This window comes from Mustela nivalis (assembly GCF_964662115.1).
Source record: "Mustela nivalis genome assembly, chromosome: 5".
Classification (NCBI taxonomy): Eukaryota; Metazoa; Chordata; class Mammalia; order Carnivora; family Mustelidae; genus Mustela; species Mustela nivalis.
In genome coordinates, this window is record NC_139024.1 from 91,603,745 (window position 1) to 91,672,029 (window position 68,285).

The following is a 68,285-nucleotide window of genomic DNA, read 5'->3' on the forward strand; positions in this document are numbered from 1 at the left end:
TTAAATTTCCTTACTACATACAGCCCATTGACAAGTCCTTGAAATGGGCAGAGTGAACATTAACTGCTTCAATGTTAATACTTTGAGAAGGGCAAAAGGCAATCCTAGCCCGGAACACCCCCCTACCCCCACCATCCTGTAAGTCTACTTAAACATATAAATATTTTTTTGGAGACTTCCTTTATCATCCCCTAAGAATATGGCCCACTGATATACATCTGAAGGGTCTCATGACTAAGGTTTTACTAGACAGTAATAAAAGACCTTTTCCCAACAATAGCTAGCCTCCTCAAGATCCAGAAAACCTAAGCTCCTCCCAACCTGAAAGCATATAATAGGCTCAGGAACACACTGCAGTTCTTTCTGCCCATGGGTCCTGGTCCTTTTTGCACCAAAGACATCTCAAGAATTCTTTCTTGGCTGTTGACTTCTAACCCTAACATCACCATCCATGCCTATACTTTAAAGCTCATACCCAAGGTTCAGACCTTAGACCTTGATTTTTCTTTCTTTTTTTTTTTTAAGATTTAATTTTTAAGTAATCTCTATACCCAATGTCGAGCTCAAACTCACAACTGCAAGATCCAGAGTCACACAGTCCACTGACTGAGCCAGCCAGGTGCCCCATAGAAGTTGATTTCTAAGGTCCACTATTGAAGGTTACTAATCTAGGTACTGGGTTTATATCCAGTAAATACTCAACACCTGAAAATATTAACATAGGACTAATATCCTTAATTCATCTAATTGCATTCTTTTAAGCAACTGTTGGAGCTACACTACTGATTATGAAAGAAAATATCCCCTTGGATTTTGCATTTTAAAGTGACGGGAGGCAAGAACCAAGAGCACCTTAAAAGTTCTGTTAAATTCAATAAACATGTAATAAGATACTTTTCAACTCCAGGTCCTGTATTTGGCACTGCAAATACAAAGAGAAAAAAAAGATACCATCCATCATTCACCAAGTATGCCTGGGTAACCCAAGCGTTAACAAATAAATCAATTTCATCTGGTAATTTCTCTTTCTACTAGTAAATTTAAAGATACATTCTTCTGCTCTATTAAGTTTCCAATTGAAGGCGGAAGCACAATCCCATATGCATCTGTCCAAAGACGTGCCCATTTCTCAGCTGGATCCCTACTGCAAGGATTTTTTTTCTGTGAATTGTGACTTTCCTTGTAAACTGCCTACTACAGAACTTCGGGTGTAAAGGCGCTCAATCTTCCAGCAAAACAGGTACTTTGGGTAGAATCACACCGCGTTTATTTCAAGTCCCTGGAACTGTCTGAAGCTGCTCTAGATTTGTGCTGGGCCCTTGGTGCAGCCAAAGTCGCTTTTCCTGAGGACACCAAAGTTGCCAGGTGCCTCTTAACTAGGAATGAACTGGGCTTGGCAACAGTTAGGTGTCTTTCCCGGACACGCTGGGTTTCAGGTTTCCTGAAGGGCGTCCAGCACTAGGATAATAGGAAAGGGGCGGGGTGGAAGATAGGAACCGACCCCACCGAAGGTCCAATGCGACCCCACCAAAGCCGCTGTCTCCAGGTGGTACCCGACTCTAACCAATCGCAAAGGGGATTACATTTGACGCGGCTCCGCCAGCCAATCCGAGGACGCGTCTCAGCCTCCGCCGCCCGAGGGGGTCCCTGCGGGCTGGCAGCAGGTTCCGCAGTCGCGCGTCGGGCGGCTGCGCACACTCCAGAGTGCCCGCAACAAAGCGGTTCTGGGGGAGGTTGGGGCTGTTACCCGCGGCGGGGGCGCCCGCTATTGCGCAGGCGCCTCAGGAAGATCTCTGCCTCGCGCAGAGATCGGGTCGGCCTCGTCCCCAGGGCCCACGAGCGCGGGGTTCCGCCAGTGCTGAGTTCCGCGCGCCGGCTGCAGCGGGTGAGTGCGAGCCTCGCGCGGCTGGCCTTCCGGAGGGAGATGCCACCCCCTCCTGGGTCGCCTGGAGCTTTGGCACTGGAGGTGGTGAGAAACACCCCCCACCCTTCCCCGGCCCCCGGGGCGGTGGCGGGTCGTCCGCGCGGGGACCCGCAGGCGCCGGGAGAGGTTTGGGCTGGGCGAGGAGGAGGGCGGTGTGGGGGGCGGAAAGAGCAGTTGGCAGGTGGTTTGGGACGCGGCGGGGTTGGGGGCGGGGCGTGCTGTGAAGGGTGCGGAGGGCGTGGGCTGACAGCAGCGGAGGGGCGAAGGTGGGCAGGGGTGACAGCGAGGGGAGGCGGGCGGCGGGGTGGGCGATTGCGTCTGTCTCAGTGTTAGATCGGAGCTCGTGGCAATTACATAATCAAATTTAAGAACTAATTTCTTAGAAGACCAAACAGCAAAGATCACATTTAAGTGCTTTTTATAGGCCGGACACCGTGTTAAGCCCTCGACAAACAATGCTTCCTTTTCTCGGTATAGCAACCGTGTGAGATCGTAGCGTCCCATTATACAGATGGGGAAATTCAGGCTCGGAGGAGTGAAGAGTTACGTTCCACATGGTACGGCTGGTGACAGGCAGATTCAGGTTTACACTGGGTCCGACTCCAGAGTGGTTTTTGCCTGACCACCAGGTGATCTGCTGGACCTAAGCCTGAGAACTTACTCCGTGTTCTAGGCAGTCAGCTGCTCCTTTTAATGTCATGGTTTTCTTTTCTTCCTTTTTTCCCCCCCAGAGGTTGTTCCCAGGCTATTTAAGGAAATTAAGGTCATTTGAAAGCAAAGAGGAAATAGTTTATGTATTTTAGATTAGCTACGAAATATAATTTGGGAGAAATGTTGATGAAAATGCAAGAAGTACGTGAGGGGTTATTTTACTATGTAGAAAGTAAGATGGTGTAGCTGTTTTCAAGATACTAGAAAATTTTGTGTGCACTTGAAAATGGGAGAATTATTTAGAATCCCAACATTTTTACGACTGAGAAAGTCTTCTAAAGAGTAGTTTTTTCCCCCTTTGGTGAAAGAAAATAATGATCTACAGGAAACCACCGAAATTTCCCATGTCCACAGGCAATGCTATTTTATTTTAAAGCTGTGTAAAAGTTTCATTATAAATATTTGTGAAGTCTTTAGATGAGGGCTTTTGTATTATTACAAAGTAGATGGCAAGCTAACGGTGACAAATGTCTTTCACCATTTCCTGTAATTGCTGGCCTCTCTCAACTTCACTGGGACTAAGAATGCCACTGGGAACTGCCTGAGATGCATTCCATCCAGGTAAAAAAAAGTCATCCCAGAGGAGGTAGAGCAGGTTTTGTCCCCTGAATTGAAGATTACTACCTACTGCTTTTGGTTGCTGTTGGGATAATTGGAGTTATTTTACTATGTAGAAAGTAAGATGGTGTAGCTGTTTTTAAGATACTAGAAAATTTTGAAAACTTGAAAATGGGAAAATTATTTAGAATCCCAGTGTTTTTAGGACTGAGAATAGGATAGTCTGCTTTTTTTTTTCTTCCCTCCACTATTTTTGTTTGTTTGTTTGAAACATTATAGAATTTTTCTCAAAGTTGAGTAATAAAACAATTAGTGATTTTCATTCCTTGAAAACTACTCGAGAACTTTTCGCTGGTATTTTGTTTATCAGATAACACCCCCTGTTTGAATGAAACAATGCGGTAGACATAGATACATGTGCTGCTAATAAACATGTTCTGGCAGGAAAAGTTTTGGTAATCATTTGGAGTTGTTACTAGTCTTGTTAACTTGCTGTTACTAGACTTGTAAACTTGTGAGGAGCATGAATTAGTAAGTGCATATTGGTTTCTGAGCTTGGCCTATCACTGGACTTCAGCCCTATCATATATAAAAAGAAGGGGTTGACCTAAATTTTTTCTAATTATTTTAGGGTTGCACAATAATAGTATTCTGCCTGTTATAATACAGACTTTTTCCTAACATAACAGCTTTGTAACTAGCATTGATAAAAGGAAACTAAATTTGACAGCCTGTTCTGTAACACTATATATAGATGTGTGTGTGTGTATCATGTCACAAACACTAAAGCTAACTCTGGGGGAAATTAGATCTGCTCAAAATTAATTGCCCAGTGACTAAATGTGAGCTTAAGTTCTGGGATCATTCTGATTTCAGAGCCTATAATCTTTCCGTTCTGTCTGTGCCTTGAAGTTTAGAGACAAGGATCCTTAGTGTGCAAATGCATTCCTGAACCACAGGATAAATAGCACATATATTTGAACATAATTTTCATTCAAGATTTAGGGAAGAAAGATTTTGATTTATACGTATTTTGAGAGAGGGTCAGACACAGGTTTTTGTTTTGTTATTGTTTTTGCATTTGGAAGGTGTTATAAAACATTTTCATGTTAAAACACCCAAGTCTATTATGGAATACAAATGTTACATAATTTGGGGCATAAATTGAGACGTCAGAGATGTTTCCTGTTTTATGGCAGGGCATTTCAGATGCTTTTAAGATTACAATTTCATTCCCTCTTTTTGTTTTTAATATAATAACTTTATTGAGATATAATTCACACTCTGTCCAGTTCACTCACCTAAGTGAACATTAGGGAGTCATAGAACCATCCCCACAGTCAATATGGGAACATTTTCATCGCCCCAGAAACAAACCTCAGACCATTGGAACTTACTCCCCATTTCCCTCCAGCCCTTTGCGCCAAACACTACCAATGTACTTTAATAAATTTGCCTGTCTTGGGCATTTAATCTAAAGAGTTATAGAAAAAGAGATCTTTAGTGATTGATTGCCTTCTTTCACTGCGTGTAATGCATCAGGGTTTATCCACTTATAGTGTCTGTTAGCACTTTATTCCTTTTTATTGTCAAATAATACTCCATGCTTTGGGTAGATCACATTTTATTTGTCCATTTTTCATCACCTGGTGGGCGTTTGAGTTGTTTCCACTTCTGGGCCCTTATAAAATGCTGCTGTGAACATTTGTGTACAAGTTTTATTTAATGTGAGCATCTGTTTTAATTTCTTTTGGACATATACCTAGTAGTTGAATTTCTAGGTATTATGGTGACTCTGTTTAAACTTTTAAAGAGCTGCCAGAATGTTTTCTAGGTGGCTCTCCCATTTTACATTCTCACCAGCACTGGTATAAATGTTTCAATTTCTTTATATCCTCGCTAACTCTTATTATTGGTCTTTTTGATTCTCTCCATCCTAGTGGGTCTGATGTGTTATTTCATTGTGATTTTCATTTACATTTTCCTGATGGTGTTGAACATCTTTTTGTGGCCTCATTTGCCCCTTTATATTTTTGGAGAAATGTCTTTTTAGATCCTTTGCTCATTTTTTTAATTGAATTGTTTGACTTTTTAAGTTGTTACATTTTTATACTAATTATAAATAACTCATCAGACGATTTTCAAATATTTTCTCCTGTTCTGTGGGTTGTCTTTTCTCGTTCTTCATGGTATCCTTTAAAGCACCAACGTTTTTAGTCTCAATGAAGTCCAATTTTATTTATTTGTTTGTTTGTTTGTTTGTTTCTTTTTGGTGCTGTACCTAGGCACCAAAGAAGGCTTTGCCTAACTCAAGGTCATGAAGATTTACTCCTATATTTTCTTCTAAGAGTTTTATAGTTTTAGCTCTAAATTTTGGTTCATGAGCCATTTGTAATTAATTTTGGTGTATGGTGTGAGATGAGGGGTCCAAATTCATTCTCTGGCGTGTGGATATCCGGCTGTCCAGGCACCATTTGTTGAATTGGCTTGGCACTCTGCTGTTCTTAGAGATAACTGTGTTGAAAAAGGTTTAGATATATATGATATTCCATTTGTAGTAATTCCTCAAAGGGCTTAGTGTTAGAAACAAGACTTTTTGGTGTATGGCTCTCAAGCACAGCGTTACAAAGAAGTTTGGTGTTCTAGAACAGAGTTCATTCACCCTTGTCTTTGTTCTTTCAGGATGACAGCCCGATTCAGTACTCTGATTATTTATGCCCCTATTGTGAGTATGACAGATTTGAAAAGTGTAAAGCCCTCGTCCCCTGATACATGGCACATACATACATTTTTGTAGTATAATCTTAAGTTATATTAGCTATGTATTGAATGATACTAAAAAAATAACCTAAGAGAATGTTTGAGCCAGACTTCATGCACAGGAGGTAACTTCAGGGTGTTTGGAAGCACATACTATTACTGAAGAGCTCTTAGAGGTCACGTATAGGTCATCCAGATAAAGGCCTATTGCCTTTTACATGTCTTTGTGATACATTTGAGGCAGATGGTGATGGAGAAATATGGTAAAAGGAAAGCAAGGTTAGCAAGGATTTTCTGTAACTGTTTTAGTAATGCGTATGTGGGCTGGGCCTGGATACTGCAGGGGCTTGACTGCCAGGCCAAAGTGTTTGTATAGGCAGGGGACTCTTGGAACTTTTTTTAGAGGAGTGTTATGAACAGAGCTACACGGGGAAGAGTAAGTTGGGAGCAGATATTGGGCAAGAAAGGGGAGGGTGGGTAAGGTGGGAAGGTCAGTTAAGAGACAAGAGGAATTAAGGGCTTTTAGAAGTCTGGCCACGGTAGAGATGGAAACAATGGGGAGCTGCTCAAAATGCAGGTTCCTGGCTTCTACTCTGCTCTGCTTCTACTCTATTCTGGAGTCAGAATTTCCTGGGTGTGAGAACTGGGCCACCACACTTACATTACAACAGGCTCCCCTAGGTGATTTTTCTGTCTGCTGTGCTGCAGGATGTGATTTGCAAATAGAAGCGATGAGGCTGGTGGTGAGGGACTTCCTCAGGGCAGCTCTGGTGTGAGACAACGGGAAGCCGTCTTAAAGGCTGGGGAACGAAGGAAAGAAGTCTGGAGCTGCGGAGAACGCGTTCGCTTTGACCTACCTCAGGCTTGTCTTGCCCGCGGGATAGTTTGTGCGGTGGAATTGGTGGGGAAGGTGCCCCAGTTACTGAGGGACCAGGGCAGTACCTAAGACACTTTGTACGAAGTGCGGGGGGAGTACCTTTAAGCTGCGGAGCCGACAAGCTGTTTCAGTGGGCTCGTACTGGAGACCAGTACTTGTGTCTGGGAAGGTAGCTGTACCCAGTGACAAAGCAGGGGGTCTGCTCCCTCCACGCTCCCCCAGAGACCTGCGTGGCCTCCGCACAAGCTCTCTGGTTGCTGGACCCCGAGTGTGGCTGAACTCGCACCAACCCACTGAGGCAGGAGGTGAATAGTGCCTGAAGACGAGGTCGGGGCACCGAACACGGAGTGAGAAGGGCCGCTCTCTGTCTCGGTTCCGGAGACTGTGTCTGGATGGTGTGTCTCAATACCGAACAGCCTGGTTACTCTTCTTTTTGGAGAGCAGATTCGGTTTGTCATAACGTCCTGTTTGGGGTTTCATGGGTGGCATCGGTAGCATGTGACGCATGTACCACACTCAGAAGGCAGCTCAAGTCGGGTTAAAGTGGCCGGCTCTTGAGACCTACAGACCTCACAAACAAATTTCTGTGCCTTTGGTCTTCCCAATTTCAAGTTCCTGGTTCTAAGACGGCCGCAGCTTCAGTCAACTGATGTGTGAATGACTACGCACACACAGATCATCTAGCTGGCATGTTTGAAGAAAAGAAAGTCTCCGCCTTTAAGTAATTGTGGTTGAGTTGGGAGAAAGAACACACGATAAGTGGCTCATGCACTTAATCATCATGTCAGTTAGCTTGTGGCCACTTCTGCCTGGACCTCGAGGTTCACACCCCCCAGGGCCATACCTTGGCTCTTCCTCTGGAATAATTCACTCACCTCACTCCCACTACAGCCTCACATCCTTGCAGCTTCCCCCCAGAAGCTCTAGTCCAGAAAACTCTCTACTTCATTATCTGTAGCCGTTTGAACTTAGACGCTGTAGTTCAGATTTTAGTCACTCCCTAGTCAGGATCGTCTGCTTCCTTCGCTGTACTTCAGTTTCTCACAGAGTCTCCAGTGCAGGTTTTGTTCAGGCCCATGCCAGGGTCTCTGAATTGCTAGAGAAAAGCAGTCAGCGGTGTCACTAGGAGTTCATGACACCTGCTGTCCACTTTGACCCCCCCATCCTGCTCTTACCCTGCACTCTCTCCCCTTCTCCATGTTGGCCATTTCATACGTTCTCTGTTTCTCAAATCCGAGAACCTTTTGCCACCCTACTCCCTCTCAGTAATTGCCTCTACCTTTTGCAGCACAGAGAATGCAGCTCCCTTCATCTCCAACCCTCAGACCTGTTAGCTTACCTAGCTTTAGGTAGGTAAATCTTCTTGTCTATTACAGTGGAAGATACATCCTGTCCAGCTGAAGTGGGTCATCCTATTTAAATCACCTATCCTGTTTTCTGAAGGACCAAAGATGATAGAGACTAAAGGCAGGGAGATTTATTATGGGAAAGCTGGGGGTTTTTGTTTGTTTGTTTGTTTTTTTAATAATCAGTGGATTGTCCAGAAAGGAAAAAGAAAAAAAAAATCAGAGCGAGCTGTGAGCCTGGGGTATTAGGTAGAATAATTATGTCCTTGATAGTAAAGAGGAAGTTTAAGGAATATGGTGAAGTTCTCAACAGCTGTTGGATTTTTTTCAGAAGTCACTGTGGCAGCCAAGCCCCTGTGGGCTTTGTCTGTCAACCTCCTGTAAATACTGGGCATGTATAGATTGAGGTGGGATCTTTTTCTCAAGTAATATTTATTTCTTACCCCCCTTTTCCATGCCATATCTTCAACAGGAGTTGGTGGTAAGTCAGCATGGTAGAATTTCCACCACCTATTTCTGTGGTGTAAAAAGAACATAGGTTACCAGTCATTAAACTAGAAAAATAATCGCACTCCCTGGAGCCTCTGAAGGCTGGTATTATTTCTGTTTTGTGCAAAAGGATCTTTTTTTTTTTCTTTCATCCGTTATTAAGGTTTTTTTAAAGTTTTTATTTTTTTAAAAATTTATTTATTTGATAGAGATCACAAGTGGACAGAGGGGCAGTCAGAAAGAGAGGAAGGGAAGCAGGCTCCCTGCTAAGTAGGGAGCCGGATGCGGGGCTTGATCTCAGAACCCTGGGATCATGACCTAAGCCGAAGGCAGAGGCTTTAGCTCACTGAGCCACCCAGGCGTCCCTAAAGATTTTAAGTAATCTCTACATTCAACATGGGCACAAACTTGCACCCTGAGATCAAGAGTTGCTTGCTGCACTGACAGTCTTTAGAATAATTTCTGCTACTACAGAAAAGCAAGGCAACCAAACAGGAGTTTTTCTGTGGAGTATAAGAGTGGTCCATACCCCCTTCATTAAGAATGGGGCAGGACATGTATATAGGAAATTGGACAGGGAAAGGCAATTTTTGTTTTTTTTCCAATTTTGGCTTTATTCAGTTATCTTTCAGTAAATGACATTATCTTTTAGTAAATGATGTTACCTGATTTTAAGATCATATAAAGCTGGTATACAAAAATTTGATAAATTTTTGCATCTCTTCTCCTGATGGCTAAACTTCTGAGCAACAGCACTACCACTTATGAACTGTGTTTTTATGTTTTAGGAACCCTGATTGCTCTCCTTCAACACGTTCATTATGAAGTTATTAGTAATACTTTTATTTTCTGGACTTATAACTTGTTGTGGAGGTAACTCTTCCCATAGCCTGCCATCCAAGCTGCTGCTGGTGTCCTTTGATGGTTTCAGAGCTGACTATCTACAGAACTATGAATTTCCTCATCTCCAGAATTTTATCAAAGAAGGAGTCCTGGTAGAGCATGTTAAAAATGTTTTTATCACAAAAACATTTCCTAACCACTACAGCATTGTGACGGGCTTGTATGAAGAAAGTCATGGCATCGTGGCTAATTCCATGTATGATGTAATCACAAAGAAACATTTTTCTGACTTTGATGACAAGGATCCTTTTTGGTGGAATGAGGCGGTACCTATTTGGGTGACCAATCAGCTTCAGGAAAACAGATCAAGTGCCGCCGCTATGTGGCCTGGTACTGATGTACCCATTCACAATACCACACCTTCCTATTTTATGAATTATAGCTCTTCAGTGTCATTTGAGGAAAGACTAAATAATATTACCATGTGGCTGATGAATTCGAACCCACCAGTTACTTTTGCAACACTCTACTGGGAAGAACCAGATGCAAGTGGCCACAAATATGGACCTGAAGATAAAGAAAACATGTACAGAGTGTTGAAGGAAGTAGATGACCTTATTGGTGAGCTAGTCCACAAACTCAAGGTGCTAGGATTGTGGGAAAATCTCAATGTGATCATTACCAGTGATCATGGGATGACTCAGTGCTCTAAGGACAAACTGATAAACCTGGATCTCTGCATTGATCGCTCAAGCTACACTCTTGTAGATCTGACTCCAGTTGCTGCTGTCCTTCCCAAAATAAGTAAGTAACCTTGTAGCTGAGGGATATTCAAAGGGAGCAATTGAGTTAAGAGAGATGGTTTTGCAAAAGAATACAGTTCTGGCTTTTGTAGTGCAGTACCATATATTCCTACTGGGAATGAGATTATATGTTTACCCCCTTAATTAACAAGTCTTTAAGCAGTTAGCCTAAGACTCATTTTCGGAGAGATTGCTTCCTTGCTTTTGATATATTTTTTAAGTATTCACACTAATTGAAAAAGGAAATTTTTATCCTTAAAAAAATCTTGGATTTTTGTTTGAGATGTATTGTTTATCTATTGATCTTAGAATTAGTAATTAGCAACAATACATAATTTATATTTACATAGAAAGCTATACATAAAAATGTTCCCTTTTGTATAAAAATCCACCAGAGAGAATCACAAAATGAAAAAAGCCATACGTGAATGCTTGGAAAGCTAGGGGTGTGTGTGTGTGTGTGTGTGTGTGTGTGTGTGTGTGTCTGTCTGTCCGTCCAACAATATCACATTATTGCTCTCTTTTTTTTAAGAATTAAAAGTGATTTAATAGATGGCATTGTTCAGGATTTATTTCCAGTTATTCTAGTTAGAAGTTTATTTTTTTCCTTATCAGGCAATCATGACTTTCTTCCTTTACTGCTTCCTTTTTCTTCCAGATACAACAGAGGTTTATAACAAACTGAAAGTCTGTAACCCTCACATGAATGTTTATCTCAAAGAAGACATTCCTGCCAGATTTCATTACCAACATAATGATCGAATTCAGCCTATTATTTTGGTTGCTGATGAAGGCTGGACAATTGTGTTAAATAAATCATTACCAAAATGTAAGTATTTAGGATATTTCTATTGTATTCTGAGGATAAATCACACATTGTGACATTGTTCTGTTAACAGCGTACTTTGATTTAGAGATACTAACACTGTGTAATCAGTTCACTTTTTGATTGGATAATTCTCAGGTTTTCATTCAAAAGCAATTTATAACCACAGTTTTACCCTTAGATGAGGAAGGTAGGTGGCATTAAGGGCAAAGGTGTAGTTGACTGTCTTACCCACACTACAGTTACTGTCAGTAACTTTTCAAGGTTGGTTCTTTTGATTTGTAGAGAATGAGAAAAAAGTAAAGAAACAAAGTAAAAGGGGAGAGATTTGATAGTTCAAATGCTTTTTTAAATTGTATGTGTGTGTTTATAAAAATTGTCCTAATAACTCAAAGTCTTTCCCCAGTGATGAAATCATTTACCTGAGCGCTATAGCTGTTTGGAACACTAGGCAAAAACCAAAAGGTAAACAAACCGAAATTTACCCAGTAAACAAGGCCAGGTGTATCAGAAACTCTGCTAAAGCTTGAGGAGTTACAGAGGGGAGAGTTACAGGTCTTCCCTGCACCGAACTTGATTGATCCCTATGTTAAATTCAGTTTGAGTACTTTAAAAAACAAAACAAAACCCTGATTTTGTAGTCTGTAACAGGAGTCAGAGTACTTTTTCTGTAAAAGGCCAGATAGTGAATATGTTAGGCTTTATAGGCCCTCTGGTTTCTCACTCACTCAATTCTGCCTTTGTAGTGGAAAAGCAGCAGTGGACATTATGTAAACTAATGCATACTGGGTGTTGAAATGAAACTTTGTTTACAAAAACAGGTAGAGGGCTGAATTTGATCAGGGGCTATAGTGTGCAGATCCCTGATCTATAGCCAATCAGAAGCTTCAGACAAGGATAAGACTAAAGGTTAATGGAATTTATATGTTATTTTTGCTTATTTACTAACTGTTGAAAACTGAGAAAAGACAGAAAATTTAGAAAAGAGAGAAAAATCTATTAATACAGAAGTGCAGAGTTTCCCCTTCCAAACTCTTTTCTATCCCATATACATGTATGTTTTTATATTATTGAAATTATTATGGAAATCCTAAAGTCTATATAATAAAGTGTTATATTCTGTTATTATGTTGATCCCATTCATTATTTCTGTTAAATATTTCAGACATGAGATTAAAGGATTCAGTAACACAAACTAATAGACTCACCACCCCATCACTTGTACTTTGTATGAAAGCTGGAGCTTATCAGTGCAACAGGCGTACAGGAAAAGGGAATATTTGCCAAAATAAAGCTAAAAACTGAGGATTTGGTATTGGGGTTCTGTCCGGGACTGTCGTGTTTTTCTGTGAGTTTGATTTGGAGTTAGAGGTTGGTGAACTGGTTAGACTTCACGTTGACTGCAGGAACCCCTTCTTTAACATTCTCACTGGGCCCTCCAGAGGTCGAGGCAGAGTGAGGCATTCACTGTCAGTAAATCAGGAGTATATTATGTAATCCTCTTTCTTATCACAGGAGCAGTTGATGTAGGTAAGGCTGCAGATGCACTTCTTCCCCATTCACTGGTTTTACTCACTTCTGCTCTCCCCAGTTGTTCAGGACCCAGCCACTCTCGTCTAGGCACTAGCGCTCTCTGCACGCACACAGTGCTGGAAGTTGGCGGTTTAGATGAGTGGGGCTGGTGCTGAAAGACAGGTGTATCAGGTGGAGAAATAGTTTGAAAGCCTCGGGTCATGACCACTTGGGAAAAAAGTGTATGTGTGAAACAGGGGACACATGGCTGAGCTGGAAAAAAACAGATAATTTTCTTCTGGCCCCTGTCAGGTCCAGCTAATCAGTTTTAATGGATGGGAATTACACTGGCAAGAATGAGTATATTTACACTAGAAGCAAGTTGTTTTATAATAGAAAGATCGGTCTTTCTTTTAGGAACTAACCTAATCTTGTTCTTTTTTTCAGTAGGTGACCATGGTTATGACAATTCTTTGTCGAGTATGCATCCGTTTCTAGCTGCCCATGGTCCAGCGTTTCACAAAGGCTACAAACACAGCACAATTAACAGTGTGGATATTTATCCAATGATGTGCCACATCCTGGGATTAAAACCACATCCCAATAACGGAACCTTTGGTCATACTAAGTGTTTGTTAGTTGACCAGTGGTGCATTAATCTCCCGGAAGCCATTGGAATTGTGATTGGTGCGCTTTTGGTCCTAACCACGCTAACATGCCTGATTATAATCATGCAGAATAGACTGTCTGTACCCCGTCCGTTTTCCCGACTTCAGCTGCAAGAGGACGATGACGATCCTTTAATTGAGTAGCATGTGCTGGATTTTATAGAGTGTCTTTGATCAGTCGCGATACTGAGGACACAATGGTATTCTAACGATGAAAAATACACCTTGAGAGACAAAGAACTTAGACCAAGCATGCTAGAATTCTTTTGTTTTTCCTTGTGCTTTGTTTTACTGCATCAGCTAATACATAAAACCCTGACCATAGCAAAAATTGCTAGTAAATCAGTAGTTAACACCAACTATTTCTCCAACTAGAAAACTTTTTGTAAGAAAAATAATGCCTCTGCCTTTTTTTTTTTTGCAATGAAGATTTGACACATTTTTAAATAAAAATCTATCAAAATTTAGTAGGCATGCTTTTCTAATAAATTTTTATATTTGTAACTGAAATAACAGAAATCTTTATGCAATTAGTGGATTTTGTGTATCAGGAAGGAAAAGTTTTCTATATTTTTATATTTAATAACTTTAATAGAGTTTGTATCCAGGTAAACCTATGACATTGGAAGACCTCTGTGAAGGTTAATAAAATTGGTTAAGCAGGCAGAACAGATCTAGCATATGAAGAAATTATTTTAAGAAAAGCTATTATAAGAAAAACAACAAAAACCATGTGATACAAAGCTTGAGTCTTTACCATTGTCTTTGTTAAGATTCCTAAGCTGTTGAAGCCAGGAAAGATATCTTTCAAAGACTGTTGCTATAAGAAATTAAGAAAATGGAAAGAATTACTTTTCTCTGTCTGTGCTTAATGCTGTTGTATAAGTTATTCGTGTGTGTGTAAGTGTGTTTGCATGTATGAATGTGTAGACTTCCTGTGACTGACTGAAGCGGTCAGAGCAGCTGGTCTGAGGGCTGACTTCCACATTCCCACGGAACGTGGCTCTCAGCAAAGGGTATATTTGCACTTCATATTTGTTTACTTTCTTATGACTCACAAGCTAAAGTCATAACTTAAGAAAGTTCCTTAGTTTTTGCCACCATGTTTTACTTTCTCATGTTGTTTATTGTAGCCAGAGGTATCCAAGCACTGTAAAAAAAAAAAAAAATGTATGACCTGAATACAAATCTGGCTTCAGTTGGGTCGGAATGAGGAAGAGAGATTTTGATATCTATCTTCGGGGCGTTTATGCCTTACTTTTTAGGCAGTAGAGTAAATTTAAAATGGAATTTGGTGTCTTGGATCTTTCCCACTGTTCCTATGTGAAGGTGGCAGAGTAAACAAACGCTAAGCACTGTTGACATTGTGTAGCCTGAGTGCTGCCCCTCTGTTTCTCCAGTGTTTGGTTCACAGAAGTAATTACTCTGCTCTGATTTTTTTTAACATGTATGTCCAGAGCTAAGGATTTGTTGTAAAGAACTGCCATCCTAACTTTGCTGGGTGATACTTTCTAATAATCAGAAGTAATATTCAGAAACTGAGTTGTGGCAGACGAGATTATCTCTGTTAAAGGAAAAATGGGGTTCAAGAACCACCCATCAGGACTTGAGGCAAACAATTGATAGTGTGGTACTTACAGTTTTGACAGTATAAAATAAGCTAGGTAACTCTTTTACAGATAGAATTACTATCTACGATCAATATGCCACCCAGCTAAGTGGTGATCATCTGTGATGGTAAAGAACAGTGGTGCCAGGCATTGGACACACAATTCATCCCATTTGGTCACCACTCATTTTGCGACCTGAGGATTTGGTACCTCTTGTTTCTGGAGTTCTTGAGAAGCATTTCTACAGCCTGCATAAATAGTTCATGCTATTTGGTCATAAGTTGACTGTATTAAGAATAGCACAGTAAATAAATAAAACCAAGAGGATTAATTTTGCTTTTTGACAAATTTTATTTTGCCTTTTTCTCATATAAGATTTATCCTAGAAGTTAATAGTTTTTCTGAACAAAATAATAGAAAAATTGTTTGTTTTCAATTTCCATTAAAAATAAAACAAAAACAAAGGACAGTCCCAATTAACACAGTGGACACTTTTTTTTTTTTTGAAGTAAGTGAACTAGTAGCAGGACATTTTATCCTCGTCCAATAGAGCTTGGTCCTTGTGGTGCTGTTTCAGTCATTGCCTTAGTATGAGTGGTGGTTATAGGTTTCAGAAATCCATACCGAGCATTGAGCCTGTGAGTGGATTTGGGATGGAAATCCATCCGTATGGATTGAAGAAGGAAGGGATGTCCTGTCCATGTCTTAATCCTTTGAACACGATATTTACCTTTTCGCCTTGTCTTTCATTCTATTCTCAAAATACTAACTTTAAAATTGTAAAATTTTTTTTGTATATATGCTGATGGGACAAAACAGTATTTATTTAATCCAAAGAGATGTTTATATGTTATTATTTTGAACTTTATGTTATTTCATTTGTATCTTTAAAAAATTATCACTGTTAAAGCCAGTGACTGCCTAGTACACTGAGAAAATCCTTCAGTGAAGCCAGCCTTTACTTTAAGTTTTGGTGTATATTTTGTTAAATAATTATCCTGACATGTTTTCTGGGTGATGGAAAATATTTGGCTCCAGGAAACACTTACCTGTTTATGACAACAACAGTCCAAGGTAATAGGAAAACTTATTGAGTGGTTTTTGTTAATTCAGTAGGTGAATTCAGAGTAAGTGCATTTACTTATAAAGGACAGTTCTGCTGTTACTAATGGGCAAGTTCTTCTGGTAAACAACAATAGACTTCTAATATAAATTATTTCAATGCTGTGTACTATAGGTTTTGTGATATTGTTTCATTAAGCTTCATACAAGAATTTAAAGATAAAATCTTGACGCATTAAAAGATTACAGATGCCTTTGCATTGTTCTTGGGTGTCTCCCTCTCTTGTCCGTATCTGGTAAGCTTTAAGGATGATGGCATTTAATTCCTTTTATTTGGAGGGTTTTACTTCGTTGTGAATATGTAAAGTTATAAATGAAGGATAAAGATAGAAAGTATTGTCACTTAAAATAGTGTGTAAATAAAATGACATGAGTGTGCTTTTAAAGAAATCTGTATGTAGTGCCTTAAGCTGAAGTAAAATCTATTTTGACTATATTGTCTGAATTCATAGTTAATGATTTTACTTATGATTAAAACATTTTATGTGAATAAAATCTACCATTTTTACTGTAATTATTAAATATAGAATGCAATATTATTGATTTTTTTGTCACCCTGCAAAATATATTTACCGTAACTAATGTTGACATGACCCAATAATACTGCAAAAATCCATGTAGGCATTCATTACAAATTTTTAAAAAAATCAGTATATAAATATAAAAATTAACAAAATTTTAAGACAGTGGATAAATATGCAATTTAGCATGAGAATATCGTTGCAAAGAAAGCCAAGCTAAATTTTGCAGCGCTTCCATAACTATAATTTATTGGTATACAGTAGAAGGGAAGAAGTTTGAAAAAGCAGGCTACAAAAACAGGTAAGGGAGGATTATAGCATTTAAACTGTGTTTTGTAAATAGCCATACTAATTGAGTACAGGTTCAAGAAAGTAGAGCAGTGTGATAAATGCATTTCCCATGCTCATACTCAGGGAACACTGCTAGAAACTGTGGGAGAAAACAAAAAGAAAAGGTACATTCTTTATTCCGAAGAGAGCTCTGCAACATCTCAGAAGTGGTAAAACATTGTAACAAATTATGTCTACTCATGGTTTGACTCGCTGCTGAGATCCTTGGATACAAAGCCCTTTTCTAGGCCACTTGCTTCTCAAGTTTCCCCAACCTCCTGCTTCCTTGGTGCCTGTCCTTGGGTGTCACTGCAGTCCTCCCTTCCCACAACACAACACACACACACACTGCTTCAGAGAACATGTGAGAATCCAAAGGAGCGTGTTGGGTCCTGTTGAGTTAGGCTTCAGAGGACTGGTTTGATTTTTGGCACAAACCCTTTGAATCTTCATTTTTCATCAGCATTTTCTTCTTTAGTTGAATGGTTTAGTTAACATTTTTCAAGAAAAATAGATATTAAGGCCAAAAATCCCCCGCAAACATGCTGTTCATATGTATGTATATGTATATAGTTCTGTATCCTAATGAATGTGTGTGTGCAGCTGGTGGTTGGTGTTGAAACCAATCAGTCCTGTGACTCATGTCTCCTGGCCGCATGATCTAGCAAAGGCAGAGTCCTACCCAAAATTCAAGAGAAACTGCCAGGCAGACCTGTTTTTCCATTTATCTTCTACCTCCACTGCAGAAGCCTGATTTCCACCATTAGTAAACAATCTGGTGAGCTCCTCGGCTACCCATGTTGGAAGGATGGTTTACAGTTGTGTCCAACTCAGACTGCCCTCCTGTGGTGAAGATCTGAATTGTCAGGCACGCAATCCAGCAAGCTCTTCTGCCTTGCACTTTCATAGGCCGGGGTGGTGGAAAGGATAATAGAAATTAACCCCAAAGCAAATTCAGACAACCCCACTATACAAACATTTTATAAAATGGTTTCTGTTGGTCAGACCCAGACCCATTACTACTGACTTCAAACTTGTTTGAATTTTGCACTGAGGAGATACACAAAATTTTGTGAAGATTTTTTTTTTTTTTAATAGTGAAAGTTGTGTTTTCAGGAAATGGTGGCAAAGGAATTCAAACCAACCCTTTTGCTGAGGACTAGAAAATCTGGATTCAGTATAAAAGACCTGTGCTAAGGCATTGAGAAATTACCAAGAAAGTGAGGTTTCAAAAGGCCATGATTCAGAAGGAGGAAATGGATAAAAGAGCATCTGTAAATTCTGGAAGCCAACATAATAAAAAAAAAAATGGATAGAGGTGTGGAAGGAGAGAAAATACAGATGTAAAAAAGGAGAAGCAGAACATTTAAAAATCTTAATAGCCTACCTTATACTGTTTGAGACAAATAAGTTTGAAAATACAGATGAAGTGGATAATTTCCTATGGAAAAAAAAATGAATAAAATTGATTTCAGAAGAGAAAGGAAACTAATTTCTGAATTAGAGATTGAGCGAATTATAAACTACTGTACAAAAAGTCCAGAATCAAAGGCTAATAATCTTTTTTAGTATGTCTTCCTTAGGTTTAATTATCACTGTTACATTTGTTTCATAAAACATGCTTTAGAAAAAAAATGAGTTTTTTATTTTAAATTTTTTAATTTAAAAATGTGGGTTTTTGAGGTGACTACACCATGGATATTAAAACTGATAAAAGTAGCACCCCCAAAACAAAATGGTAGACCAATATAGAATAAGGGGGGAAGCAAAATGGAAAATCAACCATATCAAAAACTAAATGTAAATAGACAATATTTGGATCAAATGGCAAATGGGCAGATTGGATGAAAAAACAAGAGTCAGCTGTTTGTAGTTTATCCTTTGAATCTAAAGGCAGACTGAAAGTAAAAGGATGGGAAATGATACACCACGCAAACTAACTGTGAGACAGCTGGAATTAAGTCGTCTTCAAGATAAGAATTTTCAGAGATAGTGAAGAACATTGCACAATAATAAAAGGACAAATATATCAAGAAGACAACAACTCTAAGTGTTACACCTAAAAGCAGAGCTTAAAAGTTCATGAATCAAAAAGTGATGGAACTCAAGAAAAACTCCATAAAGAAAATTGACAAGTTCTGCACTCCTCTCTTAAATAACAGATATAACAACTAGACCAAGAAAAAAATCAGTAAGGATGTGGAAGACCTGAGTGTGATGTCAACCACATATACTTACTTGACATTTAGAGATTACAACCCCAACCACGGGAGACGTACTCTTCTCAAGTGCACACACAATCATCACCAAGATAGATCGTATGCAGGACAACAAAACAAGTCTCAGTAAATAATCTCCAAGGATTGCAGTCTTAGGAAGGATGTTTTCTGATCACAATGGAATTAAAATAGCTTCAATAACAATAAGATCTAGAGAAGCCTTGAATATTTTCTATGAGACAATACACTTCTAAATGGCTACCAAATTCTGTAGAATGCAGCTGATGCCATATTTGGATGGAAATTTATAACCTCAAATGCTTGTCTTTGAGAGAAAGGTTCAATACCAATGGTTTAAGCTTCCACTTTGGAAAGGTAGTAAGATGAAGAAAATAATCCAAAGTAAGTAAAAGGAAATAATAAAGATAAAATCAGAATCAATGAAAGAGAAAAGACAAAAATTAAGAAAATCAAATTTTGGCATTATAAGTCTTAATAAAATTGATAAGTCCCTAACAAGATTAAGGGGGGGGGAGAGGGAGAACAAATTAACAAGATGAGTAATAAAAGAGGGGCCATCACTTATAGATTCTACACTTATCAAAAGGATAACAAGAGAATATTATGATAATAAGTTTGACAGTTAAGGTAAAATGAACAAATTCCTTAAAAAATACAACTTAACCAAAACTTATACAAAATCAAATAAAAAACCTTAATAGCCTTATTTATGCTATCACAAAAATTAATTTGTTATCAAAAATGTCCCCACAGAGAAAACTCGTAAATCCAGTTGATTTCACTGATTAGTTACATTTAAGGAGGAAATTATTTTACCCAAATTTACGGAAAATAGAGAAGAAAGGAACATACGTCCAAACTGGTTTAGGAGGCCAGTATAACACTGGTACCAAAATCTGATAAAGATGTTTAAAGAAAACCATAGAATAATATCTCTATGAAAAAAATTATTTAGCAAAACACTGAATTGAGTTTACCAGTATTTTAGAAGGACAAAACATCAACAAGTGGGATTTATTCCAGAGGGGCACCATTAGTTTGGTATTTGAAAAATCAGTGTTATCCTCTATATTAATAGGGAAAACAAGAGCATGTTAATAAATGTGGAAAAAGCATTTGCCAAAATTCAACACCTATTTATTACTTTTTAAAAAAACCAACTCACCACATCTGGAAGAGAACTTCATGCTGGTATATACGCCATAAGCCTACAGCCAGTATCATACTGAATCATAACATAATATAGTAAACCTACGGGGAAATGCTCAGTGTTTTTCTCCTATAATCAGGAGAAAGGCAAGGCTGTCCACTGTCATCACTTTTTATTTAACATTGCCCTGGAGGTGTTAGCCACTCGGTAACACAGGAAAAAGGAATCAGATAAGATTCAAAAAATAATGAAACTGTCATATCCACAGATGACATGATTTCACATACAGAAAATCCAAAGGAATCAGACAAACTAGAAGCTTGCCAAATTTGCTGGATATATGATCAATATATAAAAATCAATTGTATTTCTATGTATCCCCAGAAAATGAAAATTTAAAACGGGTATCACTTATACTGGTATCAAGCAGCATGAAATATCTCAGGATTAGTCTAACAAAGGATCTGCAGAATTTTGCATGGTAAATTATAGCATTGAGCGGAATTAAGAAAGACCAGAATAGGGGTACCTGGGTGGCTCAGTCAGTTAAACTCCTGCTTTCGGCTCAGGTCATGATCTTGGGGTCCTGGGATCCAGCCCCTGCTCAGCGAGGAGTCTCCTTCTCCCTCTGTCTCTGCCCCCCACTCATGCTCTCTGTCTCTCAAATAAATAAATAAATTCTTAAAAAAAAAAAAAAAAAAAAGACCAAAATAGTAGAAGGCTCTGTCATGTTTCTAGGTTGAAAGATTCAACATTGTAAGATGTCAGTTCTCCTCAAACTGGTCATCGCATCCAAGCAATCCCAGATGAGTTTTATTTATTTTTTATGGAATTGTATAAGCAGACTCAAAATGATGCAGAAATAAATGTAAAGGGCCGAGACAGTCTTCACGACACCATGATAGGACTTACTCCATTGGACATCAAGAACTATTGTAAAGTTGTGATAATTCGGTCAGTATGGTGTTGACACAAGGATAGACAGAGATGAAAAGAACTAAGGACCTTGCATAAAATGACGAATCCATACACGTGTGGGTGTATCAGACATCTCTCATGCCTCAAACCCACTCAACCTACCCCTTACCTCCAGTATCATCCCAGTGCGAACCAGCTTCCCCTAGATACAGCCTGAGGATGTATAGCCTTGTTCTTCCTGGCCCAGACACCGCAGCGCTGGGTGCCTATGAGGTCACATTTGGCAGAAGGTTCAACATCCAACTAACATGAATGCTGAAAGGGGGAAACAGAAATTGGATGAAAGGAGATTAGTAACTAAAACGAACTCTGAAAATTGGCTTTACTGTGAAAGAGATAGGAGCCTTTCCAATAAAAAAGTCTTTGAGTGACAAGGGAAGTATCTTAACAACTGCAAAATTCCAAGGAACTGAAGGCTTTAAAAGAAACATTATTTAAGTGGAGGAGGGTGGGGAGGAGGGCGGGAAGGAGGGGGAGGGGGGGAGTGACATAAATTGTCCTAAGACTTCTCAATAGCAGCCCTGCGGGAAGACAATGGAATGATATCAACTAGGAGCTATGAATACATTTTCTTGTATAGTTTCTCACTTTTCCAGGCGTTTTATTATTGTTTTTGTTTCATATCCCCTGCCTGTCACGAATGAACGATGTCCCCTCAACATTCATTCTGAGCATTTAGATTCACATCCTATCCAATCCTGGGTCCTGCTGCCGGCTGACATTCCTATGTCCATGCCTATCAATCATCACAGCTGTCAAGGGGTTTGGATGGTCCCTAAGATCCTTGTTAAGTAGGGGAGGTTGAACGGTCCCTAAGATGCTTCCCGGCTGTAGAGATTCTCAAGTCTGTCCCCCTTAATGAACCAACTCGAAGAGCTAGTACCCCCATCAGATTTTCTAGAGATAATAGGTTCTTGCAAGAAACCAACATTAATAGGATCCTAGTTTTACCTAAAGAGGTCAGAGAGCATTTTGAAAGCAGGTTTAAATTTCAATGTCAGGTGGCAAAGGGAGAAGAAATTGCAAAATGTACAGTGAAGACAAATCTTATCAATTAATAGATGGTACAAAATAGTTGATGAGTGATGTTCAGCAAAAATGGTGGCGAGGGAGGGAGGTATGGAGTACCTTCCTCTGGCCTTAAAATAATTCTCACTTACAATTAGTAAGATCAGCTAGCCTAAATTTTATTTCTATGTGCAATTTCTGTTCAGTGCATACAAAGCTTGAGGGTGCAGACACGCAGATAAAACAAAAAAGCTCTCAAGGTATGATGAAATTTCCCAGTGAAGTTTAAAATTTTACTTTCCTTCAGGCAAATTCTCCTGCATTTTACAGGAAACTGAGTACGTGTAAATAAAAGAAACTTTGCAATAATCCAATATCCAGATCATAATTTTAATGGTTTCATCAATGGTATAGCATGTGCTTTCCTCTTACCACTGAGGCAGTTCTAAAGTGAATTTAATGCAACAGATTTTAAATGTACAGACAGAATTTGAACAGTAATGCGTTTAAAAAGACCAATTTCATCTTTCGGTCATTACACTGGCATCTCAATAATGTGGGTAAAGTTCATGGCTATGCAGCAAGCCAACAGGAGTGGCCACCAAGGATTCTCAAATGTCTCATTCAGAGTTCAGACTTCTTGAGTTTGCCATCTACCATCTAACTTCTCAGCTTTTTAATGTCAGAGCAGGTCCACGAATTCCATTCTGTTTGATTAACAGGCTTTGTAATGAAAATGAGATTTGAGTGCTAACCTTCTTTATGGTATCATTTAAAAAATAACCCATTCACTTTATTTTAGGGAGCACTTAAATTCAACTATATTTTTGATGGTAAAACTACTTTTGTTCTTTACATCTGCTTTATCTTTCTTTCTAGAATACCTACACTATTTTATCTAATCATTAGCCAGCTGTTGCATTAACAACACAAAATCACAATATCATCTATTGGCCACCTGTCTATATAAACTTTTTTTTTTTCAAAGAAAGCAGTTCTTTCCAAGCTTTTCTCTTTCCTCTAAGAAACGACAAGTAAACCCTAGGTCCCCCCAGCCTGACTCCTTCAGAAATCTAAAGCACAGATTTGATGATTGAAATGAGAAGAGCTGAGCGACCAAGCAGATGTCCATGAACCTGATTTCAGCTTTGATCCCCGAGCACCCAGGGCTCGATCATGAACCAAGGCTATGATCCCCACTCTCCTTGTTCCAATACCTGTCCCTGCTACAAGCTATTTCACTGGTTTCTGCCACAAGGCACCCTTCAGTGTTGCTCTGGGGAAGGCGGGTACATCTCAGACAAGGTCCCACCTAACTTTCCTTCCCTGGCTCCACACAGTCCCACTGGAGGACCGCGTGGTCTGTTTTACCCGACATAGTTGGCGACTATGGATCCGCAAATGCTCAAGGCTTCGAGGAGCTTCTGCTCTCTTACTACTTGTTACCAGAAAGAAAACAAACACTGTTGTATCTTATGTGATTTTTTAATGTGATTCATAGTGATTTAGCTTTCAAAGAAGCAAGTAAGCACAGAACAAGAAGAAAAGCTTATTGCTGGGATGATCACCGATGGCTTCTGTTCACAGCGGGCCAGGGCCAGACTACACAGGAAGGACACGGGTATCATGGTGTCTTTGTTATTAAAGAATCAGAGCAAAAGGACTCCTCAGAAAATAGCCATCATGAATTTCATGATAGAAATGGGATGTTTAGGAGTCTGTCAGTACTTGAACCTTTTTTTTTTTTTAAAGAAAATAAAATGAAAACCCATGTCTTTTAGAAAGAAATATGAGAAGGAATGCCCACAGATGCACCCCGCAGTTGGGAATGCATCTCTCCAAAATTCGATGTACAAAGGTTATCATGTTTAATTTTCAACAGTTTTGACTTTTTTTTTTGCACTCCTGAGTTTAAGGAGACAGATTCTGGCATTTTTCAGGAATTATAAGACATTTCATTCTGTGTGACCACCAAATAACAAGTAGTTTGTAATGTGGGCAGAAAACAATTTGTGTATTTCGACCAAATTACAAGACATAATCAGCAATAAAGTGCATTTCATATAAAAGTACCCATGAGGAGAGTAATTTAAAGTGTAATACATAAGGTACTTTAAACAGTGCAAAGCCATTACATATATACATTATAGGTGCCATGTCCAAATACAGCAGGATTTTATCTACCCTAAGCCAGAGAGAATAACAGAATCATGTCTCCCACTTTAATCCTTTGTAGGTATGTGTCTGTGCCTATCTATGTACATAACTGCCTAATGATCTGTGCAAATGTCTGAAACTGGTTTCCTAGAATCTGAAACCCTTAAACACTGAAGTAAGTACACATCTCCACTTCGAAGTAGCATTAGGCTTGTAATAATGGCTGAGCGATTTCAGCCTGCACATCTGGTAAGGCAGGTATCTGACTGCGAATTAAATGTTTAACGAAAATCACAAAGAATACAATCACCAAAATGCTGCCGAGAGACACCCCTAAGAAATAAGCATAGGACTCCTCGCTCTCATCGTCTCCAGGCTTGACGCTACCGTGGAGGAGTGTGGGACCCGGCGTGGGAGGAAGCGCTCCTGGGCTTGTTGAACGGAGCAGATCCTGGACGTTCCTGAAGGATCCGTTGTGAGGCATGCCCGTGATGTTAAGCAGATGGCAGAGCAGTGGGTACAGGTCTGTGGAGCTCATGGCTTCCTGCGTGAAATTCTTTCTGAAGGCAGGACCATGGGCTAAAAATACCGGATGCATGTCTGCTAATGCATTATCGTAACCATGGTTGCCTACTGGAAAGAGAACATGGATGAGTAAGTTAGCCCCCGCTCCCAGGGCACGACAACGAGAATCACGGTTGTATCGTCCAATTCTGAACTTAAGTGCAAAGTTTAACTTGTTCATATTTTAAAAGAAAAGAATCTTTTATGATTAATCTCTACTGTGGTCAACATCACCGTCCACTTTAGAAAATGAAAAGTCACACTGATGACAAATCTTTCTCACAGGCAGAAGCAACCTGAAACAGTAGAGGAGGAGGGGTAAAGAGCAAAACCGAACCCAAGTCAGGGGAAAATGAAAGCATTTTTTTTTTCTTTTTTTCTTTTTTTCTGGTGGCCGGTAAACTAATATTCGGTAAGTACTTTTTAGGTAACCTACTTTGTTCCAATTATGTTCTAAAGATAAAGGGATAAAGCGGCTCTCAGTCATTAAGAGAGTAAATTCACCATTACCAGTTACCAGTTGTGGGGAAAACAAAAGACACCACAAAAATCAAACCCCTAGCGACAGCTACAACCCGCTGTAGAAAACTTAATGTCAGGACCTTTATGGGTAAAACCTTGATAGAGGTGGTTCAGATCAAAATACAATTTAGCACTGTGAGCTTGTGTGGCTACAAAGAAAGTAAAAAGCCTTAGAAGTCTTCTGATTTATCAGGATATGTAAACACTGAAGCATGACAACTCCTGTATAATAAACACTGCATTTTATGTTGTTGTTATTATTTTTTAAGTAGACTCCACGCCCAGCGTGGAGCCCAATGCAGGGCTCAAACTCACAACCCTGAGATCAAGACCTGAGCTGAGATCAAAAGCTGGACACTTAACTTACTGAGCCACCCAGGGGCCCTACAGGAAACCTATTTTGAGAAGCACTGCTTTTGGACATTAGGACTTCATTCTCTGTGGAACTCAGGTTGAGAAGGAATATGCTGGCCAACATGTAATTATTTGTTGAAGAAATAATTATTTCATATATTTATTTGTTGAATAAATAACCACATTGAACATAACAGGAGCGTTATTAAGACCTTCTAGCAAAAACAGGCCTGACCAATCAGTTGCGTAAGTATAGTTCACCACACCAAAATCTCAAGAGAGCCCATCAGACTCACATTACTTATAAAGGACAAATCTCAGAGACAGCAGTTCTTTTTTGAGCAACCCCGCTACCACAAGAGCTATCTGCACAGTACATGAGAATCTGAACATGTAAAGGCAGCAATTATTCTCTGAGCCAAAGAAATTTTTTTGAAAGAAAATTTTTTGAAAGATTTTATTTATTTGAGGGCACCCTGGGTGGCTCAGTCAATTAAGCGACTGCCTTCAGCTCAGGTCATGATCCGGGAGTCCTGGGATGGAGTTCTGCATTGGGCTCCCAGCTCCATGGGGCGTCTGCTTCTCCCACTTCTCCCTCTGACCTTCTCCCCTCTCATGCTCACTCTCACTCCCTCTCTCAAATAAATAAATAAAATATTAAAAAAAAAAAGATTTTATTTGAGAGAGAGAGAGAGCATGCGTGCCACACAAGTGGGTTAGGTGCAGAGGGGGAGGGAGAAGCAGACTCCCCACTGAGCAGGGAGTCTGATGTGGGGCTTGACCCTAGGACCCTGGGATCATGACCTGAGCAGAAGGCAGATGCTGAATTGACTGAGCCACCCAGGTGCCCTGAAAGAAATTATTTTTAAAGGCTTTCTTAACACAGATCTCCTGGTGTAAGTAAGCTTACAGATCATCATCCATGTGTAAAACCTTTAAGAACGAGACACCAGGCCCCTGTATACACCTGCCACTGTGATTCCCATATGTACTACAGATGCCACGGTCAGGCGACTGCTTTTCCTTTGGTCAACAAATATGATAGAACCCAATTCTACCTCAAGGGACATCTTTGTACATCTCAGATAGATCAAGGACCAAGCCTGAAGAAAGCATTCCTGTGTAGTTTTGATACAATGTAGTTCCTTCATTATCTAAATAACAGAGGAAAAACAACTCCCTGGGAACTGATCAGTGGCCATGTTAATATCTTTGTCCACCAGGAAAGCAGTAGGCCAGCAAGGTAGTTCACCGGAGGGAAGTTCTAAGAGCTGAGAAGCCTCCTCCAGATGGCAAAGGATTAGGAACAGCCCCTAGGCCGCAGCTGGAGGGACAGAAGGTGGTGTTGCCAGAGCCCAAAGGCTAGGGCTGCCCGGTAGGAGACGAAGCTGTAGGAAGAGCTGTCCAGAGGGAGCTGGGACCACAGAGGAAATGAAGTCACCATCACAGACACCACCTAAGATGGAGGATGAGTGGGACAAATATCCTGGCTTCTTCCCAACTCCCAACTCCTGCCTCCCAAACTCCTGTGGGTGTCTTCTATTATTTTGGCCACATATAACCAGAAACAGGTTGACAAAGGAGTCTGGGAAATTAGTCGTTAGAAGTCAATCAGCAGCAGGACAAAGCAGAGCAGGGAGAGGGAAGGGAGTTGAGCAAATATGCACATGAGGGGCCCATTACAGAGCAGTAAAAGCCTGTGGACAGCTTTTCCATTTGACTAACTTGCTAGAAGCTATATAAGAGAAAAATTACATGTTAAGGATGGCAGAAAGCCCCTTCTTTTGCATGTCTGAATTTCAAATGGGACGTCCATTATATTAAAAATTCAGTGGAGGGCGCCTGGGTGGCTCAGTGGGTTAAGCCGCTGCCTTCGGCTCAGGTCATGATCTCAGGGTCCTGAGATCAAGTCCCGCATCGGGCTCTCTGCTCAGCAGGGAGCCTGCTTCCTCCTCTCTCTCTCTCTGCCTGCCTCTATGCCTACTTGTGATCTCTCTCTGTCAAGTAAATAAATAAAATCTTTAAAAAAAAAAAAAATTCAGTGGAAATAGCTCCAAAACTGTATCACTAGGGGTTAGAAAAATACATTTTCATATACGGTCCTCCAGGCCATACGCAATTCTTTTCAGAAGGTAAAAAACAAAGTTGGCCTGTATTTGGTGGAACCAGAAGGGCAAAGAAAACTAGAAAGCTAACAACTGCAAATAAAAACAGAGATTACGTACTTACGAAATTAGAACATGAAACAGAAGCAGAAAAAACATTCAATCTGTAAATTTCCAATTAGGTTTTTCTCAAGAACATGATGGCTATAATTAGCTGTCCGGGTCACTCTGCATACCTTTGGTCTGATGACTTCCAGCGAAATGCATGTTTAGGGGCAAGTCCCAAGGATCTTTGCTTTGCTATTCATGTAGGACTCCGGTTAGTTATCCGATTAATAAATACCGCTCTATTACGCACAGTCTCCACTCCAACAAACAGTGACGCAGAATGGGAAGAAACGGTGTAATATACTCACACAGGAAGTTATCGGACTTATTCTGCAGAATATACCATCCGTCGTCAGCCACGGCTATGATGGGTTGAATTCGACGGTTGTACTTGTAATGCCATCTTTCTGGAAGCTCTTCTCTTTTGTAAACAGTAAGATTAGGATGAGCATGAGCTAGGGCTTCATAGACTTCATCAAATTTACCTCAAAGAGGAAGGATACGGAGAGGGACTCAGAACCAGGCACTCACTGTTAACGATTAAAGAAACCACCCTGGCAACATTTCTTCCTCCCCAACAACACCCCGGGAGGTAAACCACCACTGTGCAGAACACAAAGAAATACAGCCAGATACTTGAAGACTCTTATCCCCTGAGCAAAGAATCTTGAGGGGCAAACAGAAATGACCCATCTTCTGCTGTACGTAAATTCACTTAACAGAACTGAGAGGACATTAGATAGAACCACACTTCCCCTCCCTGCAGCTGTTGACACTAAGGAAAATGTCTACACAAACAAAAACAAAGAGCTAAGTTCTGATAGTTATGCACACCAAGGAGAGAGAATCTCTGAGAGGAGGGCGAGGCAGCCCTTGGGGGGAAATCGGAGGAGGAGAGGGACCAGGAGAGACTGTGGACTCAGAAACAAACTGAAGGTTTTTTTTGGGGGGGGGGGGGTTGGGTGAGCCTGGTGGTGGGTATTAAGGAGAGCACGTACTGCATGGAGCACTGGCTGTGGAGCATAAGCAATGAATCTTGGGACACTGAAAAAACAAAATAAAATTAAAAAAAAAAAAAAAAAGATAGGAAGGGCAGACTGGAGGTGAAACACAGCTTGTGAAACAGGAAAATTCTTTAACCCCTGGAGGCGTGGCAAAAGCACTCCCTGGAACTTCAAACGTAGTGTCTTTAATCCTTTTCTTGTTTGTCAAATCCTTTATTGGGGGCTCCTCCCTGCCTCCCAACACCTCCAACACAGGACACATTCCAATTTTATAAGGAAAACTGAAGAGTTAATGTGATTTCCACAAACAACAAAAGACTTGTTATTTTATACTGAATTTGTTAAAAGGTTCATGTGCAAGTGCACACGTATATTTTAACATTCGCTGTTTCATATGATCCTCTTGATTCCCTTGAGAGGTATGTAAGGCTCGTAATGTGAGGTATTCAGCTTTCCAAAATCTGTCCTCTCACTGGATATCTAGAGTTAATCTAGATGGTGATAAAAAGGAAGTCAGAAGTCTGAGTCTCCCTCTGCACATCCTTCGTGATCTGGTGAGGTTAAACTTGAACTAGTTCACTTGTCTTTAAAACAGCAGTAACGCTTAGGTGACAAGGTTGGTAGAGGCTTTGAGAAAAGGTTTGTTCAATGTATTGTTATGACTTCCTCATTTATAGACAGGGAAAAGAAATCTTCAGCTTGACCACTGCTTTCTCCTTCCTATACAGCACTGTCTCCCTATTAAGCAGGTCCTACAAAAGGATCCACAGAAGGCTAAATTTAGGGCTTCCATAAAATCACTGTAATTGCATGTGAATTCTATGTCTCTTTCCATCTCAATTTTCCTCAGAAAGGAGGCTGTAGCTTTCATCATATTTGGTGGTTCCAAGATGGCTCAATCCATCTACCGTAAATACAGAGAGAACATCAATTTCAAATTCTTGGGAAAAATGAAAAATTACAGACTGAGAAAAGAGATTTTGTCTTTTCAGAGACTAAGGATTAAGCCCTAGAAAACTTCACAGGCAAGCCTATGAAGACATAGAAACAAAAATACCCCCCTCAGGGGCACTGGGCACATCCAACTCCGGCCCCAGATCACCACTCGATCAGACTTACCTTCTTTTGGCAAGATGGCCGCTACTGGAGATTGGTCAATCAGGACATAGTGGTCTTTATCCAGATACTCATCAAGTTCTATGATCCTTTCCTCAGAACACTGGGTCATTCCATGATCACTTGTGATGATTAGGTTCAGAACGTTCCACAACTTGGCCTTTTTCAGCATTTGTATGAGATATCCCAACTTGTTGTCGATATCCGAAATGACAGGCCCCATGAGCGGACTCTCGGGTCCCACATTGTGGCCCATATCATCGGGGTCTTCCCAATAAAGAAGACCGAGATTTATGGGCTCTTTTGACGTAAACCACTCGATAATTTTGGCAACTCTATCTTCAAATGACACAGACTCATTGTAAGGCATATAATGAGTAGGAAAACTATTATGTATTTTTACATCGGTTCCAGGCCACATGGCTGCACCACTAGAATGTCCCGCCCTCTGATTTGTGATCCATATTGGCATTGCTTCTTCCCAAAACTCAGAATCATAAATAGTCATGTTATCCAAGGAGAAAGACTTATTCAGAATAGGATCAAACATGTCATTTGCAACAATCCCATGATTCTCTGCAAAGAGGCCAGTTACCAAAGTATAATGGTTAGGGTAGGTCTTTGTAATAAAAATATTAGTAACTTGCTTCACATGAACACCATACTTCATAACATAATGAAAATGGGGTGTTGGAACTCTATACAAGTAATCCCAACGGAATCCATCAAATGAAACCAGTAGAACCTTTTGCTGGTCTGGTTGGAGAGAAAATGTAACGGACAGTATTAACGCAGCAAGTATGAAGGACACCCAGAGGAGTTTGGAAGTCATTTTCAAAGTATTTGATCAGCTCAGTGTAAGATAATCTGTATAGAAAACATATAGAAGTTAGTAACAATTTTTTTTTTTGGTATACCTTACCCAAAACTGACAGTAACAGTACTTAGTAATAGCAGTTATGTCATAAATCACAGCCTGGAAGAATTACGTTGTTCCACCTTAAGTAAGAGACCTGGGGCTTCCTGCATAATAAAGCTAAGAAATTCAGTTTCATTTTAGAAACTGCTACTTTCGAAGAATTTATCAAAACATTTCTCAAAGTAATTATTTAAGTAACCCCCCCCAAATATCATTTTAAAATGAAATAATTTACTTTTGAGAAAACCAAAAACTTTTCAGAAACTTTTGCAGGGGACCCAGACTTCTGACTTTTGGCCTGTAAAGTTTATGTAATCTAATTAATATCTGGGAAAGTATTTATCATTATGGTTAGATCAACTACAGGAACCTAAAAACAAGCAAGTACCATCAGCAAATCCAATAAAAATACTTTAAAAAAAAAAAACACACGTCTATTTTTCAAAGCCAAAGTCTTATATTTAGGGATGTTACTCAAGAAATGAGAAAAAAGATGAACTTGGTTTTTTGAAGTGACATAAAATTTGTGATACTCAAATATGCTTGTGTAGTGTAATTTGCATTCATTTATTTCATAATTAAAGCATAGCCTTTGTTATTCTAAAACAGTTTCTGTTGAACAGAAACATAATTCTGAAATCTGGTGTTGACTTTCTGTGAGCTGAAATTCATCAATATTTAATCTTTGTGATATGTGTGGGAAAAGCACTTGCCAGGATTAAAGACTCCCTTTGGATCAAGGTTGTTGGTCAGTTGTTCTATTTTTTTTTTTTTTTAATCTGCTTGTATGTCTAAAAAGTTTTTATTCTATTCAAGAAAGCTAACAAAAGGCAGTATGGATAAACAACACATATGTAAATTTTGTGAACTCTAATTGGGCTTGCAAATTAAGCAAGGATTTTTGGTTCTCTATTCTTGTCCATTCTTGCGTGAAGGTATTTGTAAGTCCACCGAAACCTGGATCTATCCACACTCTTGTGCCAAGAAATCTCCTGAATTCAGCCTTTGATGCCTTGTTAACTTGAATATGCTGAAGATATTTTAAACCTCAAAAACAGATCCTGTCTTGTCTTGCTGGCTATATTAGAGGTATAGGTAAGTAAAAACAGCTTGGCATGCTTGCTTTGCTTTCAGATACACTAATTTTTAACTATGATTTCACTGTACCTAGAACATTATTTAAACTGAAACTGCAGTAGGTATCGGTCTCCAGACAATGGTTCAAAATTTAAATTTAAAAACTATTTCTCAAATGGCAATAATGTTTCTAATTCTGGAAGGAACATTTAAAAACCAGTTCCAATAATGAACTCCAACTGTATTTACTAACATAAATAGCTGAGGATGCTGTTTCCTCCCCCTTTCCCCCCTTCACCTTCCTCACAAAAGCTGTTATGAAACAAATATAATTTAAGGCTAAAAAAAAAAAAATCAACTACATGAAATGCCTGATTTTCCTCTAAGTAAATGAATTCAGCAACTGTGGTAAGCAGGAAAGAACTGCTTTCCTGGACAGAAGAAAATAAATGCTGTGTTGTCTACAGCTTAGCAATGTTTGGTAAGAAGACTCAACATTATCACATCGATGACATAAAGCAATAAACAAAGAGGTGGGGGTGGGGATGAAAGAAATAGCAGATTTCGTTCTTTTCCATGCACAAACTGCTGCACAGTGCAGTGGAATCCCTAGTTCTCGGTCCAGATTTCACCGGGCTGCTTTCCAGGTTCTCCTCCCCTCTAATCCTTCCCCCACAGGCTGCCTTGCAAATAGAGGGAAGGGGCGCCAACAAACACGGAGAAGAAAGTGGAGGAGGAGTCGGTGGGTTTAGAGGGACTCGACGTCGAGAGAAAGAAGTAGTGCCCTATCTTCCCCCCTGGGATTCCAACCTAGTCACTGGGAAGGGTCCGGGCGTTGAATACTTTAGCCATTCGCTGACCTCCCGCCCACCGAGGCCGGCAGGTGCCCCCACGTGAGCTGTGCGCGCGTGCAAGGAAAGAGGGGCTGGTCTGAGGGGACCACAGGAGCCGTGTGGGGTTCCCGGGAGGCAAGCAGCCCACTCCCCTGGACTCTTACCCTTGCAGTGATCCGGACGGCCCGCATGGGGTTGGGACAAGAGGATGGTAAGTCAGGGGCTGGGGGGGCTCACGGAGACCCGGGGGCAATAGCGGGGAGGTGGCGGAAGCGAGAATTGCCCCTTGAACTTGCAGCCGCTCACCTGCACGCAGCCTCGGCTCAGAGCACCTGACCAGCACCTCCTCCTGGCCGCAAGTCCCGCCTCTTGCCTCCTATTGGCTACGGTAGGATGGTGCCCTCCGCTGGGCCTGCCAAACCAAAGCCGGGCTCTAGGAGTCGCTGCACCGCCTGCCAATCAGCGGGCCCGGGGGCGGGGGGGTGGCGGGCACTGCCTGCGTCTGGAGGGTGGAGGGGGCGCAGCCTGCGGGAGCGGAGGGTCGCGGGGAGGTCGCGGGGGTCGTGGAGGCAGACACCCAGGCTGTATCCTCGCTGAGGTCTTATCTTTGCCTGGTCACACACTGTCCTGCGGTGTGGCATTTTCTTGCCGGTTGCTTGTGTTGTCGTCAGTGATGTAGGAAGATTAGAAAGAGCTACCCCCAGTGGTTTGTCAACCCTCAACTGTTTCGGTTAACAGTACTTTCTTATCTCTCAAGGTTTTTTGGTTACTCTGTTTTTTCTTATCAAAAATTGGCTCCATACCCTGGGTTTTGCTCTGAGGAACACTCGAACGCCCCAGAAAGTCGATGGGACAATGACATTTTAACTCTTTATTAGCTGGTCTGACCTGCTTTACCTTAGAAAAGTCTGATTTAGAAGGGTTTAATTCAGTCCGTTCTGCAGCCGCGGTGTTGCAGGTTTTTGCAGTATGAGGTCTCTGTGGTAGCTGAAACTGCTCGAAATCAACCAAGCCAGGTTCAGGAGTAGGTTAATTTGCACGGGGGGTGTTGGAGAGGGGGTAGAGGCTCACCAGCTACTCTGATGGTTTCATCTAGACTCCAGAATCTGCTTCTAGCTTTGTTTCTAAATATGCAGTCAGGCTACAAGCATTAGGTCTCATTTCTCTCTCAGGAAGTCTTCTGGTTTGTTAGTGGTTCTGTTTGTGTGTGGGCAAGTACATGGTTTGTCAGTTTGATCTCAATGATACCATACATTGTAACAATGACCTTGAGCTCCCTGGAAGAATTTCTTCATCTACAGGGTCCCCAGGCCAAATTCCTACCGCCCTGCAATGGAAAATAATCTATGCTTGGCTGTTACAAGTTAAGTTTCAACATCTAGTTAGCCCATAAAACAGAGCAAACCAGTGGCTTGGGATCCTCTCTGGACCTCCCGCTCCCTAGCTCCCTGTCTAGAGTACTGGAACTGTAATATGAATAGAGATCCTTGCTGATATTTAAACAAGGCAAACATTTTGGCCATGGTTTTTTCTTTTTCTCTCAACTTCTTGTGAAAGGACAGCCCCTACCCCAATTGCTCCCTTCTGATTGCACCATACCCTCCCCAAGGGCATCTGGGCACTCTTCTGTGGCCTTTTATTTGTAGTTACTTGAGTTTATGGTTCTCCACATGAGCGTTGGGGATTAGAGTGGCTGGTTTCCGTGTTTAGCCAGACCCAGCGACAGTGAAGTTGTACAGATTGTTCCAAGTTCCTTAAGCTCTGTCCTTTGAAGTTGCCCAAGCTTGGAACGGGGTGGTCCAATATTATAAGTCCTTGTCTCCCCTCACTGCCCCCCACCAACCCTGCATTGCTCCAGATGCTCAAAGAACAGTGCATGCTGACTAGCAAGCAGGAGGAGTGAAAAACCAGACTTTTATCTGGGTCGCTGAACAATTTTGGACTCAATTTAGGTGATGACACTTGGCCTTACCCTACAAACTTGGTATGAAATGGGTGAATGTGCTCACCAGCTACCCTAGAGACATAGGCTTGGTACAGCTGTTCCTCCACAGCACATGATACGGAAAATGACTCAGGAGAGGCTCAGCGAGAGCCAGAGACTCCTCCCAGATCTTCATATAACGACATGTGGTGTTAGACTGGAGCTTGTTGTATAGCTCATGCAATAATGGGAAACAAAATCAGGCTCTTTCATAGTATAAATAGAGGAATGATTGTTAAAAAAAAATAAAAATAAAGGAACTCCTGTTTACATCTATCTGTACCATGTCTCCTGCCCTGTTGTCTCATCTCCTGTCCTGTTGTAACAACCACTCAGCACATCACGGTGGCATAAGCTGCAACCTGTTACTGACTACTGACTTTTATTAACGGACTGTTCCTTTATTTTCTGTTATTGAGTTCATATAATCACCATCGAGCTAGTAATATGTTTCTGAATAATGGAGTACAAGAAGAATCAACTTCTTTCATGAATTTTGGAGTGGGAAGGGGGGGTCCCTTTGCATGCCTAAAGAAGTCTGATAGGGATTTGAGGGCTGGATTATTTTCTTCCTCAGGAGCTGGAAGAGGCTTGTGCGAAAACTGAAATGTGACATGTACTTTATGAAATAGCCAAGACTGGCTTTGCCGCAGAAGCTGTGTTTTCAAAAAACTAGTCTCTGTCCTGTGGCAGGGGAAATGAACATACTATTTTGCAATCAGAAAAAAAAAGCCTGTAAGGTTGCAGTATGGGTTATACCACAAAAACTACCAAACAAAAACAAAGTCTATCTCATGATCTTTTAGAGAACAGTCTGCAAAATGTGGGTCTCCATATTCAATAGCCATAGGTTAGAAACAATTGGGACTCTTGTTCTCAACTGACCTTGATTCTTGATTAAGAAAATAGGTCTTCACTAATTTGGATTTACTAACAGAAGGTCAGCTTGATGAGTACAAAGTTACATTATAGATTATTCAAGATTTAGTCCAAGTGGTTTATAGTTGTTAGTAATTTAGGCTGCTAATGATATATTTGTACCTCTTAAAACTATTTTTCACACACATGATTGTTATATTTTTAACCTCAGAGAGCTTTATATAAGCCAAATATAACCTTCTAAAAGTTCTTTGTACTCTTGTGCTTCATAAATTGTGTTTATAGGGTATCATTTTTGTAGGGCTATTGGGACAAAGTATGACAGGCCAGGTGGTTGACAGTAATAGAACTTTATTCTCTCTTTAGACTCTTTTGGAGACTAGAAGTCTGACATCACGTTGTTGGCAGGGCCACACTCCCCCCAGGCTCCAGGAATCCTTCTCTGTCTCTTCTAGCTTCTGGTGGTTTCTGATGTTCCTCAGCTTGTTGCAGCTGTCTCCGTGGCCACAGGGTGGCCTCCTCTGTGGGTCTCTGTGTCTTCAGATGGCCTCTTATAATGACACTAGCCATTGGAATTCAGACCCACTTTAATCCAGGAGGAACTCATCTAAACAAATCTAATTGCATCTGCAAAGATCCTATTTCCCGCCTGGGTGGCTCAGTTGGTTAAGCGACTGCCTTTGGCTCCAGTCATAATCCTGGAGTCCTGGGATGGAGTCCCACATCAGGATCCCTGCTCAGCAGAAGTCTGCTTCTCCCGCTGACCTCTCTCCTCTCGTCTCTCTCTCTTTCACTGTCTCTCTCTACCTCTCAAATAAATAAATGAAATATTAAAAAAAAAATCCTATTTCCCAATAAGGTCACTTTCTGAGGTTTGAGGTGAACGCAGTTTGGGGAAACATTCAACCCAGTACAACATAGCTAGCAGAATGTTAATTTTTTTTTTTTTTTCAGAATGTTTTATTTTATAGCTCAGGATAGATCCAAAGTTCATGAGTAATTATGAAAATGGCTCAGATCAGAGACACTGACAACATCTAGTACTGACAAGGATTTAGAGGAGCTGCATCTCTCCTGTGTTGCTGGCAGAAATGATATGGCCTCTTTAGACGATGGTTTGGAAGTGTCTTATAAAGTTAAATATTCATGTGTCATGTGAGCAGGAATACCACTCAGGGATAGTTAGACAAGACAAATGAAGAAGATGACCTCTCAAAACTTATAAGCACATTTTAATAGCAGCTTTATTCATAATCACTATAAACTAGACACAGGGGCGCCTGGGTGGCTCAGTCGTTGGGCATCTGCCTTTGGCTCAGGTCAAGATCCCCGGGTCCTGGGATCAAGCCCCGGATCAGGCTCCCTGCTCAATGGGAAGCCTGCTTCTCCCTCTCTGACTCCCCCTGCTTGTGTTCCCTCTCCCACTGTATCTATCAAATAAATAAATAAATAAAATCTTAAACAAATAAAAATAAAAAAAAATAATAAAAACTAGAAACCCAAATGTCCCTCACCTGTGCGTAGATAAACAAATTGTGGTCTCTCCATGAGGGGAATACTATTCATCAATAAGAAGGAATGAATTAGTGATACCAACAATTATGTGGATGAGTCTCCAAAGCATTTTGTTAAGTGAAAGAAGCCAAATGCAAATTGGTTATTTCCTATTTGATTCCATTTCTATGACCTTCTAGAAAAGGCAAAAACAATAGGACAGAAATCAGGTTGGTGGAGGGCATTGGCTACAGAAGGGTATAAGAGAATTTTCAGATGTGAAGGAATTTTGACCGTGACAGTGGCTACCTGATGGTCTAAGTTTGTCTAAATTCAGAGAATGATACACTGGAAAATATTTCATTCTACCATATGTAAATTATACTTCAAGAAACAATAGCGGCAAACAAATAAGGCCTAATCTGTGATCACCTGCCCAGATGTTCACGATGCAGGCCTAGTGTTGTTTGATTCTTCTGGGTCACTTTTGGCGTGTCCCAGGGCCTATTAGCTCAGTCTGTGAGAGAGCAGACCTGGCAGGTGTAGGAATCCCAAGGCTTGGCTGGTTTTCATGTTCTTTCACCTTCCGGAGTGACGTCTGGAAATCACTCAGCAAAGAATGATTATTTTCTAGGCTAGGAGTGAATGTCGTCTATTGAATAACTCCCATCAGTCGTGGAGGTGGTCATGCAGGCAGAGGGACACTTGGCTTTTGGTCCCTGGTTGGAGGCCTATTTTGAAAGAGACACTCTCAGTACAAAACTGCACATATGTTTGTGGGCCAGGGGAGGGGGTTGTTGAGCGCCCTTATTCCTAACCTCGCCCTCCATTCTTTGTGAAGAACGCAGCCGGAGGAAGCCTCAGAGCACTTAGGATAACCTCATCGTTTACTTGGAAAAGTTGCTCATGGGTGTTATAATTCTGCCAATTTACTGTGAGTGCGGGAGGACCTAAAATATATTGTCCTCCCCCCAGATCAAATAGACATTTCTTTCCACTCTAGGTGTTATTACACTTAAAATGTATATGTAGGCACCTTTATACCATTATATTGCAAATTAAATGTTATACATTTTACTAAATGTTACACTTTTTTTTTTTAAGATTTTATTTATTTATTTGAGAGAAAGAGTGAGAGAGACAGCAGAGCACCATTGGGAGGAACAAAGGGAGAGGAAGAAGCAGACTCTTCCCTGAGCAGAGAAGCCAATGCAGGACTCGATCCCAGGACCCTGGGATCATGACCTGAGCCAAAGTCAGACACTTAATCAATTGAGCCACCCAGGCGCCCCAAGTATTACACTTTACTAAGAGGCAAAGCTGGTAGCAATTGTTTCATAACTTAATGGCTTTTTTTTGGAGTGCAGGGTGAGGAAAATCAGGGGAGGCTTCTCCCTGCCCCTTTCCTGCATGTCTCCCATGTCATAACAGGAAATTCATCTCTTTGTCTTAATGGCTTTTTTCCCAGGAAACATGTCAGATCCACCTCTATTAGCCATTTAGTTACACATGTGTGTGACTAATAAGTCTCTCTGAATCACTCAATTTTGTTGTAGAGAAAGGCCTAGAGGAATGGATCAATAGGTTGGGCATTTTCTTTTGAGAGATGAGTAAAGAGACCAGCACCTAGAGGAAGGTGAAAACAGAAAAAGAAAGTAAGAGGAGCCAACCCAAGCCGATACCGCTCATAACTTGCTTAAGGCAAGCTCTGCCTTTTGACCGTCATTAAGCAGCAGACCACGGAAAGGTATAAAGTCACAGGTAACGAAGAGAACACTTGGCTTCTGGACGTGCTTCAAGTTTTTCCTTCACTTTTTGGAATAGCCATTTATCTAGAAAACTCATAGGAAATGTTGAATTTCATCAGAAAACTCAACTTCTCATGAATTTCCTCATATAAAATCCTTGCTACTTTTCAAGTCACTTTCATCTTTATTCATTTATACCTGTTGTCACCTGTTGTCTGATTTCATGAAGGACTCCATCCCCACCTCAGCTGGGTATGAGCCACCTGCTGGCCTCATTCTTTCTCTGCTCTCTAATGGGGACCCTGTTTCATGGGAGGGTCCATCCAGTATGAATGGAGTTTTGCTGATTGACTCATCTATTCTCGTTTAGAACAAAAGACATACGCGTGTTTGGATTCACTGGTCAGAGTGAGCTCTGCTGCTCAAGATCGTGGGGCACAGTAAACTTGCTGACCATCTACATAGAGATTTAACCTACTATTTTCTAAATAACAGCTTTATTAGGCTATAATCTACATAATATAAAATTCATCCATTTAAAGTATAAAATTCAGTGTTAACCACCATATACGTTCTCCTTGACCTGCTTTAACCAAGTGATGTCACTAAGAACGATCATTCCACAGAATTAACCAAATGTTCCTTCACAGGACATATATAGAGTAATGAGACCCTTTTACCTTTCTCTAGTGCGCGATGGTTTTTGATGTATGTTTTGAACACCTTTGCCAATGTTGTGGCCACTCCCTATGTTCAGAGGGAATGAGTGACTTAATCAAAGCTGCATATTTAAGCATTTGAATACAGGGCAAAGTATAATAATTTCTACGAGAGAAGAACAAACAGAAGTGATGCAGAAATACATAGGACTGAGAAATTAGCTCTAACTGAAGAAGACATTGGGATTTCATGGTATAGACATGGAGAAGCTGGTATTCAAGTCACGTCTTGCAAGGTGAGCAGGATTTCAACAGAAGAGATAGAACAGAGAAGCCTGTAAGCAAAATCACGAGGTGGGAAAGTCCAAGGTATATTCAGGGGTAGCGAATAGAGACCTCCATACTGAAAGGCCTTGGAAACTGAACTAGGAGTTTGGAGTTGTCCTTGTGAACAGTGAGGGGCCAGTGAAAGTTTCTGTGGAAGGGCACGTTGTGACCAAAGCATTGAATATTATGTTTGAATCACCAGTGGTGCCAGGTGGCCCAGTGACCCAGCATACTGACATTGAACTAATGTCAATGTTTAATTGACATTGAAATGAACATTGCTTTTTTAATGAATTCATTTGGCAGGAATTGCCAGTTCTCATGCTGTAGATCAGGCCATTCTTTGGACTCTTATACTGAAAAATGTAAAGTACTTTGGCTTTTCATTGAGTACACATTGAGAATCGATAGCTTTCTTGTCTTGCTTTTTCTTGGTGACATCTATTGGCCTATTCCTAGTGTATTGTGTGGCACAGGCTGTCATGTCTTGTTTCCAGTGCCACCCCAGTTTTAGGACAGGGACCTGGAAGCCTTGGGAGTCAGAAGAAATAGGCATGTCCTCACAGATGGGTGTATACTTTCCAGTCGTTTGTGGAAGTGACTTCATTATCATGCTGTAAGTTTGTTTGCACATTTTTATTAATCATAAAGTCAATAGAAAAGGACATAGTATATGAGGCAAGGACAAAAGTAGGAGGGACATTATAAAAGTTGCCAGAATGAAATGAAATGAAAGCCTCATAAAAAAAAAAAAAAAAGAAAAGAAAAAAAAGTAGAGTCCACTAGGCAGCTGTAGGTAGGACTAGGAGGAATGTAGTAGAGATGGGAATAGTGGGACACTTGTAAAGCTGGACTAATGGTCACCTGCACGGAAGGGCAAGTGGGCATGAGAAGAGGTGAATAACAATATTACTAAAATATAATAATAATATCTATTATTCAGTGGGAACCAGAGACCAGGCACTGTGTCAAGCAATACTATAGCCTTGTGAAAGGTAAATGAGCCTTTTCCCATGTCAGCTCAAGAAAAGGGATCTTGGGAATGCTGAGCAACTCATTTAAAGTCAGGCAACTAGTAAGTGGAACCAGGCAATTAATTCAACTCAATGAGCCCTCAAAGTGTGGACACGAGAGAGATGTTCTGGGGACAGACATGGTCTTCAGACTGACAAGACCTTGGCTCTGCAGGATCTAAGCTCATGTGCTTGCTGACAAGGAGTCTGTGGTCTTCACATCAGAGTTGGGGATTCTGGATTTCCTTCTCAGCCTGGAGGTCTTCCATGGTACGAATCTACGGGGAGTACAGCCAGTGGAGGAGTGCCAGGGCCCAGGCCTGTGTCTGTGGAAGGAGGATTTGGTATTTTGCAGGCCGGTTGAATAACTCAGTTCCACTATTAGATGATACAGTGACAGGGAGCTCTCACAATCTCTTCTTCAACAGCCAGCACACAGACAATGTGTAAGAGAGTAAGCAAATGGGACTGGAGTGGTAGCCCAGAGAGGTGCCATCTTCAGAACTGAAAAGACATTGGGTTAAGGATAGTCACTTTATATTGAAATGAAAGGTAGAGTAAGAGTTTGAAAATCTTGGCCTCCAATCGGAGGGAATTCAGCCCACCAAGATGTATCCAGCCACAGCTGAACGTCAGTACCAGAGACCAATGCTAAGCCCACACACGAGGAGAACAACAGCAGTTCGTCCTTACCAGACTTTCTCTCTATGCTAGTTATGAATCAGTATCTCCACTGAAAGGCATCCAAATATCTAATTTATCCACATGGTACCCTGCAACATTTCCTCAGATGAGGGACCAATTTTACCGCAAAGAGGTACAGCAGGGGTCAGAAGACTCACTGGTTTTACCATATATCCCATCAGCCAGAAGTGACTGGCCCAGCTGAACAGCCCAGTGGCCTCTCAGAGAACACACCATGAGGGTTAGAGTTTAGTCCTCTGTTTTGGTGTCTATGGACTAAAACAATGGCAGTATATGGTTGGGGTCATAGGTCTGGGAGCCAAGGTGTGAAAGTAGGAGTGGTCCCTATACATTTGATCCCAGTGACCCATTTGTGGAATTTGTTCTTCCCATTTTCATAACTTCAGGCTCTGCTAGGTTAAAGAGCTCAGTTCCCAGGAGGGCATACGCCTAGACTAACGGAAAAATTGAGGGTTCTACTAAATTTGAAGCTATGTCACTACCTGGCCACTTTGAGCTTCTTATACCAGTGGATCAGAAGGGAGTTACATTAATGGGGGAATAAGTGACCCTGATTATCTTGAGGGGAGAGATTTGATACCATATAATAGGGACAGGGTGAAGTATGCTTAGTTCCTCAATTTTCTAACTATTTAATCTTTCTTCTTACTAAGAGATTTCCTTCATGTCTGATTTTCTAGTTGACTAATTCTTCTTTAGCTGCATCTATTCTGTTCTTTATCCCATTTTTTGTGTAAGTTTTTCAGCTGTTATACTTTAATATTTCCATTTTTAATAATTTCTTATTTTTATATTGCTAATATATTGTTCCATTTCTTTAAGAATATTTATCTTCTTTACATAACATCCCTGATTCCTATCTTCAATATTTTTGACTCAGATGGAAAGTCTTGAAGATTTCTGTCCCTTTTTGAGTTTGAAACAATTGTATTCCTTAGATACATGATAATTTTGGATTTCAAATTTAAGTTTCTCTGTATGCTCATAAGGAGGGGAGGAGCTGAAGGCCAGGCTCTAACCTAATCTAAATCAATCTTGATGTGTTTAAGGATGGGAGAGAATCTGAGCCTGAAGACAGATGCTTTCTCCTATAAACTATACTTCAAGGTTCTCAAATTTCTATTTACAGATCTTTCTGCCATCCAGAATTAATGTTTGTGCATGATATAAAATAAAGATTCAAGTTGGGTTTTTTTTTTTTTTTTCATGTGGATAGCCACTTGTTCCAGTACCATTTGTTGAAAAGTATTCCCTTTGCCTTTGACGTTCTTTGGTTTCTTTGTCAAAAACAATTTACCAATTACATACCTATTTCCAGACAGTCTGTTCTGACCCATTGATCTTTCTGTCTACCCTTATGTCAATACTACACTGACTTGGTTACCAGAGCTTTATAATAAATCTTGAGGTAGAAAGTAGGAGTTCTCCAACATGGTTTTTTTTTTTTTTCAATTACCGTTTTGGCTCTTCTAGTTCTTTTGCTTTTCTTATAAAGCTTAAGAGCTGCTTATCTATTTCTACAGAAATGCTGGCCTAGATTGTAATTAAGATTACATCAAATCTATGGGTAAGTTGGAGAGAAAATTTAACTTCACAATATTAAGTATTCCAACCTATGAAGGTAGTAAATACCCCTAAGTTTCAAAATGAGCAAACTGAGGTTTAGAGACCCTAAGTGACTTGCCAGAGTTATAAAACTAAAGCAGCAAAACCTCTTTCATCTATTTACACCTAACTGACTCACCCAACTGCCCTACATTCTTACTTCCTTCTGCAAATCATACTGACTGCTACGCCATGGCTACCGCATGGCCACCGCATGGCCTGTAAACCTTGTTGGCTACTGTTTCTGTCTAACATTTCTGCTTGGGCTAGGCAATCTGTAGGTTCATCAGAAGTCTGCTCTGTTTTTTGCAGTATCCGTTTTTGCCAGTAGTCCTTGTTGTCATAATTAAATAATTGAAGGAAAAATATAAATTCTGACCTAGTAAGTCTTTTTTTTTTTTAAGTAAGTTTATTTTTAAAGAATTTATCCCGTTAGGGTCACCTGGGTGTCTCAGTTCGGTAAGCAATCAATTCTTGATTTCAGCTCAGTTCATGATCTCAGGGCCGTTGGATCCAGGCCTGTGTTGGGCTCCATGCCCAGTGGGGAGTCTGCTTGAGATTCTGTCTTTCCTTCTCTCTTGGCCCCTCTCCCTGCTCACTCTCACATGCTCTCTGTCTCTCAAATAAATAAATAAAATATATTTTTTTAAGATTTTATTTATTTATTTGACAGAGATCACAAGCAGGCAAAGAGGCAGGCAGAGAGAGAGGAGGAAGCAGGCTCCGTGCTGAGCAGAGAGCCCGATGCAGGGCTCGATCCCAAGACCCTGAGATCATGACCTGAGTGAGCCAAAGGCAGAGGCTTAACCCTTTGGGCCACCCAGGCGCCTCTAAAATATTTTTTTAAAAAAGACTTTATCCTGTCAGAGATGGGGACAAGGATTTTGGCGTGATGATATTCACCAAAGTCTTAGTACTTATACTCCCCAATGAGAAAGGATCTAAGTATTTCACAAAAATAAATGATTAAGAGCATTTTGATATTTTCATATGATGGCTACTATTCAGTCATTAAAAGCATATTTTTGAGAAATACTTAGTAATAAGGGAAAATTCTTCTGACAAAAGAGAAGAGCAGTTTAGAAAATTTTCTATACAGAAGGATCCTGATAGTTACAGTATTTATATTGCCTGTTTCCCAACTACCCTTTGCTGAACTTTCTGTGATCTTTGTTGTTAACTGGGGGCCTAGTTCCACGTGGTTCTCTGCGTGAGGCAATCATGTGGCAAAGCTGACACGGTGACACTGCCTTCTCACTCCCCCAACCCCAGTGGCTTTATTACCAGACAATTCCATTTCCCCACTGTCCTCCCCACCAGCAGTGCTCTCCAGGACACATCTCTTCGTGTCCTGCACCAGCCCGGTAGGGGGTGGAGGGTGCATTTCAAACTAGGAGCTCCTAGAAAAGTCAGTGAGGACAAACAGGACAAACTGTCAAAATCTGAAGCAAAGCCAGTCCTTTTGGGAATTGCCTTGATTTGCATATGTAATTCCTTCTCTGGTAGAGGGACTAACAAAATACAGTTTTCTCTCTTGCTCAGAACAGTTCAGTCCTGGAGGCTCAAGTTGCCTCCAAAAGTTCTGTCAGAGCTCTGACCCCAGATTCTGCCCTTGATGTGCTCATCTCTCTCCCTCTCTGTGCTGCTAAGTTCTCTGTCAGGAGCAATTTTGCTGTCTCCCATGATGAGGGGCATGTCATGACATTTAATTTCCTCTATGGGATCTTAGCATTATCGGGTAGAACATCCAGTGATGTGTTTTGTACCCCAGAGCTGACCATATATAAATTTTTATGAATGACATTAGATGAATCCTCTGGCCCTCTAGATGAATGGTTGGGTCGCTCTGCTAGAGCACTGTTTATGCCCACATGATGAGTTCTTTTCCTCTATACAAAACTGGGCAGAAAACAAAATAAACAGGACCAACCTTACTTCAGGATTGTCATATCTTCTATTCATTCGTCCATAATTTTCCTGAGAAATTTTGAGATGTGGCTCCTTAGACTCACTATCTAATGCTGGTCACACTGGAGTTAGAGAGGAGAGGGGTGCACACCTGGAGGTTGGTAGACATGAAATCAGGAGATCAGTGATGCTCACACACTCATGCTTGAAAAGAGATGAGTTAGCCCGTGGCTCAGTAAAATATAGGAAACCCTATGGGTATTACCGGACAAGGAGAAGCTAGAGACTGGCAAAGATGAGCGTGCGTATTTGAATTGAACATGATGTGCGGGTAAGTGGATTGGTACTACACTTTTCCTGTAGCTCTTGCACTGGTTATGAATATGGCTGTTCTAAATAAATAAATAAATAAATAAAATAATAATAATACACCTGCAGCATATGCTCATGGAGGGGCTGTGCAGAATCCCCAAGGTGACCTGGATGTGATCCCCTGCCAACATTCCATCCTTGTCCCTCCATACTAATAGTACAAAATCCCCCTGGGAGAAGCTACTCAGCCATTTACTAACAGCAGAGAGTCTGTATTAGACATTTACTTCACTTCCTTAAGTCACTTCCGCCTGTTAATTTCTCTGCTTCTCAGTGACTTGGCTCCCATTATGATTCCCCATTTTAAACTTGAGGAACTTGGCCCAGAGATACTAAACAACTTGCCCAGTTCACACAGCTGGAATTTGACCCTTGGAAGTCTGGTTCTAAAGAAAACCATTTTTGGCTTTTTTTTAGATTTAATTTATTTATTTGACAGAGAGAAATCACAAGTAGACGGAGAGGCAGGCAGAGAGAGAGAGAGGGAAGCAGGCTCCCTGCTGAGCAGAGAGCCCGATGCGGGACTCGATCCCAGGACCCCGAGATCATGACCTGAGCTGAAGGCAGCGGCTTAACCCACTGAGCCACCCAGGCGCCCCAAGAAAACCGTTTTGACTCTATCCTGCCTCTAGTACATCCTGGGATACTAATAGAACAAAGGCAATTTTTAAAGTAACTCATTAGCTTACATTTTTAAGCTACCACTTTGGCATTTCCCTTAAGTCTATTTAGAGTTGACATTTTCCCTTCTTTTCTTCCTCCTTCCTTCCCTCCCTCCCACTCCCTTTCCTTCCCTTCCCTTCCCTTCCATTTCTCCTTTCCTTTCTTTTCTTGAAATGATTCGTTCTCAACCTATCAATAACATGGGGATGAATTTAGGAATCTCGTGGCTTCACTGGTACATGTTTAACTGAGACATTACTTAGGGCAAACAACTGAACATACAAAAGAAAAAGATATACCTTCTGTTGTCGTGCCATGCAATCTAGTGAAAAGAAAAATTGGGGAAAAAATAACCCCAACTCTTTCTATAACATAGCTCCCAGTTCTTGGAGAAGCATGGTGCTTCCAGAAAGGAATAATATTCACAGCTGTAGGTGAAACTGTGGAGGTGACGAAGCTACTCTGGGTACTTATCTGTCTACCCTTTGCCTGACTACCTCCTTCAAATTTTTAAAGACCAGGCTCATGAGTACCTTCCTTCGGGGCACCTCCCTGGCCCTCAGCCCTGGCTGTGTGCCTCTCCCTCATGTTCCCAGAGCACCCTGCACAGCTCAGCCAACACCGGGCTTGACAAAGCCCTGTGTGGCCAATAGCCACTCAGTAAAAGTTGACTGAACGCATGAGTGAGTGATTGAGTGGTGAGGAGACTGTTGGGTTGCCTTGTTGGGTTCTCAACTTTGGTGTCCTTTGAAGTCAAGGACAATGCTTCCTTCATAGCAATGGGCCTGACACATCAGTCTTTTTCAATGTTCTGAACTCACTGTTCTTTACACCTTGAGGATGAGACTGCTCATTATGGGGAACAAGGCTTGTATCCAAAAGGTCCGCCACACCTGGTATAGCCACATACCCACAACAGCCTTTCTACCCACTCATTGTATTTTTAGTGGAATTAAAATTAACAATAACCCTGAACCTATAGCTGATTATGCTCATAACCCTAACCCTGAACTTTGCCTATACCAGACCCTGACCCTAAACCTGACCCTGGCCCAGACCCTAAACCTAACCATGACCCTAACAATGACCACTACATAACCCTGTCGCTGAACCAAATGTGGACTTTAGACCAATAGAACTCACTGTTCTTTACACCTTGAGGATGAGACTGCTCATTATGGGGAACGAGGCTTGTATCCAAAAGGTCCGCCACACCTGGTATATATCCAAGCAGAGATATATCCTGGAATGTATCCAAGCAGAGAGGTTGGCATGCTTAACAGAATGACTATCAAGAGAACAACTTACACTTGGCTGATGCATACTAGTCCTGTGTGGAGTTCGTATGGGAAGTTGTGGGAGGGCAGGGAGGGAAATGGTCGTGGAAAGCTCTAGAAGCCAGCCAGCCCAAATAGTTTGTCCTGTAGGCAAAGGGAAACCATGGAAGGCTTTTGAGTGTCAAATAGCAAGAATACATATTTACCAGAAGAGGTATTTTTTTAAGCTTAAATAAGTCTGTTTGAAATGTATCAATGTATTAAGTCCCAGGATTTGGAACTTCCTTGGCAACCACAGCTTAGTTTACCTAAGTAATATCTCAGTGTCTGCCACATGGTAGGATCTCCGTAAATATAAATGTATGAGGACTTCACAAAATTAGTCACCGCAGAAAATAAATTCAAGGAATAATGTTAAGAGTGTTTGCAGATCAAAAACATGGCACAAATAGAAAGTGTAAACTTAATTTAATAATCTGTGATCTATCAGGTCAGGAAAGGAAGGATTCAACAGAACAGGGATCTGCAAATGTTTGCTGTGAAGAGCCAATTGTAAATGGTCTGTTGTATTTGTTTGGATTTTTTGTTTTTAAAAGTAATTTCAAAACGTAAAAGCATTCTTAGCCCAATTGCTGTGGCCCATGACCTCTGTTCTAGGGATTTGGGCCAGTAATAAAGTTATTCCTGACCCCTTTTCTTTATATCATTACCAATGTTCTTTTTATTTATAGGTCATAGTAAATTCAAAATTTGATATTAACCATTTTATTTGGCTAAAACTCAATAAAAGTAACCTTAACAAAAACCTAAATAAATTAGCTAACCTGGGGGTAGAATCTCAAGTAGGAAACAAAGAAACAAGAGAGAAATGTCAGTCTTCTCAAGGTCTTTGTAAAGAATCTGGAGGAGATAGAGGAGGTGGGGCGGGGGTGGGGTGATGAAGAAAAAGCAGCAGTTGAAACAAAAAAACAAATTAACACAGGGCTACTTACTAAGATCTCCTGAGTGTTTATTTAAAAAAGAAAACAAGGTATTATTGTTCAGGTTGAATTTTGACCTAGATTTGAATACTGCCCAAATAGCCCCATTTCTTAGAATCATAGAACATATTTGTATGGGAATCTGTCTTTAAAATGAGATAGTTTTAACTCTGTTTTATAAAATCAGCTCTGATCAAAGGTGAACCACAAGAGTCTATAAATTCCACAACTTACTTCGTAAGAATAGTAAATGGGAAAATGGAGCCCACTCCTTGTCATAGCCTTCCTATAAGGAAGTAGGTTTACTGACCTCAACTTTTTGGAAGATGTTTTGAGCAAGAGAGAAAGTACTTTTTGCTAATGACCTAATGACAATATGATGCAGAGGATCATATTGGGGATGTTAGAGACAGAAGTCTTAAATAGGAAGGAAAATTTAAAAAAAAATTTTTTTTTTAATTTAAAAAGCCAGTGTCCCAGAAGAGAAGGCTAGTGATGGTCCCCTCCCTGGCTCTGCTTAAGGAAATTAAATAAGCAACTTGATGGGCTGTGTCTCATTAACATGTGGATTGACACTGTGTAGACATCAAACATCGAGGCATTGTGGAGCTGGGCCCTTCTCTTGTCCTGTTTTGAATGTCTCAATGTAATTTCTAGATTTGGTTGACCCTTCGGATGGTGTTGATGGTTTGGACTTTCTCTGGCCCGAGGACTGAAACAAACGAGAAATGAGACAGTCAGTGACATGATCCAGAAGAAGGATGTCTTCAGGAAGAGGAATGACTGTTCTTGGGTGGTTTCAAGTGTCAAGGCCCTCTCTGCGTTCTCAGTCAAGTTGGAAAGGGCTTGAGAGGAGTGCAGTTGGAATTTCTGCACGTGTCCAGCCTGAGGGACAGACTTTCACAATCACGAGGCGTGGGGAAGAAGAGAGTACGGGGGAAGTGTTCCGAGGAAGGAAGCATCACCCTGCTTTCAGCCTGCTCCATGCCCTGTACTAAACTCACTTGTCAGGGCACCTGGGTGGCTCAGTTGGTTGAGCCTCTGACTTTTGGTTGGTCTCAGGTCATGATCTTGGGGTGGTGAGATCGAGACCCATATTGGGGAGTGAGCTTGGGATTCTCCCTTTCCTTCTGCCCCTCTCGTCACTCTCTCTCTAAAATCAAAACAAAAGCAAAAACAAAAACAAAACCTCATTTGTGAGAGGCTGATGATTCCAAGCCTTTCCTTTTCACAAGTGGCTCACATGCAGGTATTTCTGTCAGTCCACCAGTGCCCCAGCTGCCCTCTTGCTTAGTTAAGAGACTGAATTTTAAGGATTTCTTTAAATTGTAAAGAAATCCAAGAAGTTCTCGTCTGTTCTTCAACAGTCGGAGCACAGGTTGTTATTCCAAAATGCCCTTAGGCAGAGAGAAGAGATGAACACTTTATCATAATATCTCTTAAGAAAAAAGTAGCAGAGGATCATATTGGGGATGTTAGAGACAGAATTCTTAAATAGGAAGGAAAAATTAAAAAAAAAAAATTTAAAAAGCCAGTGTCCCAGAAGAGAAGGCTAGTAGTGATGGTCCCCTCCCTGGCTCTGATGTTTCCTTGCCCCCTCCTGCCCTTTCTCCAGCAGCATCCCAGAATGGGCCGGGCTTCTCTGTTGCATGTCTTGGTGTGACTTTTAGATCACACCGGACCGAGCCAAGTAAGCCAGACTGAGACTGAGATACAGAGTCCAAAGGAAATAATTACTAAAAATTCATGGAACTAAAAGTGATCTCCCCAGCAGCTATATAGGATGTAGAAAGAGTGGGTGTCAGTAGGTGATTACTCCTGATTTGGGGGAAAATATGCTTTGGGACTTACATAGATATTGGAATTTATGTAAGTATAGCATAGTACTACTTACTATATTCTAACTCTTTATCAGTGTTGACTCAGTTTTTGAAGTGCTCCCTTACAAATGAAGTAAATGAGGCACAGAAAGGTTCAGTGACTTGCCCAAAGTCACCCAGCTAGTGAGTGACAGAGCCAGAATTAATACTGTGGAGGGAAGCTTGGAACCGCAGAGTTGAGACAGGTGATTTTAAGCTGAAGACACTTAAAATTCAACAGATGTAGAAAGAAGCCTTTGCGGAGTTTCCCTTATCCGACCCAAAGCAGAAACTGAGAAATGAGGATGGCCTTCAGCTCCACCTGAGGGACAACTTCTACTCCCGAGAGAGGGACTAAGAGTATACCAGCCATAAATCCCCTTTCTCAGGGAGCCATACGGTCCTGAAGAAGACGGAAAGACCACTCACTGTCCCAAACCTCATCTCCTCTTCTTCTAAAACCCACTCATCTTTCCTAAAGAAACCTATTTGCTCTTCCCATGGAAGGCTTTCTCCCTTCTCTCAGCCTCTGCTCAGTTAGCTGTATAAGCCTTTCACTTCAGTCATCCAATGAGCCAGTAACGACGTCTGTAGACGACCCCCGTGTGCAAACAAATACATCCTTTTCTCCTGTTAGAATCGCCTGTTTTCGCTTTAACTGGTGGGCTCATCATCAAACCTGACAACAGAGGAGATTTCCTCCTCCAATAAAACCCAAGCATTCTGGCTACAGAAACCCCGTGCTTTGCACCAGGATCTCTCAGCCTCAGCGCTGCAGACCTTGGGGACCTGCCCAGTTTTTGTCGCAGGGCTGCCTGTCTGTGCGATGTAGCCTGCTAGCCCCTTCCAGGCCCTTCAGGCCCTGCTCACTAGATGCCATCACCATCCACCCACCTTGGTGAGAACCAAAAATATCTCCAGACATCACTAAATGTCCCCAGAGAGGGGAAAGGGGGAGAGAATCCGACCCCTGTATGACTATTCCTATATGTCTCTGTTTACTGATGGAGAACCGCCGCTCATCACGCTGCCACTTTTTGCTGTGTTGTCTCATTTCTGGGAAGTGACTTCCCGCTTCTCTGTCACAGCTCAGTCAGGGGCCCGGTGATTCTGTAACACCCAGTGCTAAGGATTACTGATACGTCTGAGATCTTACCAGGTTCTAGGGGATGCCTAGTTTTTCCACATATTCGCTTATTAATCCTCACAAGACGCCAGTGTGGCAGGACGTATCTGTGGGATGTGTGAAGTTTGGGGACATAAGAGACTCCATTTTGAAACTCCGGTTTCCTTTCCAACCAATGAGCTCTTGAACTGGGCCAAAAGCAGTGACTGTTGGACAAGCAGCTGCTCATAAAGTTTCCACAGAGCAGAGCAGATGCATTCAGCTCATGTGAGACAGTAAGTTAATCAATACAGACCGGGACTGTTTCAATTGATAACACCAATAAAATCGCTAGTAAGACAGTAATCAGAAGTGGCTCACCTGCTCAGCACTGAATTAGTAGGTTTTTCCTTCTCTTTATTGTCTATGTCACGTGGTTACCCCTTCCTGCTTTCCCAAAACTGTTGAACAAATTACTCCATCGCCAATACAGTTTTGAGAGAGACTGAGCTGACAATCAGGCCTGAGGGACAGGACTTTGTCACACATTTTACCCACTGCTCCTCTCCCAGAGTCCCTCTGCCCCCTCTTCACCCAAGAGAGGACGTTGACTGGCTTGAGACTTGGTTCTGCCACTTACTAGATTGAGGACATTAGGAAAACCTCTATGTCTTCCCTTGGTTTCTTCACCTGTAGAATGGGGAACTTTCTCTGACCCTTTTCTTGCTTTTCTTCCTAGTGCTGTCATAAGGGTAAATAATAAAGGGATGTCGTAGTTACGTTTTTACAAATTATTTCCCCGACTTTAGTGGGGAGTTGAACTGTGTGGGGGTTGTTGGAGGGGGCTGCTGGAGAGAGTGTTTCCCTGGTAGCTGTCTGAAGGCCTTTGTGTGGCTCGCTGTTCCTTTTTGGATGGTTCTGTTTTTGTGTTTGTGTCCCTCCCAGACCCTATCTGCCTTGCGGGGGAAGTCACAGAACCAGTCTGAGGGGCATGAATCTGAGGAAAGTTACGCTGTGTTCTCTCCTGTCTCCAGTACCCACCAGTCCCCAAGCCTAAGGCGAGTGTAATTGGTGGCCTTGAGGGAATAAAGGAGCCATGAAGTGTGTGACCAGAGGGGTTTGTGGGCAGCAGGGAGGGACAGTCCAATGATGCCTGCTGTGATGGTTCGGACCACGCGGTGGTTTTTGAACCAATTGGATGCACATGTCCCTCCAGGGTTCTTTATGCTTCTGTTCTCTGGGTAACTTCTTTCTCCATAACTAGCTTAGTTTTGGAGCCAAATGCTCTTGCTTAGGGAAGGTCAGATTTGCCAAATGTAGGAACAGTGACATATTCCATTTCTCTTATCCTATCCCTACACTCTAGCTTAAATCATTCAGCATGAACTGAGAAACTATTTGATCTTTATATAAAATGAGATTTCACAACTTCTGTTCATTTCTGACTCTAAATGTAGCATTCTATTTCAGTGGGAGGAGTTAGAGCTAGTTAGGAAATGGGCCACTGGTGTCTTTGTTTCTGAAGCGATGAGAAAAAAAAAGTCCATGTATGGCTGGAATAACGAAAGTTATTTTTCTGATGTTTACAAATACAGTTATTTTCCTCAACAGAAGTCAAAGGGTGTGCTTACAATATTGCTTCATCCTCCTTATTAGGATTTTTTAAATTTATAAAAATAAAATTCTTTGGTTTCTCAATATGGAGACAGGTCTTCCTTTTCTGGGTGATAAAAATAAGTGCTGGGTGTACTCACACACATGTACATACCCCGGAAAAATCTTGCTGTGTCTAGCCAGGACTGGAATGGAGCCACATCTTCCCAAGCAAAGAATACTTCTTCCGGACAGAGCATTTGTTGTTACTGTCCTCGACTGGGAATTGAGAAAGCTATTTCTTCTCCAATTACCAGGAGACTTTGAACAAAGTTTCTTTTCCTTTGCACACCCTGGATTCTAGGCTTGCCATCCACAGGAGATAGGAGAGAAGAAGACAACATTGTGAGAAATTATGTCCCAAGGCTTAAAGGGCTCTGCAAGAGGGAGGTTGAATGGATCTTGTTTCTATCCGAATGGGGAATTGGCAATCCAAATGAAGTCTAGGAAAAACCTGGGTTTGTTATTGTTTTTTGTTACATGGGTTGTGACCCATTAGTGAATCCTGAAATAGATTCAGCCTGACTCACTTTGGCTCCATGACTTCCTTGGACTGAGATTCCAAAGTCAATGTCCCAACACCCAGCCGGGACAAAGATGCCAGCCGCCATTTCATTAGGTGCCCCAATTTCTATCCGTGTATCTCTGAGATTATTTTTCAACTTGGGGTTTGTGGTTCATGGGTTGTCAAATTGATTTCGTGGTTCACGACTATATTTTGAAAATAACAGAATACACCGAATAGGAATAGAAAATACTGGAGTGTGTGCATGTAATAAGCATTATTTTGTAAAAACTTTATTTCAGTTTATATACACCCAAACACATATATATGTATTCATGCATTGAGTCTCAATGTAAAATGTATTTTTAAAAATTTATTGGGTTTTCTTAATTCTAGTATAGTTAATATACAGTGTTATGTTAGTTTCAGGCGTACAATAAAGTGATTCAGCAATTCTACACATTACTCAGTGCTCATCATGATAAGGGCACTCTTAATATCCTTCATTTATTTCATCCATTCTGCACTCTCTTTCCCCTCTGGTAACCATCAGTTTGTTTATTGTTAAGAGTCTGTTTTTTGGCTTGTCTCCTTTTTTTTTTTTTTTTTTGTTAGATTGTTTTGTTTCTTTAATTCCACATATGAATGAACAAATATAACATTTGTCTTTCTCTACTGACTTATTTCACTTAGCATTTTATACCCTTTACATCCATCCATGTTATTGCAAATGGCAAGATTTCATTCTTTTTTATGGCTGAATCATCCATTATCTACTTATCCACCTATCTATATATCCATCCGTCTATCTATCTATCCATCTAAAAATCTTTATCCATCCATCAGTTGAGGGACACTTGGGTTGCTTCCATATTTTATCTATTATAAATAGTGCTGCAATAAACATAAGGGTTCATCTATCTCTTTGAATTAGTGTTTTCATAGTCTTTGGTTAAATACCCAGTAATGTGATTACTAGATCATATGTTAATTCTGTTTTTAATTTTTTGAGGAACCTCCATACTGTTTTCCACAGTGGCTGCACCAGTTTGCGTTCCCACCAACAGTACAAGAGGGTTCCTTTATCTCCACATCCCCACCAGCACCTGTTGTTTCTTGAGCTGCTGATTTTAGCCATTCTGCCAGGTGCGAGGTGACATCCCATTGTGGTTTTGATTTGCATTTCTCTGATGATGAGTGATGTTGAGCATCCTTTCATGTGCCTGTTGGCCATCTGTATATCTTCTTTGGAGAAATGTCTGCTCATGTCTTCTGCCTATTCTTTCATTGGATTATTTGTTTTTTTTTTTTTTTTTTTTTGGGTGTTGAGCTATATTAGTTCTTTATAAATTCTGGATACTAACCCCGTATTAGATATACCTAACCCCGTATTAGATATATATTCTCCCATTCAGTAGGTTGTCTTTTAGTTTCCTTGTCTCCTTTGCTGTGCAGAAGCTTTCTATTTTGATGTGGTTTCAAGAGTTCATTTTTGCTTTTGTTTCCCATGCCTCAGGAGGCATAGCTAGAAAAATACTGCTGCAGCCAGTGTCTCAAATGCATTTTCAGTTGTGGGTCCTAATATAAACTACTTTAAAAAACAAGGTGGCGAAAGGAAGGAAATGCAATAACCAACCACATTTGCCAGGCTGGCAACCCTCTACCTTGATGTCACTGCCCAAGCCCACTTTTAAACAGTCTTCTCTTTTATCGGCTGGAGGTGGGGCATGGGGTAGAGGTTACAGGCCTAACTGTGCTATTTGCAACTATATCCCCTGTGGAGGGGACCTAGTGCCTTTAGAATGGAGGGGTACTTGTCTCCCATCATTCTCAGGGTCAGGGCCTTAGCTGCTCATTTGAGAGAACTAGAAAACGGGCCCTCTGGCAGACACCGGGAGTACAAAAGAAACAAGATCCCCAGGATAGCTTCCTGGAGGAGCAGTTCTCTGGCTTCCCCGTAATGGCTTTCTCTGTGGTGAGAAGAGCCTTTCTTTGAGCATAGATGGGAGCAGGAAACCACAGAGTAGCCTCTGGGAAGTTCAGAAGGAAGGTGTCAGACAAGAACAACCAACTTTTGGATATCCCTCACCTACAATCATACCCCCCACCCCATGGACCAGACCAGAATTCGGAGCGTAATGAATCTGATTTAAGGAAACAAATGTAACTCACAGACTGGTAGAGGTCTTGACGAGCAGGTCCCCAAAAGACCACTCGAAAACCTACCGAGCAAACCAAGCTAAATTTATTGGACCCGCTGCAGTGAAGGAGAACTCTGCTTTGACAGTCTTAACGTGCCTCAGAGGGGGTGGGCAGGGAAGTTATTTGCTGGATTTTGTTGCTTGGGGTCAAGTGGTTTAAGGCCCTTTTTTCAAGGCAGAAAACTGATTGAGAATTGGATGAAATTTATGGCATCATTTTTGGATTGGTGGATGCAACAAAACGTGGGTCTGGAAGTGAGTCTAGGTAAGGCCACTGCTGAGTCTGCCATTGTCTCATCGGAGAGCTGCTTCTGCATCTAGGGAAAGGTGTTTCTGGACACATGTACTTGGAGGAATTTCCTGATGCAAACAATCAAGTTATTTATCGGTTAACAGTCTCAATTTTCCTGAGCAAGAATTTTTTGGAATAAATAGTTAAGTCAGGTTGACCCATGAATAAAATGTTTACTTATCTGGGCCATTGAGAAGTGGCCGAAACAGTCAGACTCTCTAGACAGAAAGATTTTACAATTTTTTTTTTTTTAAAGATTTTATTTATTTATTTGACAGAGAGAGATCACAAGTAGACGGAGAGAGAGGCAGGCAGAGAGAGAGAGAGGGAAGCAGGCTCCCTGCTGAGCAGAGAGGCCGATGCGGGACTCGATCCCAGGACCCTGAGATCATGACCTGAGCCGAAGGCAGCGGCTTAACCCACTGAGCCACCCAGGCGCCCTTTACAATTTTTTTAAATAGCTAATCTCCATCCTGTCTTATGTTTTTGGAAAGAGTTGGCGTCATTAATGATATACTATCCAATACCACTGTTGTGTTTAAAAACTGTGGAGGTGGTAAATGTGAAAGAAAAGGAATGTTTGGATGTGGGATTAGGTTGTTGAATTTTATCGGAATTTTTAAATACTGAAAATTTCCAAGGTAGAATAAGGAAAGTTAAAATAAGAATACTCTGGACTTGTTGGTTTCTGCTTTTTTAACATAAGTGGTATTTATGTTTTATGCATTATTCTTTTTATCAAGTAATAATTTGTCTTAGGAAATACATAAACATATATTCACAATTATAGTTACTTACATAGAAACATAAAACGCTATAATATATACAATATATGTATTGAATAAACAGGATTTTATTCTTATTTCTTGTCCTTTTAAAGTTTATCACTGGGGAAGATCCTTGCCAGCAGTCTCTGACTGCTTTGCCTGGTCTTAGGCAATGCCATTTCCGTTTTCCTTAAAGGGACAAACTCAAGCTTAGTTCTGAAATGCTGATTGAGGCATGTTCAGTCACAAATAAATTATTGCAGGTGGAAACTAGTGATTTCTACTAAAGTGAGTGGCCAGAATTCACATGATTACCATGATCAAGAAGGCAGGTCTCCAAGGGGGCTGAGACCTTCTTCCTATTTCTTTTCCTGCCTTTCACCAATTTCCTCTGTTCTTCTCAGTGTTTTCCACATTTTTCTTCTTAATCCAGGCTTGAAGTGTGGGATAAGGCAATCAGCCTCATTGGTATGTGTGTATGTATTTATATTTTCCTTTTCTTAAATCGTCTTCCCCCAAATCCTTCTGAGAAAGATCGTGGATCACTTTATGACAATAGTATAGAATGGTGGGAGCACTGTGTGTGAGAGAGAGCTCATTGAATTTGGAATCAGTTGGAAATTGGTTTGAATCTAGGCTCTGGTCCTACTAGCTTTGTGATTCTGGGTGAGTTATTCAGCCAACTGGTGTTTCCGGTTTCTCATTTGTAAGCTGATTTCTTAGCAGAATGGTCTGAGAATTAAACAAGAAATGTGTGTGTTCATGAGAGAGATTGAGACAGAGAGGCAGAGGGAGAGACAGAGAGAGACAGGGAATATTATTTACTTGGCTTAGTGCTAGGAGCTGTATGAACCCGCAAGAGAATAATGGAAACTGTATTCTGCATATGAAATGTGAACACAGTGTAGTTATTAATTCTTATAGGAAACTGTCTTGTCATTTGCATTGGAAATCCACAGATAATCCAAATATAATCGATTCTAATGAAGGACTTTAATATTCAAATTTATTAAGTAGCTGATAATTTAATGAGTGTCTCCTTTGCCGCAGCAGTGCGTCATAGGTAAGAGTCATGATGATTTAGCATCCCTGTTCTTATTGAGCTCTCTGGTTAGGGTGATAATACAGACACAGGAAATCAGTTAGAATATTATAAGCAGGGATGATAACATCCAAAGATTAGGTGAATCTCAATGTCTTTTAGAAGAATATTGGCAAAATTGACCCCTTTACATCTAGCTTATCATCTCTCTTTTTTTAAAATTTAGATTTTAGTTGGTTAACATATAGGGCAATATTGGTTTCAGGAGTCAAATTCAGTGACTTATCATTTACATACAACACCCAGTGCTCATCATGACCAGTGCCCTCCTTAATGCCCATCCCCCACCCAGAGCCCTCCATCAACCCTCAGTTTTCTCTCTATCATTAAGAGCTACTGATGGCTTGTTTCCCTCTCTCCTTTTTTTCTTTTCCCCCTTCCCATATGCTCATCTGTTTTCTTTCTTTAATTCCACATATGGATGAGATCATATGGTATTTGTCTTTCTCTGACTGACTTATTTCACTTAGCATTCTACTCTCTTGCTCCATTCATGTCGTTGCAAATGGCAAGATAGCATTCTTTTGAATGGCTGAGTCGTATTCACATAGCACATCCTCTTCAGCCATTCATCAGTCCGTGGACATTTGGGCTCTCTCCATAGCTTGGCTATTGTTGATAATGCTGCTATAAACATTGGGGCACATGTGTCCCTTTGAATCTGTATTTTTTGTATCCTTTGAGTAAATACCTAGTAGTGCAATTGCTGGGTCCTAAGGAAGTTCCTTTTTTTTTTTTTTTTTTTTAAGGATTTTATTTATTTATTTGACACAGAGAGAGAGCACAAGAAGGAGGAGCAGCTGGCAAAGGCGGAGGGAGAATCAAGCTCGCCGCTGAGCAGAACTCCAGACGTGGAGCTCAATCCCAGGACTCTGGGATCATGATCCTAGCTGAAGTCAGACTTTTAACCGACTGAGCCACCCAGGTGCCCCAGGGCAGTTCTATTTTTAACTTACTGAGGAACCTCCATACTGTTCTCCTGAGTGGTTGCACCAGTTTGCATTCCCACCTACGGTGCACGAGTGCATCCTCACTAACACCTGTTGTTTCTTGTGTTTATGATTTTAGCCATTCCTACAGGTGTGAGGTTTTTGAGTCGTATTTTCCCTACTGAGAAGTGATATTGAGTGGCTTTTCATGTGTCTGTTAGCTGACATTTAGCATATCATCTTTATTCTTATCATCTTAGGTTAAAAAAAGAAAGAAAGAAAGAAAGAAAGCCAGTAGCTGTGTCCATTAATAGCTAAGCTTCAGGTAACATTACCCTCAGCTCCAAGTAGTCAACAGTGAGGTATGTTATCTCACGTAAGTGCAAGCCTAGGAGAATGATTCCAGGTTTGGTTATGTCAGCAGCATAACCAGGTCAGGAACCCAGCTGCATTCCTTCTTTCTGTTCTGGCTCCTCAGGCTTGTCCCTCTGTGATCATTAGCTGGCATCCTCAGCTGCAGACGTCTCATCCTTCTTCGATTCCCACAGGGAAAGTGTTTGCTGAATAACCCCCCCCCCCCCCGACAGAAGATATCTGCACTGTAACCCCTGGAACCTATGCATGTTATTTTTATATGGCAAAAAACGGATTTTGAGATAGGGAGATCTTCCCAGATGATCCGAGTGGGCCATCTCAGGTGTCTCTATAAGAGGGAAGCAGAGGGAGACCTGACGCCAACCAGAAGAGAAGGCAGTGTGACCACAGAGCCAGAGACTGGAGTGGTGTGGCCACACTGAGGAAAGCCAACAGCCTCCAGAGGCTGAGGAAGTCAAGAAACCCGTGCTCCTCTAGAGCTTCTGGAGGGAGTGTGGCCATGCTAACACCCTGCTTTTTACTCAGTGATACTGATTTTGGACTTCTGTCCTCCTGAACTATGAGAAAATAAATTTCTGTTGCTTAAAGCCACCAAGTTGGTGGTAATTTGTTATAGCAGGGAACAAAAGGAGGTATTCCTTCTCATATGTTTCCTTTTCTAGAGAGAAGCCCTTGCCAGAAAACCCACTCAGACTTCCCTTAAGGTCCTATGAACTTAAGTTCTAGCTTCAAAGATGCTGAAAAGAAGTATCTGGCCTTTTTAGACTCTATAAACCTCTGTCAACAAAGACAAAAGATAGTATCATAGTTTGGGAAAAGCAGCCAATAGTATCTGGTACAGAAGTCAAATGACCACTTCACGGACCATAGAAATGAGAGAGACGCGGAGGTAGCCGTAAGGGCCAAAACCCCAGAGTCAAGCTCTGGTACCTCAAGAACACCAGTATGGGGGCATCACGCTAGCTTTCTCACCAAGCAAGTCAATGGATTACCACGTTCTTCTGTGAGGGAGTAATAGAGACACTTCTTAAGAAACTGGTCATTTCTCCCAAGGTGAATTTTTACCTAGCCTTGGCTTGGCTGACCTTCCTGAGTAAGCACGCAGCAAGAAAAATCCGTTTTGAGATAGGTGAGTTTCGTCAGAAGCTTCAGCCAACCCATTCTGTCTTCTGACTTCTGGTTCTGTCTTCCTGGATGTTGTCTACAGGCAAGTGAAATATGGTCTCAGCTTCATACTCCATTACAGATGGTTTCCCTCTGTTTCCAGTTCTCTCATTCAGACGTGGTACATGACCTTCTTGGCAGCTGTTCATCAACTGATTTAGGACAAGGGGAGGGAAGCTTTCTTCTAGGCTTGTTGCCTCCCTTCCATGGTCACTGAGCTGGCTGAAAACTTGAGGATCTGGGGTAGCTTGGCTTCTACTACAAAGATAAAGCAAAACACTTGCCAGGGGACACACCCCCTCCCCCACAGAGGGCATTAGTTGGAGTTAAACATCCTTCAAATCTGGCTAGTAACTCCACCCCCTAGTAAATGTATTTTCTTTTTGCTTCATTAATTTTAAAAATGTGGATGGTTTGGGGTTTGGCTCACAGAACATTATAAAACAAAATTCTTGTCATCTGGAAATTGCCTTTTTTGGTGAATACTCTCAAATAGGACTAAATTTAAAAGGAATCCACTAAGACCGCCAGGTAATGTAATGGCTTTTTGCCCAAAAATCATTTGGAAGTGAATGCTTCTGCTGACCCACAACTTGGGCCTAGTGAGGTTTTAAATCTAACACTTATGGGATTGTAACTCTTCTACTGGGCCGTTAATCTGATTGTTTATTAAAGCTCCACTGACTTGTTCGTTTAATGAGTTTCTCTAGCACCGCCAATGCTCTTCAGAGAGAAAGTGCTGTGGGACTCCAGGCTCATAATGGAAACTGATAATATATCACTAGGGATGGAGGCCTTGAAGGCTCCAAGCAGAAGATGGATGAGATTCTCTACCTGTAGCTCATTTCAAAAATAGTTCAGCAGTTCTGTATGTGAGTTAACTGCCTGGGTCTCTGCTGTGCAGCAAAACATTCGTCACTTTGGCTCCATTTGCTCACCTTGCAACTAGAATTTCAGAGCACTGAAATCCATCATGCTGGGAGGCATGGAAGGTACTGGAAGAAGCAGCCATGTGAAATAGATCACGAAGATCAAATGTCCCTGGGAAGGTGACCAAAGTGGACAAATAGTACAAGAAGCAGAGAGGAGCCCCAGGTGGGATTGTACCATGGCCTGGACACAATTTTGCAGACAACTATTGTAAGGATTTTCCTTTTTCCTCCATAGCCCCAGCCTCTCAAAAATCTAATTAAGCTTGCTCTCCATTTGTCGGAACCACACCCACTTCTGCTTAGCCCTACCTGCCCCGCACATGGAAATGTCCACACCCAGTGGTTAGTCCATCAAGAGTTCAATTCTTTAAATCCGCTAAATGAAGTTGGGTCACTCTTCTTATGACAAGCATGTTGACAGCAGGACTCTCTCATAAAAATGTAGCAAGAGGCACATGGATATATTAAAATTTTCTAGTGACTATTAAAATAAAGGACACAGGTTAAATTAATTTTAGAATATGTTTTATTCTATGTTCTAACATGTATACCAAATATTTTCATTTCAACGTGGGGCACTGGCCACGATCCAGGTGCTTCATAGCCAGTGGTCACTGTGGTTCCAGAGCAAGCCAGTCTCTTTGGCAGGTGAGCTGCCCCACAGGTATTCTCATGAGAGAATTTTCAGCCAGGATTGGGCATTTCTAGGCAGGACTGTGGACTAGATATTTTGCAGCAGGTGAGTCCTCACTGGGTCCCGAATTTATACGGGTAAGGCACAAATCTACTTTGCATATTGCCCATCTGATATTTGTATATATATATATATATATATATATTTCAAGACTCCCAAATTCCACTCTTGAGAACTCTTAGGAGGAGATGAAATGAGGGGAAAGTCTAATAATAAATATACCTGGTAAGCAAACTCTAAGATCCATTCTCTAAAAACTTGGGAAATTAAGGGTTGATGCTCTCTATGGTTATATCAATATACATTTCTTCTTCTTCTTCTGTTTGTTATCTCAGAGGTTCTGCCTCTCTTCTGCTCATGCCTTTTCTCTTTGCTGTTTCTTTGACATAATATTAGAGCCTTGAATATGTGGAACTCTGTCAAGGTCAGGAATATAATTTTTAAATATACGTAATAAATTAATTATGAGAAGAACACATAGAGCAGGTTGTAAAGTTCACACAATTTTCTTGGATTTATACCATCTGTAAGAAGCTGCCTAATGTGGAAAAAGAATTTCAAAATTGGATTAATGGAGGTTGTGAACTTTGTCCAACTGTCTTGTTTAAAGAATTCAGCTATTTGAATTGTAGAGTATTGAATCATGTACCTGTGAGGAGAGTTTTCAACTGAAAACAATGGAATACCTGACAAACAGAGGGTTTCACACAGAAGTTTCTTTTCCTCCGATGACAAGAAGACTGAAGGCAGCTGGGTGTTGGCTTTGACTCTGCTGTTTGACAGTGTCACCAGGGGCACAAACTCTTTCTGCTCCCCCATCCTTAGTGTGTGGCTGTTCAACCCCATGCTTGCTGTCTCATGGATGCAAATGGCTGCTAAAGTTGCAGACACCGAATCCATGTTTAAGGAAGGAAGTGCTTCTTATCAGAAGAATGAAATATTTCCAAGAACTGTGTCCCCGGGCATCCACAGTTACACAAAGGGTTGCAAAAATGTGTATTAATTTCTTGGCTTCTAAAGGGGAGGGTTTTTTGGTTTGGTTTTGTTTTCATTCAATTTTATTTATTTGTTTATTTTTCTCACCAGAGCACATACCCTCCCCAATGTCCATCCCTCAGCCACCCCATCCCTCCCACCCCCAACCCCCAGCAACCCTCAGTTTGTTTCCTGAGATTAAGAGTCTCTTATGGTTTGTCTCCCTCTCTGGTTTCATCTTGCTTCATTTTTCCCTCCCTTCCCCTATGATCCTCTGTCTTTTTCTCAAATTCCTCATATCAGTGAGACCATATGATAAGTGTCTTTCTCTGATTGACTTATTTCGCTTAGCATAATACCCTCTAGTTCTATCCACATAATTGCCAATGGCAAGATTTTGGGTTTTTTGATGGCTATGTAGTATTCCATTGTATGCATGGATACATGCACACACACATACACACACACACACACACACACACACACACACACACCCCACATCTTCTTTATCCATTCATCTGTTGATGGACATCTAGGCTCTTTCCATAGTTTGACTACTGTGGACATTGCTGCTATAAATATTCAGGTGCATGTGCCCCTTCAGATCACTATATTTGTATTTTTAGTGCAAATACCCAGTAGTGTGATTGCTGGGTCCTAAGGTAGCTCTATTTTCAACTTTTTGAGGAAACTCCATACTATTTTCCAGAGTGGCTGTACCAGCTTGCATTCCCACCAGCAGTGTAGGAGGGTTCTAAAGGGGAGGTTTTGAGAAGCGACCGTTGAGGCAGTGAGCAAATGAAGATGGCCACAGCGTGGCTCCCTAATAGCTGGACAGCCACAAACATGTACTGATGGCTCATATGATATAAGATAATACACTAAGCTTTTTACAGACGTCAGTTTGTTTTATCCTCACGACTCTGACATATGTCTCTTATTATTATCCATTTTTTTTACTTAAAAAAACTAGACTTTAGAGAGGTAAATTAATTTACCCAAATCACATGGGACTCTCCTTGTTGTTCCAATATCACCTAATAATGAACTTCTGTTGCCATGTAGGTCCCTTGCCACATAACTTATACTACTTTATCCAGGTACCTGTTTAATATTTTACTCCATGAGGGCAGTGAGAGACAGAAGGAAGGAGTCAGGGTAATATTATAGTTTCTGGCTTGAGAAACTTCTATATGGTTGTCTGTCTCCTAGGAGAGGAAGAGCAGTTTTTGGCAGACATTATGTAAGTTCTTTCTAGGGTGCATTTAAGAGGTGGTACCTGTCAGTCAGCCAAGTGGCTGAGGGTAATGGGTTTGGGGAGCACAGGAGAAATAGCATAAGTAGAATTTCTGAGCTCTAAGAGGTTGATGAGCACAATGAAACCAGTATCACCTTCCTAGACTTCCCCTTCATAAGGGACAGGAAGGTAAATTGTTCTTCCAGGGATGCAGAAGAAACGTAGAGATGCTGGAGAGATCATGGCTTATTTTCTGCTCACCAACACTGTGGTGGGTCACTTCTGAGGTGGCCCCTGGTGATTCCCCTCTCCTGCTATTCACATCTTCATGTAATCAACCCACTACTACCTTGAGTGGTTTGAACCTAGTGACTTGTTGTCTGATCAATAGGACAATGGCAAAGGTGATGAGATGTCATTCCCATGATTAATTCACAGGTGATTGTAATCTCTGTCTTGCTAGCAGATTCTCTCTATGTGCCCTCTTGGCTCTCATGCTTTGCTGAAGTAATGAATATGTTGGAGAGGATCACGTGGCAAGGAAGTGAGAGTGGGCTTAGCTACCAGCTGTCAGGAACCTGAGGCCCTCAGTCCAGCAGCCTGTAAGGAACGGAATTCTGCCGGAAATCTGAGTGACCTGGAAAGTGGATCTTTCCCCAGTCAAACTTTCAGATGAGAGCAAAACGCTGTCACTAACTTGATGCAGTCTGTGAGAGACCTGAAGTAGAGGTCTCCAGCTAGACTGCCTCCCTGACCCACGAACATGGAGACAGTAAGTCTGTGTTGTTTAAACCACTAACTCTATGGTAATTTATTAAGTGGCAATACATATAGATGTAAACACCACAAGTGTAGCTGTGTAAGAAGAGATCAGGCCCATGTAGCAGTTAGCTGGGGTATATGCTTACATAATTCCAAGAGCCAAGGGAAGGTAGACTCTCAGGGATTCAGAAATACTGCAGAGAGATGGCTTATATGTGGAAATAAATTACCCAGTTGGCCAATTAAAAACCAGGACTGAAAATCAAAGAATTTGGTTCCCAGGAGAAATAAGAAAACCCTGGGATGGATAGGCTATATCTAGGCCAGACTCTGAGCAGTGGAAGTTGGTATTTGAACGAAACCGAGACTTGCTTTGGGAGGAGGCTATGAGCCTCAGGAGGTAAATAAACATTAACTATAGCCATGCAGTGAAAGGCTTTAGATGGAGTTGAGAAAATGAAGCGATCTTTAAGGGGAATATAGAGTGAAGTTGTAGATTGTCCCTTCCTGGAATCCGTAAAAAGGAGTAGTGATCTTAACTCGTTAAATAAATGACAAAAACTTTAATTGGTGATCAAAATCATTCAATATCCTTGTTCTGTAAGCAATTTCCTTTCTTACCTTTCTCCTTTCCACTCTTCTTATATTGATAATTATATCGATAATCTCTGCATTGGTCTACTTGGTCTACAGGTTGGATGGCTCAAACACAGAAATTTATTTTCTCAGCAGAGAGAGATCTCTGGTGTCTCTTCCTCTTGTTATCAGGATACCAGTCCTAACAGATTAGAGTCCCACACTTATGAACTCATTTAATATTAACTATCTCCCTGAAGGTCCTATCTCCAAATATAGTCACACTGGGTGTTAGGGCTTCAATATACGAATTTTGGGGAACATAATTCAATCCATAATACCTTCTAACCACTAACCACTATAGACGTAAGCTCAGTTAGGGCGGGAACTTGGATTGTCTTTTCCAATGAGATGTCCTATTTTTCAAAGGCCCATTTCAGCGCCCAGAGCATTGTGAGTCCTCCATAAATAATTTGTTGAGTGAATGGATGATGGCCTCCTTTTCTTCCATCAAATTGAGATTGCAATCAAAGAAGTCAATGAGAATAGGTCAACTAGGCAGGCCTTTATTTTTTCATGGACAGTTTTCTTATATTTTTGTGTGAAGGTTTTTTTTTTTTTTTCAGTTCTATTATGAGTTGTATATATCATTGGGATTTTAAATCATCTGATTTATTTAGCCATTTTACCCATCAAAGAACACTTAATAGATGCTCAGCCCAGGACTAGGTGTCAAGCTAAGGTCTTGACTTAGGTCAAGCTAAGCAGGATAAGATGTCATCCTTACTCTCAAAGGCCTTGCCATGTGCTTCCTGAGAGATGTGGTCACCACAGGAAGAAGTTATGTGACCATACAATTATAATAGACATACCTGAACTATTGAAAAGTTTGGTTTCCTCCCCTTGGACTAATAAGAGACTACAATCCTGTATAAAACACAAAGAGACGACACCTGCTAGCTAATGGTAGAGATTTCTTTATGGCAGAGCTATTTAAGGACTGATGGAAGTACCTCAGGTTACCTCAAGAAATACCTTAAAATCACTAGTGTAAAACTCTATTATAAGACAGCTGAGAAAATACAAAATGAGCCTTTGCTGATAGGCTCCCATCTTTAGCCATATTCTCATACACAAATGGGAGTGGGTTCAAATGTTTACCTTTAATGGCTCAAGAAGGGAGTAAAGAGGACAAGGAAAGGAGGGAAGGGCCTGGTGAGGCCTGATGGGCAGCCAACTCCAGAGGCTGGCAAGGGGTAAGATAGTCCCCATGTTCTTAGGATCCATCTCACCTGATTTTCTCAGACTTGGCCAACTTCTGCAGTGAGGTCCCTTGAATCTTTGCTGCTGTCCTGGGAATCTCAGACCGCCACAGAACCCAGAATTGTCCTGATTGATATTTCAGCTAGAGAGGACGACCACTGCCCCGTGGAATTACGTCACAGCCAGACCTTCAGAGCCCAAGGCTGGCTGGCCTGTCAGATTTGCCCGTCACTCATTAATCTCAAAATAATATGACTCACCATTCACATCTTTGCATTTTTTCCAAAGTCCCACTTATTTTGTTATGATTTTCCCCAGGTTTGATGACTCGGTTGGCTGCCCGTGGGCCCTGAATAGATCAGATACTGATCCCCAGCCTTCCTCATGTTTCTTTCTGCTCCTGGATCTATGAATCATGGGACCCAATGTCAACTTCCACTGTTCAGTTTCAGCAGGAAAGAATGACAGGGAGAAAGAACAAGGATCTGAGCTGTTCTTACTTGAGCATGCCTGCCCCTCTTGGAAAAATCTTCCTCCTTCTGGGACCAAAACCAATATTCATTAGACACAAAGCAAGGCTATGTACTTTCCTGGTAATCACTGAGCCAGTGGCCGACCCAGAATAGGGGTAGAGCAGATCCCAGAACAGGAGTGATGGTAACTCCTGGTTTCTGCTGCGATTCTCCCTAGAGGCTTCATACTTTGAGTTGTCTCTGCTATTTTTTTTTTAAAGATTTTTTAAATTTATTTGACAGAGAGAGAGATCACAAGCAGGCAGAGAGGCAGGCAGAGAGGCAGGCAGAGAGGCAGGCAGAGAGGCAGGCAGAGAGGAGGAAGCAGGCCCCCCGCAGAGCAGAGAGCCTGATGCGGGACTCGATCCCATGACCATGTGATCATGACCTGAGCTGAAGGCAGAGGCTTTAACCCACTGAGCCACCCAGGGGCCCCTGTCTCTGCTATTTGATGTAGGGTATCCACCTGTGGCATCCGCTCATTTCCTGTGGGCTTTCAATGAGGGCAAAAAACACAGCGCACGTGAGGGCACTTTACAAAACCGAAGGAACAGTGAGAAGGTATGGGCTAGTGGCCGTAGCTGCCTCTGTACCATCAGAAGCACACCTCCCACGGGAGTGGAGTCCAGTGTCTTGTTTCAAACTGTGGGCTTCGGACCCAGACCATCTGAGCTTGAAGGCAAGCACTTTGAAAATCCAGCCTTGCTCATCTGCAAAGTAGAAGAATCCTAAG

General features: G+C 41.2%; 2 protein-coding genes across 8 annotated transcripts; one reads left to right on the plus strand and one right to left on the minus strand.

Moving 5' to 3' along the window:
* Positions 1-1,536: 1,536 nt before the first annotated feature.
* On the plus strand, positions 1,537-16,544 carry ENPP4 (ectonucleotide pyrophosphatase/phosphodiesterase 4). 4 transcript variants are annotated; one of them, XM_082729692.1, is made up of 4 exons: positions 1,537-1,885; positions 9,454-10,312; positions 10,970-11,140; positions 13,097-16,544. In XM_082729692.1, the coding sequence occupies exons 2-4, from the start codon at positions 9,487-9,489 to the stop codon at positions 13,459-13,461; spliced, it is 1,362 nt and encodes a 453-aa protein (XP_082585818.1). In that variant the 5' UTR covers positions 1,537-1,885; positions 9,454-9,486; the 3' UTR covers positions 13,462-16,544. The 4 variants fall into 4 exon arrangements, with proteins under 4 accessions (XP_082585818.1, XP_082585821.1, XP_082585819.1 ...); XM_082729695.1 differs by having other exon boundaries at positions 1,617-1,885; positions 13,100-16,544; XM_082729693.1 differs by having other exon boundaries at positions 1,619-1,969.
* Positions 16,545-22,434: 5,890 nt separating this feature from the next.
* ENPP5 (ectonucleotide pyrophosphatase/phosphodiesterase family member 5) lies at positions 22,435-33,664 on the minus strand. 4 transcript variants are annotated; one of them, XM_082729685.1, is made up of 4 exons: positions 33,342-33,664; positions 30,210-31,073; positions 28,395-28,571; positions 22,435-25,066 (listed from the first exon to the last, which is right to left on the minus strand). In XM_082729685.1, exons 2-4 carry the CDS (start codon positions 31,036-31,038, stop codon positions 24,639-24,641), a joined length of 1,434 nt encoding a protein of 477 aa, XP_082585811.1. In that variant the 5' UTR covers positions 31,039-31,073; positions 33,342-33,664; the 3' UTR covers positions 22,435-24,638. The 4 variants fall into 4 exon arrangements, with proteins under 4 accessions (XP_082585811.1, XP_082585810.1, XP_082585809.1 ...); XM_082729684.1 differs by having other exon boundaries at positions 33,200-33,401; XM_082729683.1 differs by having other exon boundaries at positions 22,435-25,063; positions 33,200-33,399.
* Between the last annotated feature and the right edge of the window lie 34,621 nt (positions 33,665-68,285).

What these genes read in the sequence shown, in the direction of transcription:
- ENPP4 (XM_082729692.1), top strand. Translation starts at nt 9,487, where the DNA reads ATGAAGTTATTAGTAATACTTTTATTTTCTGGACTTATAACTTGTTGT. An exon ending in TGCTGTCCTTCCCAAAATAA is followed by an intron (nt 10,313 to 10,969) that starts GTAAGTAACCTT and finishes TTTTTCTTCCAG; the next exon opens with ATACAACAGAGGTTTATAAC. An exon ending in AAATAAATCATTACCAAAAT is followed by an intron (nt 11,141 to 13,096) that starts GTAAGTATTTAG and finishes TCTTTTTTTCAG; the next exon opens with TAGGTGACCATGGTTATGAC.
- ENPP5 (XM_082729685.1), bottom strand. Translation starts at nt 31,038, where the DNA reads ATGACTTCCAAACTCCTCTGGGTGTCCTTCATACTTGCTGCGTTAATA. An exon ending in GGCCATCTTGCCAAAAGAAG is followed by an intron (nt 28,572 to 30,209) that starts GTAAGTCTGATC and finishes TTCCTCTTTGAG; the next exon opens with GTAAATTTGATGAAGTCTAT. An exon ending in TAAGTCCGATAACTTCCTGT is followed by an intron (nt 25,067 to 28,394) that starts GTGAGTATATTA and finishes TTCTCTTTCCAG; the next exon opens with TAGGCAACCATGGTTACGAT.